General features: G+C 35.7%; 5 protein-coding genes across 5 annotated transcripts; 4 read left to right on the top strand and 1 right to left on the bottom strand.

Annotated features, from left to right (window-relative positions):
- Positions 1-2,210: 2,210 nt before the first annotated feature.
- Positions 2,211-6,062, top strand: LOC120128717 (importin subunit alpha-9-like). Its single transcript, XM_039146345.1, has 11 exons — positions 2,211-2,405; positions 2,485-2,707; positions 2,824-2,977; positions 3,197-3,299; positions 3,461-3,645; positions 3,773-3,852; positions 3,948-4,098; positions 4,453-4,534; positions 4,626-4,684; positions 4,763-5,068; positions 5,663-6,062. The coding sequence occupies exons 1-11, from the start codon at positions 2,354-2,356 to the stop codon at positions 5,825-5,827; spliced, it is 1,560 nt and encodes a 519-aa protein (XP_039002276.1). The 5' UTR covers positions 2,211-2,353; the 3' UTR covers positions 5,828-6,062.
- Positions 6,063-8,689: 2,627 nt separating this feature from the next.
- On the top strand, positions 8,690-11,584 carry LOC120129051 (protein IQ-DOMAIN 1-like). The gene is made up of 6 exons (XM_039146660.1): positions 8,690-8,728; positions 9,077-9,190; positions 9,292-9,606; positions 9,870-10,091; positions 10,246-10,365; positions 10,806-11,584. Exons 2-6 carry the CDS (start codon positions 9,116-9,118, stop codon positions 11,496-11,498), a joined length of 1,425 nt encoding a protein of 474 aa, XP_039002591.1. The 5' UTR covers positions 8,690-8,728; positions 9,077-9,115; the 3' UTR covers positions 11,499-11,584.
- A 20,596-nt stretch (positions 11,585-32,180) lies between these two features.
- On the bottom strand, positions 32,181-34,050 carry LOC120128703. The gene is made up of 5 exons (XM_039146334.1): positions 33,787-34,050; positions 33,525-33,660; positions 33,286-33,370; positions 33,160-33,207; positions 32,181-32,651 (listed from the first exon to the last, which is right to left on the bottom strand). The coding sequence occupies exons 1-5, from the start codon at positions 33,962-33,964 to the stop codon at positions 32,412-32,414; spliced, it is 687 nt and encodes a 228-aa protein (XP_039002265.1). The 5' UTR covers positions 33,965-34,050; the 3' UTR covers positions 32,181-32,411.
- A 7,525-nt stretch (positions 34,051-41,575) lies between these two features.
- Positions 41,576-43,666, top strand: LOC120128622 (phosphatidate phosphatase PAH1-like). The gene is made up of 5 exons (XM_039146278.1): positions 41,576-41,661; positions 41,870-41,954; positions 42,032-42,118; positions 42,291-42,363; positions 43,488-43,666. Exons 2-5 carry the CDS (start codon positions 41,892-41,894, stop codon positions 43,664-43,666), a joined length of 402 nt encoding a protein of 133 aa, XP_039002209.1. The 5' UTR covers positions 41,576-41,661; positions 41,870-41,891.
- A 6,381-nt stretch (positions 43,667-50,047) lies between these two features.
- On the top strand, positions 50,048-51,760 carry LOC120128621. Its single transcript, XM_039146277.1, has 4 exons — positions 50,048-50,296; positions 50,404-50,496; positions 51,407-51,459; positions 51,640-51,760. Exons 1-4 carry the CDS (start codon positions 50,048-50,050, stop codon positions 51,758-51,760), a joined length of 516 nt encoding a protein of 171 aa, XP_039002208.1.
- Positions 51,761-54,083: the final 2,323 nt, after the last annotated feature.

Below are 54,083 nucleotides of genomic sequence, written 5' to 3'. Positions count from 1 at the left end.
CCTATTTGCAATAATAATAAAAAATATTAGATATATAATTGTACCAAAAATAAAACTAGCAGCTTGCAAATAAATTCCAAAGTTGGGTACCAAAAACTATGTTTACCTTAAATTTATTTAAATATTTATAAACTAATGATATTAACATTATAAATTATACAAATTGAGTCAAAAAGGTCTCCATTATAAAATATTTTTATAATACTCGAATTTAAATTAATTGAATTAATGAATCAGATATTAATAATTATTAGAAATATATCATCACAATTAAGAGGTGTTTTATAGATTTATATTGAGTTCGTATTAGTTTAAATATTATATTAATCTTATTTTTCATGTGTGTATAATTTTATATTTTTTTATAACTGTACATAATAATAAAGTTGGTATATATGTTATATTGTGAAAAATTCAATACGTCTGTAATGTTTATATTATATTTCATGTTGCGTTGCATTTTACATACCATGCAATAGTGGCTTAATTTAGAAGAAAAAAATGTGTATTTATATTATTTTAACCCATATAATAAATTAATTTTCATCAAGTTAGACGATAATCAAATGAATCATGAGTGAAATATTATCATAATCAAATAAATTTCTAAAATTGAAAAGATATACCAATCGAGTAATTGTTTAAATTTTACGAGTTATTAATTATACATTTTTAAATAAGGGTTTAATTGAGATTGTTATATAATTTAATAAGAACCAAAGGATTATATAAATCTTTTATTTTTATGTCTTAATTTATTTTGTATTTTCAATAAATATATACATTAAAAATAATTTTTGATTTAGTTCAAATAGTATATCTAAACCGAATAGATTTGATTATTACCGAACTAGGTTGAATAAAAACCCAAATCGAACAGTACAATGGTTTTGTTCTCGGTCTTAATTACAACAACAGATATTTTAATTGATTGTTTCTTAATCAGTTATTTAATCGATTTTTTTTAGTTTTAAAAACAATGAAGCTAAATATTATAAGAATAAATTATATCGGATATAATTAAATTTTAGGTGATGTATCATTTATATTATTGATTTTTTATTAAGTTAAGTTGATTATAAAGTAATATATGTTTTAAATACTCTCAGCCATTTGACAATGAACGCTCAAACACCATGCTACAGTTGTTGGTACTCGAACCTGTAACCTCTAGGAATAATATCGATTCTTTTAACTACTGAAATAAATTATTCGTGCTTATACTATTGAATATTTAAATTGTATAATTCTAATACTAAATTTTAATTTTAATTTTATTTGTGTCATTAAACGTTAAAATATGAATGGTATGATGACATGGTCAAAACAATGCCGTGTTGGTGATGATTTTTTATACATAAAAGGCCGTTGTTTTAAACACTAAGCCTTAGTTGTGTCGATTTTGTCACTAAATTTTTAAATAAATTCATTTTGGATATTACATTTTTTTTAGTCGCGTCAACAGTCTGTCAATGTCCATCATTGATCATCTTTCACAATAAGGCCAACATAAGAACGCTCATATTTTATTCATATTTTCTAGGATTATTTTTTCACGAAGCTAACTCAAAATCGACGAAAGTAAACAAAACAAATCTATCATTTTTAGGGGTTTGAGGACTTTCTTAGATTTAAGAAGTTTATTTAAATTTCAAACGATGAAAAGTATTATTACGAGACGACGTACACTATATCTTAAAATTATATTCATCATACGGTCATCAAAAGACATCGGAGTATTAACATTTTATGCTTTTTAATATATTTTCATTGATTTTGAGTGAGTTTCGTAAAAAAACAATCCCAGACGAAAAAAGACGAGTTTAATATGCACATTTTTATATCGATATCTCCATAAAATATGGTCAATGATGAATACTGACTGACTATCGATGATAACCAAAAAAATGTAGTGCCAAAAATGAAACTATTTAAAAGATTAGGGCAAAGTCGACAGTGTTTTAGACAATAATAGTCATAGGCAAAATAATACAATTTTATCCACATAATATAGTGATAAAAAATATATCCATATTATTATACCGTTAAAATTTAATGTACAATGATATAATTGAAGTTAAAATTAAATTTTAATATTATAAATGGAGAAAATTAAAATTTAATAAAATAAATAATATACTACTTAAAATTTAGTGGTAATGATGTAGTTTAGGCGAGTTATAATTCGAGCAAAACAACAATCAATCAAACGCGGCGAATTTGCGCGCTTTCCCGAAACCCCCAAAAAAGAGGATTAAGGAATAAAGAAAACTGGATACCCCTTTGTAATTTGAGTGTGTTGTTTTTCTTTTGATTTTCAAATCCAGACTTTCATAGTATTCCTCAAACAAAAATGGCCGATGATTCCTCCACTTCCCATCGAAGAGACCCCATTAAATCATCAGGTTAGTAATCTATCTTCCCGTCTAGGTTTTCCCCAACAGGATACGTTCCCATTTTAATCGGGGCCTTCTTTTTTCACAGTTGGGAACGTAGCGGCTCAACGACGGCGGCAAAATGCGGTGACGGTGGGGAAAGAGAGGAGAGAATCGTTGGTTCGAGCGAAACGGTTGTGTAGAGTGGGAGCCACCGGTGACGGCGATGTTCCCGTCGAGGAAAATGATATGATAACTGATGAAGCAGGGTTTCTTTTAGATACCCAAACTTCTTCAGCCGTGGAGGAGTTAAAATCCGCTGTTGCTTACCAGTATGTTTATTAGTAGTTCAATTATTTTATAATATTACCTTTAGTGGTTGATTGTGTTATCTTTGTACTATGTTTGGGTTATAGTAATTTGCAAAATTATGAATCAAAATATTTAGGGGGAAAGGTGCAATGCAGAAGAGGGTAAATACACTACGTCAGTTAAGGCGATTATTGTCAAAATCTGAGTTCCCTCCGGTTGAAGCTGCTCTTAAAGCTGGAGCTATTCCATTGCTTGTGCAATGCCTTTCGTTTGGTTCTCCGGATGAACAGGTTGAAAGGATTTGATTTTTTAGCACTATAAAGCTGCAACTAGTTGTCTTTTGTTGTGCAATGCTTGTTCATATATTTGACTGTTCTGTTATATGGCATCTAATTTAGATGAATTTGTGCTTTGCTGATGTTTTGAGTATTTTAACAGAGTTATTATAATCATTTAAGTAAATCACATTAGTTTCCCATTTGTTTTATATTTTCTTGATTAAATTGCAGTTGCTCGAGGCAGCCTGGTGTCTTACAAATATTGCAGCAGGAAAACCGGAAGAAACAAAAGCTTTGATGCCTGCATTACCATTGCTCATTGCACACCTTGGAGGTTTGTGGTTATGAGTCATGACAGCTAGTCCTTTTTTCTCTCCCTGGTAGTTCAACCCTGAAATATAATTGTTTTTTCTGCCTTAGAACCTGTAGTTTTATGTTTCTATAAATCATGTAGTTAATAGCAGCAAGTTTGTCTGATTTTTCCTCATTTTGCAGAAAAGAGTTCCTTGCCTGTTGCTGAGCAGTGTGCCTGGGCATTGGGCAATGTTGCTGGTGAAGGGGAGGAGTTACGAAATGTTCTGCTATCTCAAGGTGCTTTGCCACCTCTTGCAAGAATGATGTTGCCAAACAAGGGTTCAACTGTGAGAACAGCAGCTTGGGCATTGTCAAACCTTATCAAGGTTTTGAACCATTTCCAGTAAATCACTTTTGTGTGTATTACTTATGTAGTAAGGGTTGCAGTGCGTTGTGTTTATTCATATGCACATTTAAACTTCCTTTTACAATGTAATTCTTGCTTGGACTTAGGGACCTGATCCTAAAGCTGCAACCGAGCTCATCAAAGTTGATGGAGTACTTGATGCAATTCTCCGGCACTTACGAAAAGTGTAAGTGCAGATTTCAAGTTAAATAAAGTTAAATATTTAGTTCTGTTGAAACGTGACATGACTTTTGACACTGAAAAGTTGCTTCTCAAATCCAGGGATGAGGAGCTGGCCACTGAAGTAGCATGGGTGGTGGTGTATCTCTCAGCCCTTTCTAATTTCGCGACTGGTGTTCTGGTGAAGAGTGATGTCCTTCAACTTCTTGTGGAAAGATTAGCAACGTCAAATAGTTTGCAACTGCTCATTCCGGTAACATATGAAATGAATTATGAGTTATATTTGCTTTATCATAAGTTTATGCTTATATGCGTCTCTCCTGCATGATACTGTTGATTCTGAATGGCTGATGGTTCAGAATGAAAACAAGCTCATGCAACGAAAGTAAAATAAAAAAAATGCAATTTTTCATCCAAATCTCCTAAAACCATGCCTGGTATGGGTTCTGAGTTTGAGTTCGTTTGGTGCAGGTGTACTCTCATTGTAGTATTCCTTTGTTTGTCACAAGGCAATTTTCATCGATTTTAAATAGACTTGAGATTCTTCAAGATCTTTTGTTCTTACCGTCTGATGTTTATAACAAATAATGAATAATGTTTCATCTAGGTGCTGAGAAGCTTAGGCAATCTTGTAGCTGCTGATTCACATACAATTTCCACTGTTCTCGTCCCTGGGCATGAAATCACAGGTTAGTTAATATCTCTGCTTCATGGAGATGGTTTTTTGCAATTCTTATCTCATTAGATATTAAAGGTTGATGATCTTGATTGCCTTTCCAGATGGTGTAATTAAAGTCCTTGTAAAATGTCTGAAGAGTGATCACAGGGTGTTAAAGAAGGTGACCAAGCTTTCTTAATTCATGCTGCTATTAATCCTCATCATTAATTCTAACTTGAAAATTGTATTGTTCGTGTAGGAAGCATCATGGGTTTTATCTAATATAGCAGCTGGTTCAATTGAACACAAGCAGTTGATATATTCTAGTGAGGCTGTACCCTTACTACTACGTCTTCTTTCAACTGCACCCTTTGATATAAGAAAGGAAGTAGCATATGTGTTGGGCAACCTATGCGTTGCACCTACTGCAGGTGAGGGAAAGCCGAATCTGATCGAGGAACACCTGGCTTCCCTTGTTCAGAGAGGCTGCCTTTCAGGTTTTATTGATTTGGTTAGATCTGCTGATATAGAGGCTGCCAGACTAGGACTTCAGTTCACAGAGCTGGTGAGCAAATCTAGCAATTTATTTGTCGGAAGTTATCTATGTTATTTACAGCAGAATAGAAGATCGATTTATTTGACTACTTGTTTTGAATAATTTTGTATTCAAGCTGTCAATTAGGCTGGCTTGGTTAGTTTTTGGTTGTCTATTGGGGTCGGTTCAATTTGAGTTTTTTTTTTCTTTCATTTTTTGGATTTGGCTCATTTTTTTGACTCAGTTTCAAGTTTGAGTCATTGTTGGTTTGGATCATTCGGTTTTTTCAAGTCATATCATTTCGGGGTTTCTTTTTGTTTGGGTTCAGGTTTGGGTCATTTTGCGCTTTGGTTGGTTCAAGTCTGGATCATTTTTGGGTTTGGATCAATTCTGGTTCGAGTCATTTTTGGGTTCGGGTTGATTGGGTTGGATTTTCAAGTTTGGATCAGAATTGACATTTCTAATTCGGATTCATGTTTTCTACTTCCTTATTTGTTGGCATGGCAAACTTGTTCTACTTGCTGCAATGTCTAAATCGAGCCACGTTAAATAAACGCACAATGATCTTTCCTTAGTGTTCTGAGGAATAACAAAAACCATACTCATTTTTTCTATGCATCATAGGTTTTGAGAGGAGTGCCAAATGGAGATGGACCAAAACTAGTTGAACAAGAGGACGGGATTGATGCAATGGAAATATACCAGTTCCATGAAAATGAAGACTTGAGAAACATGGCCAATGGTTTAGTTGATAAATACTTTGGGGAGGACTACGGAATTGACGAGTAAAGTAAGGTTTTACGACCTATTTCGTTGTAATGTTTTTCTTTTTTGTAGTTTCCTTTCGCCATCTTTTGTGGTATGTAAATTGATCAGTTGGTTCATCAAAGGACTCGTCGGCATTGCCCTTTGTCGACGAAACTTGGGCTGTTAAGGCTAATCATGTTGTAGGATGCGTGATAGGCTGATAGCATTTGTCTTCAAGACTTGTTGAATCGTTTGTTGTTGCATTTTATTTGGTCATATGTTATTCTATTTGGTCAAATTATGGTTTTTGACACTCTAATATACTGAGTTGGTCCTTGTAATTTAATTTTGCATAATTTGATCTTTAAACCTAAGTTCAAGGTATTAATGCCATGAAAAAAGGCAGTCGATGAACTTTTTTTATTAGTTGATGTGGATTTACAAAAGAGAAAATAATTTCAGTGACCGAAAATGCCTTATAATATACGATTTTAATCAATTTTTTTTGGATTTATCAAAATGACCAACAAAATCGCAACCGCGATCTTAAATTCGTAACGTGAACTCTAATTTTTCAACTCAGTTTTTAAATTCGCAATGCGATTTTGTGATAGTCCAAGTTCGCGTTGCGATTTTTTAAATTCGTTGCGATTTTTCAAATTTATGTTAGTCCAAATTCGTTGCGATAGTCCAAGTTCACGTTACGATAGTCGAAGTTTGCGTTGCGATAGTCTAAGTTCACGTTGCGATAGTCAAAGTTTGCATTACGATTTTTCAAATTCGTTGCGCGTTGTGATTTTCCAAAATCACAACGACTGGTGGTATTGTATTTTTTTCTTAAGAATTTTCTCTAAAAAGATAGTATCCGCGCGGATGTGTCGAAGACACGTATGACCACGACCACGAGACGGCGGCGGTGCGCGAGAGTCCCCTTGTTCTCTTCCACTCAACAAGGAAGTGGGAAATCCAAGCCTTAAATACCCATTCTCAATAGTGTTTCCAATACTATGTGGGATTGAACATTGTCAACACTTGGGAATCTTTTACACTATCGCAACACATTCTTTATTGTTTCAAACTTCACGTGAATTTGGAATAGTTAAAATGTAAACTTATTTTGGATTTTTCACTATTGCAACACCTTTTCACTATCGCAACAACACGTTTTTCAAACTCTCGCAACACATTTTAACTATCGCAACATATTTTTCAAAATCGCGTTGCGAATCTTACAATCGCGTTGCGAATCTGGATATTCGCGTTGCGAATTTGGAAACTGAGTTAAAAAATTAAAGTTCGCGTTGCGATTTTGTTGGTCATTTTGACAAATCCAAAAAAAGTTGGTTAAAATCATATATTATAAGACATTTTCGGTCACTGAGATTATTTTCTCTTTACAAAAAAAGAAAAAAAGAAGAAGCAAAATTATTTGATTTTTTATCATTTAAATCAAGAAATTATAATTATGTATTTGTATTAATTTTCTTTTTCTTTTTAAAAGAAGTCCAAGTTAGCCTCATAATTTGTATTGTTATTTTTAACTCACATTGGTTGGCAGATTAATTTTTTCAATGTTGTTAGTCGTTTAAATAAATGTATAAATTATTAATAATAAGATAAAATATATCGAATTAAATATTAAGATTAAATCTTCAAATCAAATATATATAAGAATATAAACTAGATTTATTTTTCAATTTGAGACAATTTCCTTTTAGAAAGTAAGAAACGTGGTATTATCATTGATATCGCCCTATACTACGAAATACGATTGCAGTGGCATTGATTCCCCCGGATGGGCGGACACCATGGCTTTATCAAAAGCATGATTACTGGTACATCGCAGGCTGACTTGACCGTGCCGTTCTCGTTATCGACTCAACTGCCGGTGGTTTTGAAGCCGGTATCTCTAGCATGCTTTGAATATCCACATTGCCATCAAGTTCGCCGATCTGCTTGCAAGGACGATCGACATAACGAATGGGAGCCTATGTTGCTGAAGAATGGAGATGCGGGGCTCTTGAAGACGATTCCCACTAAGCCAATGGTTGTTGAAACCTTCTCCGATAACCCAACTGACCAACAAGATTTTTATTTTAGAGATAAAAAAAACATTCAATCACACAGTTAGGAATCTTGTCTTTATTTATTTTTAATCAGGATTGTTATGGTAGTTAAGAAGGGTGGATAATGAAAGTGCATCTTAGAATCAATCACAGGTAGAACATTTATCTAGTTGTCGTCAAGGTCTGCGAATCCTCTTGTTTTTTTTCTTTTACAAAAAGTTAAAACTTGTGTCGGTGTCTGCCGACAACTTTCCCAAAGTTCCTACGTTTATACTGCTCTGAGTTCATGAATTGTGGAAATCATAAAAATTTTTGACCTTGTAAGATTCCCAAGATATTTGAAATGTACAAGGAAAATTAGAACTTAATTCACTCGGTAACTCAAACTCCTTAAATTAAAATACCAACCCAATTACAGCGACAAAAAAGAAACATTTTTTTACGGTCAGAGTCGGACACCAGAAGTTTTAAGGTTGGGTTTTCAGTTTTCACTGATACACACTGAAACTGAAATGCCTTTATTACAAACTCGAAAACGACAGAAAAAAGAAGATGTTTTTAAAAAAAATTAACTGTTTTAGTTACCAAAAGTTTGGGAGCAAAACACACAAGGTAGATGGATAGATTTTCCCCCCAACCAATCAAAAACGAAGGATCAAACAAGTGGGGTCACAGTAGCAAGAGAAACCAGCTGTTTCTGCTTTATTGTCAAGATCTGTTCCTCTTTATCTTCCCTTTCAAAGGTCCATTTCACCGATAGGCAGCTGCTCGACAAATTATTGACCCTTTTAAGCTTCTCATCTGTTTGTCTTGTGAAGATAAAACAAAGGAAAAATGACCCTTCAAGTTGTTTGAGATCTGCGCATTATTATAATCTCGGCTCGGGTACTTTTCTGCTTCCTGTTTTTGTTTCTTGGATTCCCATTGGAAGTTGCACTCTTTTTAGCTCTTTTTGTTTGAATATTTCTGCCTTCGATATTGCTGTTTGCCTTCCAAAATCTGGGTTGTTTCCAAATTTGTAAGAAATTGTTGAATTTTCTCCTTTTTTAGACTTTTTTTCTTTATTTTCCTTCCTAATTTGCAGTATGGAGTATTTGGTTTTCCCTCTATGATTTATGGTAGATCTGTTATTAATATTACCATTTATGAGCTATTTGCCGTTCTGCCTCTTTTAATATATTGATTGGAGAATGATAATGTTCATTTCTAAAACCCTACTGTTTTGCAGTGAGAAATTGGATTATTGCACTGAGGAAAAGACAAGATGGGGAAGAAAGGAAAATGGTTGTCTTCTCTAAAGAAGGCCTTTAGCCCAGAAACAAAGGAGAAGAAAACACAGGTCTGAAAGGAAAAACACTCCAAAGAATCATTTTTTATTAGTCCCCATTGTGTTTTTCAATGTTCTTGATTGCTATGTTCCTTTTTTTTTTTTAATTCCAGAAATCCAAAGAACAGCTTTTGGAGAAGCAGGTGGATTTCGGTCCTAGTGATTCCGATGCAGCTACTTTAGAAACTGTCAATTTGTCCCCTCCTCAGCCCGAAGAGGTGAAAGCGATCGAAGCCGAGACAGAACCGAGCGAGCAAACTTACCCTGTGGCAGTCGCCCCTGTTGCTGATGATGTTGCACCTGCTGCTCCGGCTCAGGTAGTTGCGAAAATTGTTCGTCGTCAACTTGATACGGGCTCTAGGTTTGCTGGAAAATCGAATGAGGAAGTTGCAGCTATCAGAATTCAGACCGCTTTCCAAGGTTACCTTGTATGTGTTACAATATATGCCTTTATGAAACTTCTTGATAATGGCTTGAGGCCTTGAGCTTATCGTGTGAATTTATTCTAGAAGAAGAATGTGTAAATTTCTTATCAATGTTGAAGTGACTTTCATTAAAATAGAACTCCAAGGTCAAATGAAGTGAACTTTTCATGTTTGAAGCACGCTACTGAACCACCTCAATTGTGTTTTTCAGCCATTAATGGTACTTGAATATCTGATTCGTCTGGTGCTGATTTCTTCTTTTTCAGGCAAAAAGGGCGTTGCGTGCTCTAAGAGGACTGGTCCGGCTGAAATCAATGTTGGAAGGGCCTGTTGTTAAACGGCAAGCAGCCGCTACCCTTCGGTGTATGCAAACTCTTTCTCGCGTGCAGTGTCAGATTCGAATGAGAAGAATCCGGATGACAGAAGAAAATCAGGCTCTACAAAGGCAACTCTTACAGAAACATGCAAAAGATATTGTAAACTTGCAGGTAAAACAGATTCACTTGATTTATTGTCTAAGTTAGCATATTTGAGGTAGAAATTGGAAGGCAAATCGGGTTCGAGTATTCTCCGAACATGGTTCACCTATATATATATACAAGAATCCTTCCCACTGACCATTGGTTATGAATGTTTCAACAGATGGGGGAGGACTGGGATGACAGCCTGCAGTCAAAGGAACAAATCGAGGCAAGCTTATTGAGTAGGCACGAGGCTGCAATGAGACGAGAAAAGGCCATGGCGTATTCGTTTACGCATCAGGTGACCTTGTCCTCTAGTTTTATATAATGCACTCGGTACATATGATAATTAGATGCTTAATCTTCTTGCCTGTGTGTTTATAGTTCCGGTTTCTCAGTTAGACGATCAACAGCATTGCTACTGATATGAATGAATTAGACATAACTACGTTACTTCAGAAAATGTTCCCCATAGATTGGTGATGAGAGTAAACACTAATTGGTTGAATGATTGTTAGATCGAAATACAATAATCCAACATCATTAGTTCCATGATCTCTTCAAAGGGTAGGGAGATAAAGTCTGAATACCATCTTCTCGAAGTCCGAAGGTTCCTTCCCCGTGTTAGTAGCTTATTCTACTACTTAAACATGAGTCTCCTTTAAGGTGGGAGTATCACCGGATATAGTCCTTTTTGGCATTCAAGTATTTGAGAAGTAAACAAAGTTATGTGTCTGACAGCAAACCTGGAAGAACGCTTCGAAATCCATGAATCCTCTGTTCATGGATCCGAACAATCCATCCTGGGGTTGGAGCTGGTTGGAACGTTGGATGGCAGCTCGGCCATGGGATGGCCGTGGCATGGCTGAAAAAGAACAGAACAACGACCAGTCATCCGTGAAGAGTGGACGCAGCAGCTTCGGAGGAGAGATCAGCAAAGCATATGCTCGTTACCAACTCAATTTGGATAAGCAATCCCCAAAGGCCAGCCAAAAATCGAGTCTGCAATCCCCTTCTACTCCCAAGCCACCTTCACCGCCTTCCCGAAAACTTAATTCAGCAAGCCCTAGGATCAGTGCGGTTGGTCCAGACGATGACACAAGAAGCATGGTGAGTGTGCAGTCCGAAAAGAACAGGAGGCACAGCATTGAAGGCTCATTTGTACGAGACGACGAGAGCCTAGCAAGCTCCCCATCACTTCCGAGTTACATGGTACCAACTCAGTCCGCAAGAGCTAAGACCAGGTTGCAAAGTCCGACGGGGCTCGAAGCTAATGGAACACCACCTGAGAAAGGACCAATCGTGTCTACCAAGAAACGGCTTTCTTATCCACCATCACCTGCCAGGCCTAGGCGGCTATCCGCTCCTCCGAAAGTTGACAGCGGCAGTGCTACTAACATAGAAGTTACCGTGGTTAATGGAGATGGCAATTAGTTAATATCTACATCAAAAGGATGTGAAGGAAAGTAAAGACCATAGGGCTATGGGAATCTCAAGGATCAAAAAACATGCAGCAAAAAGGAATTTTAAACATTCGATTCTGAATCTTCAAGTTCATTGTCTTGTGATTGTTTATTTTGGCATTTTTTATTTGCACATTTTAATTTCTTTTCTTCTTTCATATTTATGAGATTTTTTCTTTCTTTCTTGTGATGGATGTATGCTACATTTAGTGTTCAATAATAAAATCATTCCATAAATTATCATGTATAGCTGATAGTTTGCTCTTCCCTTTAAAGTAAATCTTATTTGGTAATTTATTGAACAATTCAACAGACTGCAAATTAATATTTTGTTATTTTATTTTTAAATGTTTGAAGATATAAAATGAAAATTATTTTATATATATTTTTCAATTAAAAGTGCACACATTATTAATAAATAAAATATCTAATTATCATTTGTTGATTATATTTAATATGTTTTAATTTTATATTTTTAAGATTTCATTATCTTTAAAATTTATATTTATCTATATTCCATACTTAATTTCAGGTAACCTATCAAATATATTCCATAATTTTAATTATTAATTTTTTAATTTGTATTTTTCGTTTATCAAACAGCTTAATTAAGATTTTTTTTTAATTTCTTATTTTTTCTGAACTATATACTTTGATTTTTTTGAAATATATATGTCCAACGTATGGTTCTTTTTAAGTATATATCACTTTGATTTTTTTATTTGTTCCAAATATATTGTTTTTCTTTTTTTATACCAAAAATTGACGATATTCATACCAAACATATAACTACATTAAACACTCTCACCCAAATAAAAGTAACATACGTACTAAATATAATAATGTTAAGATTTTCTTTGTTCCAAATATACAGTGACCTCGCGTTCTGTATGGGCGAGATTTGGAAAAAAATTCTATAAAGATAAACGATAACCATGTTGGATAGATAACTTCATAAAAAAAATAATTAATTGTAAGATTTTCTTCAACCGTGTTTCATTTTGGAATTTATTTCTACACTTCATTCAATGCCAAGATTAAGAAATATGAGTTATATAATTGATTTCAAAGGAGTTTAAAAAATCTACGACAGATGACATTTTTTTACGAGCGAAAGTTTCAATTCATGAGTCTGACCCTGAAGCATATTACATGTTTACTTTATTAAATGAAAGCGACCTTCGGAATATGTTTAGGGCTTACACACATGTCGGTGGTATGAACATCGAGTTGTACGTAACATTTAAGGAAGAAGTATCTTCATCAACTAATATAGAAGCAACTCGGTTGTCACAAAACGAATAGGAAGAAGGGGTTGTTATGCTACGTTACGCTTGTAAACGACGAGAGAAAGAACAAATAATTGAGGAACTTAACATCAGACATTTCTAAGGACGAAGAAACATAATCAAACTCCTCTTATATTCATTTCTACTAACTAGAACGTTGTATAGTTCTTTTTTATTATGTTTATAAATTAGTATTTAAATAAATTTCATAAAAATATGATGGTTCTCAAAGTATTTATGCATCGAACCAAATAACTAACTATCACATCGTTGAAAGATAATTTAAACATCGAGTATTAATAATTTAAACTTAATTAATATAATACCAGGAATTAGATTCCTGACATGGCAGGGAACTCACGTTGTGTAGAACACAAGGACCGCAAAGATTCCTAACGTGACAGCACCCTCAACATACACATTTGATTTGACAATGGATTTCACATTCTGCAAGGCGCGATGTTATTTAAGTTTATCTATATAAACGATATGATAATTATGTTTGATAGATATCGACGGGCGATTTTGGGGAGATACATAAATTTATTGTGCTCGCTCCTCTTCGGTCTGTATATGCGACTTCTAATATTGTTCGTGTTGAGTTAATCGATCGACGGAATTAGCCAAGAGAGGGGTGAATTGACAATTAAAAATTCGGTGGAAGCTTTTGCAGAAAATTGAAAAGATTTGCACAGCGATTTAGAGTGGTTCGACTTTCTCAATCAAAGTCTACGTCCACTACCTTAGCTATCCACACTAAGGATTTTCCAACAAATTCACTAATTTGTTCTTTATTTTGAGGCCAAAGAGATAACCTTACAACACCCTCAAGAATATACCCCAATTCTTGAGAACACTCTTTTCCCAAAGAGAAGATTACAAATTTGCAAACTTACAAGGAAAACCTCACAAGGTAAGATGTTTGCACAATTCTAGAACAAGAAAAGAACACTCAAAGATAATTACAAATGAGCACAGATGGTGTTCTTGAAAGCAAAATGAATATTGAAAGGAAAATTGGTTTGATTTGCACAAACTTGGTGTTTGATGCTTTCTCTCTTGTTTCTCTATGATTTCTTGTTGATCAAGGGCTTCAGAACTTGTTTACATACACTTTGAATCACTTTTGAACGTTGGGGATGATTAGTGAAGATCATATAGCCGTTTTAGTGTGAAAACAATTAATAAAACAGTTTGGAGCGTGGGGGGAATCGGTACCCCCTATGGGGAATCGGTTCCCTAAGTGTAAAATTCAAATATTTCGACCGTTGAACAGGGGGAATCGGTACCCCCTATGGGGGAATCGGTTCCCTCCGAGCATTCTGGAAATCTCGAAGCCAAACCATTCAGGGGGAATCGGTACCCCCTTGGGGGGGAATCGGTTCCCTCTGAGGAATTTGGAATTTTTGACTTTGAAATGGTTCGAAATACTTTGAAAGATTATTTTGAAATTGTTTTAAGATTAAAACTTAATTTTACACTTAAGTAAGGATTAAAAATGATTTTTTAAATATTTGGAGTAATGTTTTGATATTCGAATAATTATATCGAATATACTTAGAAAATCATTTTGGAAAATCTTAAAATTCATTTAACTTAATTTGTTATATCGAAATATCAAAAAGTTTTCAACAATCTCCCCCTTTTTGATATAACAAAACATTTTAGTAATTTTAAGATTTTGAAATCAAGTTTTGAAATTACTCCCCCTTACTTTAACACTTCTCCCATTTATCATTTTAAAAACACACTTAAAACACACTTCTCCCCCTTTTTGTTAAATCAAAAAGATTCAAATAAACGTGAAAAATATTAAGCCAATTGATTAGGTATATGTATGCATAAGCTGCTAAGATCACAATCAAGAGAACCGTTAGCCATTAGTTCCATAATCAATATTCATAAACAATGTGATATGGTAAAATTGGTCATATTTGCTAATAATGATGTAAATGATGCAATAATGAATAAATCACACCAAACATATAAGTTCACACCATCCATAAATTCAAACATTCCAAAATATTCAAAATGTTAAAACAATAAGTTTGGAAAACAAAGTAAAACATTTAATCATATATCCGGATCAGGAGGAGGAAAACGAGCTCGCATAGCGGTCATTTCGTTAGTGAGGTCATTAATACGTGCGTCGGTTGCTTCATTATTTGCACGCATTTCCCGAAGAATTTCTAATTGTTGAGCTCCCATTGTGGATAAATGGGACTCTATAGAATTAAAGCGCGAATCCATGGTCGCATATTGGTAATCAAATGTCTCCATAAAAGATTGAAAATATGGAGGCATTTGAGTCGATTGTTGTGCTTGCTCTTCGGGCTGCTCCTCGGCCTGCTCAGGTTCATCTTCAGCTTCATCGATGTCTCGCATTAGTTGCTCAATCTCGAGATCTTTGTCAGCTTCGAGTGGAGCTTGTGAAGAACTAGCTCCCGGAGTAGTTGCAGAAGATCGAACCCATTCCCCGGTTTCCTTATCCTTAATCCATCCCGCTCTCGTTAAGGAAAGAAGGTTAATTTGTTTCTTAAGAGGAAAAATGGCATCTAGACCGACTCTAAGCCCAGCTTTGGAAAACAGATTACTCAAAATCCAACCGTAAACAAGAGATGAACAAAGTTTTTTATTAGGAACAAGATTTACGGTTTCAATAATTTCAGCAAAAATAATCTGAGGTAGGTTGATTTTAATATTGTTTTCGAAACAATGTAACCACCAAAGATCTAAGGCTCTAAGAGTAGAATAACGACCTCCAGATGGTCGAAACCACCAAGAAATCATTAGATGAAGAAAATGTTCATGAAGGTCTAGGACACTTGCACTATCCCTTCTTTTATAACGAGATCCTAAAACCTGTTTTTCATTTGAAATCCCTTCATTATCTAATCCGAATGTATTGGCTATGTAAGCCGAGTCAATATATAAGAATTGTCCTAGAAGGTAGGAACGAATTCCTATGGTTTCGGTTTCAGTTTGGTCTTTAACACAAACGACATTAGAATAGAAAATACGAACAAGTTGATGGTAAACGATGGGTTCAAGGTCAAAGAGTTTATCAAATTTCCACTCTTGTAAAAGAGGAAGATATTTAAAATTGATAGCTAACATAGCTTGACGAGAAGGAATACGTTCTTCCCGGATTTTGTAAGAGTCGAAATATTGATAATACCAAAAACGATGATTTCTAGGACCAGGATGATTGAAACACGAATTTTGGATAGTCAAATTAGGATCAATAGGATTAGGATTAGAAATTGGAATAGGTGGAGGATTTGGAGGTGGATTTGGTTGTCGGTGTGAACGACTAGATGAAGACCTAGCACGTTTAGGATTAGACATGGTGAAGGAAATCGGAATAAATTGGATAACCTGCAATTTTAAAATCAAATGTATGCAATTTAATTAATCCCAAAACTCAATTGAGTCCTTAATATTTCAAGGTTCTCTAAATCAATCCTAATGGGCAAAGTTTTTGAAAAAACTTATGAAAAATATGGTTTTGAGAAACAATATATGTATAGTTTCATAATAACAACATAATTTAATCAAAACACAATGATTTGAAAAACAACAAATTTTTTTTTTTAATTTCGAAAATTTAAAAATTTTGGAAAATTCTTGTGTTTTTGATGAAATTAGTTGTAACATCTAGTTTCTAATCACTAAACAATCAATGCCCGATCATTATTTCAACCTAGAACTAATTAAAACTAATCCTATGTTCAAAAACAATGAAATAGAGAGTTTAGAAAAATTTACCTTGAAAGATGAAGATTGAGGGGATTTAGATGTTGTTTGCACGATTTTAATGACTCCAACAGGTTTAGAAGATGATATTTGAAGCGAATTCCGATTAATATCGTTGATTTGAGGCAAGAAATGAGAAAGGGAGAGAGTTTGGTCGGCATGGAAGAAAATGGAGGGTTTTTGCGTGTTTTGAAGGGTTCTGCCCGATTTTAACAGAACCCTAGGGGGGTATCGATTCCCCTGTGGGGGGAATCGGTTCCCCTTCAAAGAGGGAATCGGTTCCCTCATGGGGGGATCGATTCCCTCTGCACCAAAATGCTAAAATCCGATTTTAAACACCCAAAATGCTAAATTAATTTTCTCTAGTGGTATTGGCAACTCATATATTGAAAAATAATTATGTTCAAACAATTAAATTAATCTTTAATTGATATTTGAACATAAAATTAATTTTTCATCAAGAATCATAAACTCCCCCTAACTAATAGCAATGAATGCAATAAAAAAATTACTATTATGAGCATTTTTCAGTATTTATTAAAAGTGTTAAAAAAATATTTCTAAACACTAAGTGAAGATAGGTTGGTCAAACCTAATTCTCTCCTAAGTATCCAAAATCTTTCCTTGTCTAAGGGTTTTGTAAAGATATCTGCTAATTGATGCAAAGTATCAACATATTCTAGAACTACATCTTCCTTAGTGACATGGTCTCTAATGAAGTGATGTCTTATTTCAATGTGCTTAGTTCTAGAGTGTTGGATGGGATTTTTAGTGAGACAAATAGCACTAGTATTGTCACACTTGATAGGAATGGTACCTACTTCAATTCCATAATCAAAAAGTTGGTGTTTCATCCATAAAACTTGTTCACAACAACTACCGGCTGAAATGTATTCTGCTTCAGTGGTAGATAATGCAACACAATTTTGCTTCTTTGAAAACCAAGAAATCAGCATATTTCCAAGGAATTGACAAGTACCGGAGGTTCTTTTCCTATCTAATTTGCATCCTCCATAATCCGCATCAGAAAAGGCATGCAAGCTAAAGCTAGAGTCTCTAGGATACCAAAGTCCTAAACTAGGAGTGTCCTTAAGGTATCTAAAGATTCTCTTAACAGCTAGTAAATGTGATTCCTTAGGACATGATTGAAATCTAGCACATAAGCAAACACTAAACAAAATGTCCGGTCTACTTGCAGTTAGATAAAGCAAAGAGCCAATCATTGACCTATATAATTTAACATCTACACATTTACCTCCTTCATCTAAGTCAAGCTTTGTTGAAGAGCTCATTGGAGTGTCATGAGGTTTCCCATTTTCCAGTCCAAACTTCTTGAGCATATCTTTGACGTACTTAGCTTGATTAATGAAGATGCCATCTTTTCTTTGCTTGATTTGGAGTCCCAAGAAAAATGAGAGCTCCCCCATCATGCTCATCTCAAACTCACTTTGCATTAGCTTAGAAAATTCTTGGCAAAGAACATCATTAGTAGAACCAAATATTATATCATCAACATAAATTTGAACTACTAATAAATCTTTACCTTTATGCTTTAAAAACAATGTAGTGTCAACCTTTCCTTTTGAAAAACCTTTTTCAATTAAAAAATTTGACAATCTTTCATACCAAGCTCTAGGAGCTTGTTTTAAACCATAAAGTGCTTTTGTCAATTTAAGAACATGATCTGGAAATTTTGAATCTTCAAAACCTGGAGGTTGTTCCACATACACTTCTTCTTTTATAAAACCATTTAAAAATGCACTTTTAACATCCATTTGATATAATTTAAATTCATGAAAACATGCAAATGCTAATAATATTCTAATTGCTTCTATCCTAGCTACGGGAGCATATGTTTTATCATAGTCTATGCCATCTTCTTGAGTATACCCTTGAGCAACAAGCCTAGCCTTGTTTCTCACTATATTACCACTCTCATCAAGCTTATTCCTAAATACCCATCTAGTACCTACAGTAGATTTATTACTAGGCCTTTCAACTAATGTCCATACTTTACTTCTCTCAAATTGATTTAACTCTTCTTGCATAGCCATAATCCAATGTTCATCATTTAATGCTTCTTTAATATTCTTAGGCTCTATGCATGAGATAAATGCAACATAATTACAAATATTTCTAAGAGAAGATCGAGTTGTTACCCCTTTTGATGGATCACCTATAATTTCACCATCCTTGACATAGTTGTACTCTCTTGGATAAGATACTTCCCTTTCTTCAATGGTTGGATTCTCAAGAGGATCATGAGTTTCCTCATTTTTCGTTTCTTCCTTTGATGATGGTTCTCCAACTTCATGTCTAACATCATTTGTATTTATAACACCTACATCATCATTCACACAAGAATCCTTCCTTAGAAGGGGATTATCATCGAAAACAACATGTATAGACTCTTTTACAACTAAAGTTCTTTATATTAAATACTCGATAACCTTTAGAATTTAAGGAGTAACCCAGAAAAATTCCTTCATCACTTTTAGCATCAAATTTGCCAAGGTTTTCTTTACCGTTGTTTAAAACAAAACATTTACATCCAAAAGGATGGAAATAGCTAATGTTAGGCTTTTTATTTTTGAAAATTTCATATGGAGTTTTCTTTAAAATTGGCCTAATCATTACTCGATTAACAACATAACAAGCAGTATTTGTGGCTTCCGCCCAAAAATATTTTGGCAAATTATTTTCACAAAGCATGGTTCTAGCCATTTCTTCTAAAGTTTGATTTTTCCTCTCAACTACTCCATTTTGTTGAGGGGTTCTAGGTGCTGAAAAATTATGACTAATACCATTAGAATTACAAAATTCAATAAATCCAAGATTTTCAAATTCAGTGCCATGATCACTCCTAACACTAGTTATAGAGTAACCCTTTTCATTTTGGATTATTTTTGAAAATGTGATGAACTGTTCTAATGCTTCATCTTTAGTACTTAAAAATAGAACCCAAGTTTATCTAGAATAGTCATCTACCAAGACAAATGCATATTGTTTTCCACCCAAGCTAGTAGTCCTAGTTGGCCCAAAAAGATCTACATGGATCAATTGTAATACTCTACTAGTTGATACGTCATTAATGGATTTAAAAGAAACACGCTTTTGTTTTCCTTTAGCACAAGCATCACAGATTTTATCATTATCAAATTTAAGCTTAGGCAACCCTCGAACTAAATCACCTTGAATTAGCCGTTGCAAAACACTCATACTAGCACGTCCTAGTCTCCTATGCCATAACCAACTATCATGTTCATCTTTAGCAACTAGGCATAAATTAGTCATATCAAAAGAATCTAAATGCACCATGTAAATGTTCCCTATTCTATGACCAACAAGCATAATCCGATTAGATACAATGTCAATGACTTTACAACTATTAATTTCAAATAAGACATTGAATCCTTTATCGCATAATTGACTAATACTCAATAGATTATGCTTTAATCCATTCACATATAAAACATTCTTAATTTGTATGGAAGAGGTATTACCTATTGTACCAATACCTTCAATGTGACCTTTTGAATTGTCTCCAAAAGTCACTTCTCCTCTATTTTTGGCATTAAGCTCAATGAACCGGCTTTTGTCTCCGGTCATATGTCTTGAGCATCCACTATCAAGGTACCATGAATTTGAATTTGTTTCCCGTGCCTTGTAGCAATGCTCTTTTCCCTACAAACATAGATTAATTTTTGATTTTTGGTACCCAAATTCTTTTGGGTCCTTATTCTTTACTTTCCAAAATCCTAGTCTCCTTAGGTATCCATTTATGTAGGATATTTTTATCTTTAGTAGTAATGAGTTCTTTAGGAACCCACATACTTCTAACCATTTTTCCATTAGAGGTTCTTTGGGGACCTCTATGATTGTAGTTTCTAAAACTTTTTCTAACAAAGTTGGATTTTGAATTTTCACCTTTTTCAAAAAGTTGTGTTCCAACTTTATCAAAAGAAGTTTTAAGATCATCAATTTTCTTTTGATGATCATCATTGATCTTTGAAAGTAAATTTTGCAAATCTAAATTTTTCTTTTCAAACTCTTCTAGTTTGATTTGCAAATCTTTGATTTTACTTTCAAGATCGTTGTTGGTTTTGGATATGAGTTTGTTTTCATTTTTCAATTTTGAAACATCGTTTTTATATTTTAAAAATAATTTCTCATAATCCGAAGCCAACCCATTATATTCCTCTAATAACTCATCATAGGATAAATCATCAAAATCGGATGAGTTAGAGGTTACCTTAGAATCTTCCCCAAATGCCATCAAGCACAAGTTAGCTACTTCTTGTTCCTCTTCATCGGAACTTTCTTCATCGCTCCATGTAGCCACATGAGCCTTGTGCTTATTCTTTGATTGACCCTTTTTCTTCAATTGTGGGCAATCATATTTAACATGCCCTGGCTTTTTGTATTCGTAGCAAATGATTGGGTCATTCTCTTTCGGTTCATTTTTGAGGCCTTCATTTCGTTTGAATTTTCTTCCTCGATAAGGTCTCATCATTTTTCTGAACCGTTTGGCAAACAATGCCATTTCCTCGTCATCGTCATCGTTATTCGAATTACTCTCATCTTTTGTGGATTTGAGAGCAACTCCAATGTTTTTCTTCTTCTCCTTCTCCTTTGGTGTCTCTTCAATTTTGTCGAGGTCCACCTCATCTTCGAGCATCATTTCATGAGTGAGGAGTGACCCAATTAGCTCTTCAAGAGTTAAGGACGTTAAGTCCTTAGACTCGATGATTGCCGTCTTCTTTGATTGCCACGATTTTGGGAGGGAGTAGACTAACTTCCTCACAAGCTTTTCATTTGAAATGATCTCTCCATATGATTTGAGACCATTGACAATCGTTGAAAATATATCCGTCATAGCTTTGATATCTTCATTTGGTTTCATCCTGAAATTTTTATAGCTATGCGTTAGAATACTAATTTTAGATTTCTTTACCTCATCGGTACCTTCATGAGTGACTTGAAGTTTGTCCCATATTTCTTTGGCGGTTGTACACGATGAAACTCCTCCATATTCATCTAGTCCAAGAGCACAAAAAATGATATGGATGGCTTTGGAGTTGAGCTGGAACATTCTTGTCTCTCATTCACTCCACAACCTTGGATGAGTGAGAGGTTTGATGTATCCTTCTTCTACAGCATTCCATGCTCCCATGTCACTTGCTTGAATGAAGTACATCATTCTATTCTTCCAATAGGCATAGTTAGCTCCATTGAAGAAAGGAGGCTTGTTGACGGGCATCGAATCGAGACCGGAGTCGAAGTTTGAAGCAGAGGCCATTGATGACTTTGATAATCGATATAACTCTTCCCGAATCAACTCAAGAGGCGATTAAACCTTCAAATGAGTTAGGCTCTGATGCCAATTGTTGAGTTAATCGATCGACGGAATTAGCCAAGAGGGGGGTGAATTGGAAATTAAAAATTCGGTGGAAGCTTTTGCAGAAAATTGAAAAGATTTGCACAGCGATTTAGAGTGGTTCGACTTTCTCAATCAAAGTCTACGTCCACTACCTTAGCTATCCACACTAAGGATTTTCCAACAAATTCACTAATTTTTTCTTTCTTTTGAGGCCAAAGAGATAACCTTACAACACCCTCAAGAATATACCCCAATTCTTGAGAACACTCTTTTCCCAAAGAGAAGATTACAAATTTGCAAACTTACAAGGAAAACCTCACAAGGTAAGATGTTTGCACAATTCTAGAACAAGAAAAGAACACTCAAAGATAATTACAAATGAGCACAAATGGTGTTCTTGAAAGCAAAATGAATATTGAAAGGAAAATTGGCTTGATTTGCACAAACTTGGTGTTTGATGCTTTCTCTCTTGTTTCTCTATGATTTCTTGTTGATCAATGGCTTCAGAACTTGTTTAAATACACCTTGAATCACTTCTGAACGTTGGGGATGATTAGTGAAGATCAGTGTGAAAACAATTAATAAAACAGTTTGGAGCGTGGGGGGAATCGGTACCCCCTATGGGGAATCGGTTCCCTAAGTGTAAAATTCAAATATTTCGACCGTTGAACAGGGGGGAATCGGTACCCCCTATGGGGGAATCGGTTCCCTCCGAGCATTCTGGAAATCTCGGAGCCAAATCATTCAGGGGGGAATCGGTACCCCCTTGGGGGGGAATCGGTTCCCTCTGAGCAATCTGGAATTTTTGACTTTGAAATGGTTCGAAATACTTTGAAAGATTATTTTGAAATTGTTTTAAGATTAAAACTTAATTTTACACTTAAGTAAGGATTAAAAATGATTTTTGAAATATTTGGAGTAATGTTTTTATATTCGAATAATTATATCGAATATACTTAGAAAATCATTTTGGAAAATCTTAAAATTCATTTAACTTAATTTGTTATATCGAAATATCAAAAAGTTTTCAACAGTTCGTACCACATGTAATCATTTGAAACATTATAGTCGAAGATGGGTTGACAACTGGCCGAGTATTTAATCTCGTCAGCCAGTGTGTCACCCATTCCGCATGATGCATCTCCCAATTAACATCTGTTTCCCCCTATTACGTTACGTAATGCAACACGTCAAAGTCTGCTGGTGGTAGTGAAATCGTTTTGGCAAAGTTAAATTGTCGTACCACGCGATCGGTAGGATGCCACTGAACTGTCTCATAGACTATTAACGGGACCATCAACATCCAAACGTCCGAATTGAGACCTATTTCAGTCAGAGTACACGATCTAATTGCATCATTATTGTACGATGTCCACACGAATTACAATTTTTTAAAAACTGAGTTAGATAAACTCAAATTAAAGAAATAATTTTTAAATTACAAAAAAATGAAATCGATTACAATTATTACCTCGTTTGTCATCTTATTGATCAACAATCTAAAATCAAACAGAGTTCTTAATAGGTGGGTGTGAGTTAGTGTACCAATCCACCTATCATTGATATAACAAAATATAATTATTTGTAAAACTCTAAAAACATATAATAATCTAAATATATAAACATAATTTATTTTTAATTACCTTCGAAGTAGTGGAAATTCAATGGGTTCGGGTGTGTAGGAATCAACTATAAAAACTACAATCTCAACCAAGCCACGATTATAACAACATCAAACACCCTCCAATAACTTGTATGTCTGGTTCAACATCTTTACATAGCTCACAGAACAAAAAGGCCAATATTGTTGATCCCAACTATTATATTTAGAGTCCCACAAAACGTGTAGATAATGCAACCACATCAGATGCACTTTGTTCCGAGATTTATATGGCATCAAGATTCCCCAATAACTTGTAAAATATGAGCACGAGCAAGTCGTTGCAAAACAAAAATGGTGAGAATAAATTAAAAAATTATCGTAAAAAATTACAATAATATACACTAAAATAAAAGTTTAATGTTATAAATAAAAAATAAAAATAAATAAACCTATATTTTAAATTTACATCCTTAATTACTAGAGTAACATTGTCGAGTAGCAGTGTAAAATTGTCGTCCAAAAATTTGATCTTGATCTTCCCTCTATCTATATCGCTATCTGTCAGTTTAAGTCCGAGCAGTTCCTCACACAAGCTGACCCAATACCCATGAACAATATCAATAATAGTTGTTCCGTCAACAGGCAACCCAAGATGGAATGCAAAATTTTCAAGGGTAATAGTCGTTTCCCCATGAGGAAAATGAAATGTGTGAGTCTCCGGTCTCCACCATTCTAGCAATGTGTTTATCAATAGGGGATGCAACTTCGTACCACCAATTATAGTGCCAACGTAACCAAAACCAACTTCGTGTAAATACGGAAGAATATCTTTATGAGGGTTCGTGAAACAGTTGATATAATATGTTAACGACATACCCCTTCAAACAAATAAATAAATTATTCAAAATAAATAAATAAATCATTCAAAATAAATGAATAAATAAATAAATTATTCAAAATAAATAAATAAATAAAAGTTACATATGGATTTATCCGTCAATAATTTAATATATGTTTTCGATCATGCCTTAGTAATCCCGTCATAATAATCGTAATGGAATAGATAAGAGAGAAAAATGTGAGAGAGATATTTTGGGAGAAAGGTGTGATGAATTCGGTTTAATTGATTGTGTTGAATTTTCATGTTAGACAGAGATGGACTAAGGGTCCGACGGGGACAATCACCTCTTGAAAATTTAAAATTATTACATATTTTATTTTTTTTCTATGTATTTTCTATTAAAAATATGTTTTCGTTCTTCTGAAATTTTATAAGTTCAAATACACTCTCTTTAAAATTTAAAATTTAAAATTTTCAAGTTCTCTTTAACATAAAATCTGGCGTTCATGTTGATTAGCAAAGAATATGATCTAGTTTGACGGTAAATGAAGGATAAACGGTGGCCTTAAACCTCAACAAACATGGTAAACAAGATTTGATTCAGTTGCTTCACTGAGAAGTTGTAGCGGTAAGCCATCGTGAAAAGCTGAGAACACTTTATGGTGGAAGCCGATTGCCCACTAAATATCACAGTCCTCTCTCTCGTGAGGGATGCAGCCACCCCATTGCTGCATCGAGACTCGCAGTACATCGATTCAAGAAATGGACAACTCAATCAGGTCGTTAGTGGTGCCTTGGAGATAGAGAAGAAGATGAAATCGAGTACGATCCTACTTTTTCAACAAAGGCAAAGATGAGTCCCGTGAATCTATGTTACAGCTTTTTGCACCATACATAGCCACCTCCATTGTAGCTAAATACATCTCTTTTGTAGTCTGAATTATTATTTTTTGGCTTGAATGCTAGAGAGGGATTTGGTACACAATGGAGAAAGGGAAAACATAGGTGTTGGAGTTGGGGAAAAGGGTGGTGTTAGGGTGAAGGTGAGGTCGGGGAAGAGAGGAGGAGTAATTTTCGTATATTGTTTATTTTATTTTATTAATTGATATTTATTTATTTAGATAAAGAAAATAAAAATTAAGAGGTGATATGACGTATTTTAATTGGTCATCAAATTTTATTTTTAACGGAGTTAACAGTTTGAAGCAAACGAGATAATAATTTAGACTTCACAAGACAAATTATCCCGGAAAAAATACTTTAATAAGCAATTCGATACAAATGATATACTTTACGGTACAACGTTACATTTAATCCTTATTCTTTAGTTGAAAAAAATATGTACAACTCAAAACAAAGCGTTTGTGGATTGAACCGTTATTGGATTATGAATCTTCAAATTAAGGGAGTGATTTTTGGTTACAAATCTTGCAGGTATTAGATCAATTTGGGTCTAAATTAATTATATTTAAGAATCAAATCGGATTAAATTTCCAATCCATCAGGTCGAGTCGGGTTCAGTCATAATTAGACCACATTGGTTGTTTATCCTGTTTCGTAAGACGACTATCGGATAGAGCAAAATCGCAACTGATAATTTGAGAAAATAAAAAAATGAAGATAAAAGAGACACAAAATTTACGTGGAAAACCCCTAAAATATTTAGGGTAAAAACCACGGGCAACGGTAGAAGAATTTCACTATGAGAAAATAGGAATTACAACCTCTCTCGATCTACCAAGGAGAAAACAATGATAATTCTCTCTAGATAAAAAGGAGAAAACAACTCTCAAGAAACTCTCTAAAATCTCTCTAGTATTGGAAGAAAGCTAGAATGCTTTGGGATGGTTTTGAAGCTAAATGAGCTAGGATATTTATAGTTGAAACCTAAGGACTAATTTGTAAATACCCTAAAATTTAGTGACTAAATTGAATTATCCCATTTTTTATATTTTCAACAAAAGGGGCCATGCACCTTTCGGTGCATTAATTTAGGCACCTTTCGGTGCTAGTCAACAATCTCCCACTTGAAGATTTGATTGGAACAATCATATATTCACACCATTCTTTCTACCTTGTACCATCATGTTGCTTACGTTTCTGTCAGGCCACAAGAGGATCGACACCAGCTAAATTTATCAGCGTTGATTGCCTTCGTCATGAAATCTGCTATATTGTCTTTGGTATGGATCTTCTGCATATCTACCGTCCCTTCTTCCACCTTTTCACGAATGAAATGGTATTGAACTCGTATGTGCTTTGTCCTTGAATGAAATGTTGGATTCCTTGCTAGATACAAGGCACTTTGACTGTCACAAAACAGAGAGACAAACTCTTGATTGTGCCCAAGCTCCTCCAATAGCATTTTCAACCAAATTGCTTCTTTACTGGCTTATGTAGCTGCTACATATTCTGCCTCTGTTATGGATGTAGCCACAACTGACTGTAATTTTGAAACCCAGCTTACAGCTCCACCAGCAACTTTGAACACATATCCTGTAGTAGATCTGCTTTTATCCAAATCTCCTACATAGTCAGAATCGACATACCCATTTATTAGTAAGTTTGATCCTCCGTAACATAATGCAACATTTGAGGTCCCTTTGATGTATCTTAGGATCCTCTTTACAATATTCCAATGCTCTTTGCCTGGATTTGCCATGTACCGACTAACCACTCCCACTGCTTGTGCAATGTCTGGTCTTGTGCATATCATAGAGAACATTAAACTTCCCACTGCTGATGCATACGGTACTCGAGACATCTCCATCCTCTCTTCTTCACTGCTAGGACTCATACTGGAGGATAATCTGAAGTTAATAGGAAGAGGGGTAGAAATTGGCTTACAATCTTGCATGTTGAATCGTGACAAGATCTTCCTCAAGTAATTCTTTTGTGAAAGCCAAATCTTCCTATTACTTCTGTCTCGGTGAATTTGCATCCCTAGAATCTTGTTTGCTGATCCCAAGTCCTTCATTTCAAATTCCCTAGCCAGTTGTGCCTTTAATTCTTCAATATGATCTTTGTTGGGTCCTGCAACCAACATGTCATCCACATACAACAGCAATATAACAAAATCGTTATCACCAGACCTCTTGAAATAAGCACAAGGGTCTGCATTAAGTCTGTTGTATCCAAGGCACATAATGAAGGAATCAAATCTCTTATACCAACACCTCGGCGCCTGCTTTAGACCGTACAGAGATTTGTTCAACCTGCAAACCAAGTTCTTCTTTTCTTTTTCTTCAAAACCTTCAGGCTGGAGCATATAAATCTTTTCTTCAAGATTTCCATGAAGAAAAGCTGTTTTAACATCTAGCTGCTCTAGATGTAAGTTCAATGTAGCACACATTGCCAAGAGTACTCGAACTGTTGTTAATCGAACCACAGGAGAAAAAATTTCATTGAAATCAATACCTTCTTTTTGAGCATATCCTTTGACCACCAATCTTGCACGATACCTCTCCACTTGATCGTCACCATTTCGCTTGATTTTGAAGACCTATTTGTTACCAATTGGCTTCCTTCCTTGTGGTAGTGGCACAATGTCCCATTTATTATTTTTATGAAGGGCTTCGATTTCTTCTTGCATCGCCATCATCCATAATGAAGCATCTGAGCTGTTTATTGCCTCCTGGTATGTTGATGGCTCACCGTCCTCTGTTAAAAGGCAGTATGCAATATTACCTTCTATAACATAATCTGAGTGCCAATTGGGACGTCTTCTCACACGATCTGATTGACGAGTTATTGGAGCTTCAGAACTCTCTAGTTCTTGTTCATCATGAGCTGGTTCAGCTTCAGAAGAATCTCCTTGTTCAACCTCCTTTTCCACATGTATATGAGTAGTCTTTGACTTTTCAGCGCTAGCATCGTCTTCTTTTCTTTGTAGCTTATCTTCAACAAAGATAACATCCCTGCTAATGATCACTTTACGGGCAGTGGGATCCTACAAGCGATACCCCTTTACACCATCCCCAAGAATTTGCATTTCCTGGATTTTGGATCTAGCTTTGAAATTTCTTGGGGGTTGTACATCACGTACACAATGCTTCCAAATACATGGAGGTTTGAATAATCAGCTGGTTTACCAGTCCACATCTCCATTGGTGTCTTCAGCTCTATTGCAGTTGATGGAGCTCGATTCACCAAATAACAGGCGGTATTGACTGCTTCTGCCCAGAATGATTTTTCTAGGCCTGCATCCCTCAACATTGCTCTTGTTCTTTCTAACAAGGTTCTGTTCATCCGCTCTGCCACTCCATTTTGTTGAGGAGTGTTCGCCACTATGAACTGTCTTTTGATGCCTTCTTTCCTGCAAAAGTCATCAAATTCTTCACTTGTATATTTTCCTCCATTATCTGTTCTGAAACACTTGATCTTATTTCCATAATCAAGTTCCACCCGTGCTTTGAAGTTTTTGAAAGTTGAAAACACATCTGACTTCTTCTTAATATGGTACACCCAACATCTCCTAGAGTAGTCATCAATAAATGAGACAAAATATTTTGCTCCGCCTAGGGATGTAACCGGTGCTTGCCATACATCAGAGTGAACCAATTCTAGAACATTTTTGCCTCTAGAATTTGATGTGTTGAATTTCAACCGGTGCTGCTTACTTGTTATGCAGTGCTCACACAAAGTAAGCGATACCTTTGTTAAGTCTGGAAGTAGTTTTTGCTCCACAAGGACTTTTATTCCTTGTTCTGACATGTGTCCAAGTTTCTGATGCCATAGCATTGCAGAATATTAACTACATGAGGCAACAGAGGCTTCTGCTTCTAGCAAAGTTTCTCCTTTTAGCATGTACAAGTTTGCTGCTATCTTTTCGCCTTTCAGCACCACAAGCGCTCCACAAAACACCTTCATGATTCATTTTTGTGTTTCAATCTTGTTAGCATTATTATCCAACAATCCGTAGGATAATAAATTTTTCTTCAGGCCTTTCACGTGCCGCACATCTCGAACAACTTTGATTGTTCCGTCATACATCTTCAATTTGATGGTTCCCACGCCAACGATCTCTAAGGCATGATCATTGCAACTATAAACAGATCCTCCTGAGACAGGTTCATAATGATGGAACAATTCTCTTCTTGAGGTCATGTGATATGTTGCTCCCGAATCAATGAGCCATATATCTGCAAATCGTTTTCTTCCTTCTACGGTGGTTGATGCTTCACAACATAGAGCATCTCCATCATCTGAAGTGTTTGCGGTATTGAATTGTAGATTGGAGTTTTTATTTAGACTCCAACAATCCTTCTTCAAGTGACCCTTCTTTCCACAGTTGTAACACTTTAAATTCTTCTTTCTCCTCGACTTCGATCTACCATGTTTGTGACTGCTGCTTTGGCCACGTTCTGTTGATCTTCCTCTCATCGTTGTCATCGTTGTCAACGCTTCTGCTTGTTGCAGATTTACTTGTCTGTCTTCCTTGTTCTTGCACCGATTTTATTCTTGTAGAACAACAGCTGCAACATCATCGAAGACTAAACTGGTGACATTACTGTTTGTCAAGTTGATGATGAGTTAATCGTATGAATCCGGTAGACTTTGAAGTAGAAGTTCAGCACGTTCTTGTTCTCCTATTTTACAGCTTAAGGATGTAGGCTGAGAAAATAAGGTGTTCAGTGTATTTAAGTGCTCTGTCACTGAAGTAGATTCTGGCATACGGAGAGTGTACAATTTCCTTTTAAGGAAAATTTTATTGTGCAACGAAGTGGCCTCGTACAATTTGGTGAGATGATCCCATATCTCCTTAGCTGTCTTCTTCTCCTCGATGCTTGACAATACTTCATCTGCTAATGCTAGATGAAAGTTTGTCATAGCATTCCCGTCCATCTCGTTCCATTTGATGTCATCTGCAAAATCCACCGGCCTTTCACTGATAGCCGCTAGACACCCGTCTTTCCTCAGGATGGCCTTCATCTTTAATTTCCACAATGAGAAATTTCTCCCATTGAACTTTTCAATATCAAATTTCGTTGCCATAGTTTCGGATAGCTCCCACTATTTCACTATCGTGAATAGTTCTCTGAAACCTTCAAAGAATGGGTAATAACTTCTTACTTTCTTATGTTGGAGGATCCACTTTTTGGTGGCAACCACAAAGACAATAAGTAGATATTACACACTCTAATCTGGCTCGGATACCAATTGTTTCGTAAGACGGCTATCGGATAGAGCAAAATCGCAACTGATAATTTGAGAAAATAAAAAAATGAAGATAAAAGAGACACAAAATTTACGTGGAAAACCCCTAAAATATTTAGGGTAAAAACCACGGGCAACGGTAGAAGAATTTCACTATGAGAAAATAGGAATTAAAACCTCTCTCGATCTACCAAGGAAAAAACAATGATAATTCTCTCTAGATAAAAAGGAGAAAACAACTCTCAAGAAACTCTCTAAAATCTCTCTAGTATTGGAAGAAAGCTAGAATGCTTTGGGATGGTTTTGAAGCTAAATGAGCTAGGATATTTATAGTTGAAACCTAAGGACTAATTTGTAAATACCCTAAAATTTAGTGACTAAATTGAATTATCTCATTTTTTATATTTTCAACAAAAGGGGCCATGCACCTTTCGGTGCATTAATTTAGGCACCTTTCGGTGCTAGTCAACATACCCGACAGACATCAGTTGTTGAAAACTCTGGATTGGTTTCAGCCATGAATACGTTTAAATCAGTTATCCAAAGGAATCCATGCTTCACTTGGAAACCTCTTCTATTCTTTCTATTTCAATCGAATTTTTTCTCTTCTCACAAACTAAAACTGAATCCTACAAGCAAGAAATTAAACAAAGCATTGAGAATCAGAGACATTATATCCTCGAAACCAGCCCCTTCCACTTCCCGCAAAACCATCTTCGTCTCTTCCTGCCGCCACGCCGGTCTTGTCAAACAAGGTTGTGCTTGTTTTGGCTAGATGATCGTACACGGTGTCGAGCCTACACTGGATCATTATTCATGCGTTGTTCATCTCCTCAGCCGAGCTGGATTATTACAAGAGGCTCTAGATTTTATTCTAAAGATGTCTATTCGTCCAAATGCTGTTATATGGAGTTGTTTGCTTTCTTCTAGCAGGCTTCATGGGAACATCTGGTGGATCGGGATAAAGGCTGCCGAGAGCAGGCTACTTTTAGAACCTGGTAGTGCGGCGACTCATGTTCAATCGGTGAGTTTATATGCTAGTGTGAAACGATGGAATCAGGTAGCTAGAGTACGTAAAGTGATGAAAGATAAAGGGCTGAAAACCAATCCTTGATATAGCTGGATCGAAGTTAAGAATGAACTATTTAGGTTTATAGCAGAAGATGAGTCGAATACTAAGGTGAGTGCAATTCTTGATGTTTTGAGTTGCATGGTAGACCATATGAGACTATTAGGCTATGTGCCAGAAATGTACGAGGAAGAGGTCGATGATGCTTTCTTTTGAACAATTCAACTTCTTCAATGGAATCAGATTTAATTTTGAATATCATTCAAGTATGCTTTTTCAGGCTTTTCATTACTTAAGATTAATGTCCTCTTTTTGTTGCTATAGGATTAACTCAATTTGATACAGAAGGTAATGAACTCATGGTTGTCTATACTTTTGAAGATGTATGATCCATGTTTCAATACAAACTCAAATTACTGGATTCGGAGGATCGTCTTTGCCCATGTAATACCCTATCCAGATTAATCGATCAATAGATTGGATATTGATGGTTATACAAAAAAACCCAAATTAATCCTTTACCATAAAATAGTTAAAATGGCAGAAGTTATAAAGCAAGCAACAAAACGAGATAAGTACAATCTTTCATTATTTCCTACTAATATCATTTCAGTAACAAACAAATAAAAAGTCTAGCACTTGAGAGTAATTATCCACGCAAATATATAAACAAGTTCAATGCGTCTCATAATTATCAAACGGGCAAAAATATCACATAGTTCAGTTTGAATCATGAAGCCTGCCATTCTGGTGGTCAATCTAAATGCGATATCCCAAAACGATCAGATTTTTAGTAAAGAACTCGGACTGAGACTTGATTATTGAGACATACTTTTCTGTTTTTGCTAATGCATGCACTCATTGCTTGGATATGGGAGGGGAATTGCACAGTTGTTAATCTGAAAACGTTGGTAGATCCAGGTCTAGTCAATGTAAAAGATTGGACTGAGGATGAGTCATAGTCACAACCGGAAAGGAAGCGCTCTATATCTTCAAAACCCACACTCCGGGGAAGTCCTTGCAGCACCACCTGAAAATTTTAGGCAAACTCATATAAGATTAGAGCCTTGCTAAGTAAGCCAAAAGTCTTAAAAATGCCATAAAAATGTTTCAAGTTGAAAATTGATGGATATTGTATATACCCAATGATGGAAACTTGCCGGAGAAGGCTCTTAAATGATTAAGGTTGAACCTCTCCCAAAAATCTTAAACAAACACAGGTCAAAATAAATATAAACCTGAAGGTCCAATGTAGTAAATGGAAATTTCATTACAAAAGTGATGAATCTTGCATGTCATTACTAGTTGTAAAAACCGACAAGATGATCAAGAATGCCTTCCACAGTAAAGTCCATTCATAACTTCAACTATACCAATATAATATATATATAATAGTTCATGTTGTCCTATGACTAAGTTCACTTATCGAAACTGACTATGCATATAGCTAATAACATGATAATGCAGTTTCTCAAAATGTCGAAATTCCAATCAACTGAACAATAAAAAGTACTATAAAACATGTTTGTTCAACTTACAGTTTTCCCATTGTATGGTGTAACTATGTCCCAGTCACCAGCATTAGCCTGTTAAATAAAAAATTTTCAAATCCAAGATTATCAATCAAACCCTTTTAGATTGATTTACAATAAAACTGAACTTACCCTATCCAATCGGTATAGCCGATCAAACTTCCGGATTGTCCTTGTTGCATTACTAAATGCACTAGGTGATGGGAACCGCAACATCCTAATTTCAAACAAAGAAAACTCCGACATTAATTTTCAATAATTACTTTTAAGAAATGTATAAAGAAAACCCAGTTTCCAATATGTAATCTTGAATAAATTTTAAACATTTAACACAAAATAAGCAGATAAAATAAACAAAGAAGTTTGTTTACATTGCAACAGGGAAAAAGTTGCGGTTGTAGCTGACTTTAATATCATCGGGCGTTAGATTACACCCTTCAAGCAAGCTGATTATATCGCTCTTCATTGTATACTTCGTCGCTCCAAAGAGCTTCCCATAAACAAAACCTAAAATGTGTTTTAAAAGGGTAATATATTTCAGGGAAAATATTAAAAAAAATAAAAAAGATTTTTCATAAACCGTACACCCTAAACTCTACAAATAACAAACGAAAAGGTGTTTAAGGGATTAACCTTTGCTAGCGGAATCGATAAATGCATCGACGGAAGCTTCGGGTGACGGCGGTTGTCGCTGATTCGATTCGGTGGAGAACCGTCTTGGCGATTCGCGGAGGAATGAAGGTAAGGCGTGGGTTGGCTTGACCGTTAGAACCGAAACGCGCGATTTGATTGCGTTGCGGAGGATATTCATTTTTCCTTTCCCTAAGGTTTTCAGCTTTTCAAGGACAGATTTGGGTGAAGATGCAGCTGAAGAAGACGGATGAAAATGAGCAAACAGTGGCTGAGGAGGCTAGTATAGCGGAAGTGGGCTTAAATGTTGAAGCTAATGCGGCGCCGTTTTCTATTTTATTCGTTTTTATTTTTGTAGTATTATGCAAGGGCTTTCTAGTTTGGGCTTAAAAGCATGCGACATGCCGTCTACCTTTTCTTTTCCGGCAGGCTATGATGGTGGGACGAAATCGGTCCAATACCGCACTTAAAAAAAAAATTAGGGTTCTAGGGCATATGCACATTTAATTTGGTATCGATGACATTTGTTATAGTATTTATCGAACTCGTCATATCTAGATGATAAATTTATCTAAATAATATTTTTTTTATTGAAATTTGTCACCAATAAAATATAAATTTTTTATTAATTTTTATTACATCAAGGGTAAAAGTTTGAAAAAAATATTTTTTATGTGACAAAATCTATGTACCGTAACAAATGTTGTAAATCTCAAATTAAAAGTCAAACTGTTATAATTCCCTAAAAAAATTTGGGCTGCCATAATGGACCAAAAAAGCCAAATGGTGATGGTGTAGTGGATCAACCCTTTTATATATTTTTTTAGTATAATCACCGATTTCCGATTTATTAATCAACTAATTCGGATCGAGTATTGTAGAGATGAGGAGACCCTCCCAACCCAATTTGCTTCATTTGCAAACGTCATAATTTCTTACATTTGCTTAAGGAACCTAGTATCTCATCCCAGTAGGTCAACTAGTTGTTGTTCAACTCTTCAATATTTAATTCCCAACCATTCTATTTCTTACATATTTTATCATTAAATCTAATCAATATTAGTCACAATCCCTATTTTTTTTTAAAAAAAATACATGTTACGCTTCGGTCCTCTACTATGCTTAAGTGTTAAATTGTAGTTGATTATTGAATTGAAATCTTAATCTTAATTTTGATTTTATTTTATTTTATTTTTTGAATTTCCTCCACAATTAATTTTAAGAGGATACTTTCAAGTATATCTTTCGTCAATAGTAGATTTTGAAGTCTCATGTTTTGATGTATTGGCAAATAATAATATTCGTTTAGTCTGCCAATTTATATGTAATTATTATGATCATAATTTTGATATGAGCACTAGAGGTTACTTAAAACCTCCTCTGTCAATACAAAGGAGATTTTGAGATCATATGGCTTCTCATCATCATCATTATCATTTTTAATTTTCTTCTTTTAAATCAAACGATTTGAATTATCTGTAACACTACTATAAATTATTGATTACGACTCTTTATCCATAATAAAAAAGGTAAATGGTCTTTAATCGTTACAATTCAAATATTATCATCAATAATTATTAATAATTTAATTACATTTTATAGAACCAACATGAATAATGCTAAGCCAGTACCAACGCCAATGGTAGTATCGCCAAAATTGACCTTGGATGATGGGAAATCGTTAAATAATGATCAAGAATATAGAAGCATGGTTGGAGCCTTGCTATACTTAACTCATACATGACTATGTTGAGAGTAAAGTCAATAAAAGGGGGCGGCACCACACAATGGGAATTCAACAAAGGGCCAAAGATTAAAAAAGTCAGGAAAGTCTGCTATTTTTCGGTGATTAATTGCACCGATTTCGGTGGCTGTGTTTTGTTATTTTTTGGAGATGGGTACTTTAGCTATTGCTCTTTAGGGTATTTTCAAAGATTAATCCTTAAGCTTTAGCTATAAATATCCTAGCCCATTTAGCTTCAAAATCATCCCAAAATCTTCCAGTTCTCTCTCAAGTGTGTTTTGTAAACACCTGTAATTTTTTCTCTTTAGTAAAAGATCTGCAGCAGTCCGGAGAAGTAAGCACAATTGGCTGAACTCCGTTATCAATTTTCGGGTATAATTTTTTCGCTTTTATTTCATATTCTCACTAATCTGGCTATAAGGAAATTACTCGTTATTCGGTTTATTTCCCAACAACTGGTAATCAGAGCTTTTGGTTGTAAGTTTTGTCAATTTTTTGCGAGGTTACTATTCATTACTATTCACGTGAATAGTGAAATTTTGTCGGCAATACGAATTTATCGACGGAGGTGTTCTAATACACGGTAGTTCGCAAGAATTGTCAAAAACGATCCAAACGAATCCAGATTCGAGTGGGAGTGATGGCTGCAGACGAAGGGAATGTGAAAATTGAAAAGTTCGATGGTGCGGACTTTGGCTTTTGGAAGATACAGATTGAAGATTTTCTGTACCAGAAAAATCTATATCAACCCCTCTCAGGAAAGCAACCAGAGGGCATGAAGAATGAAGACTGTGCTCTTCTCGATAGACAAGCCCTCGGAGTTATCCGACTGACGTTATCCCGCAATGTTGCTTTCAACATAGCAAAGAAAAAGACCACGGCGGGTTTTATGGCGGCTCTCTCCTGTATGTATGAGAAGCCATCAGCCTCAAACAAAGTTCACTTGATGAGGTGATTATTCAATTTGCGGATGGCGGAAGGGGCATCAATGGCTCAACACCTAAATGAACTTAACACTATCACAACCCAGTTGAGTTCCGTGGAAATTGAATTCGATGATGAAGTTCGAGCTTTAATTCTCTTATCATCTCTACCAGACAGTTGAAATGCTACTGTTACAACAGTCAGCAACTCGTCGGGAAACAACAAATTAAAATTCGACGATGTTCGAGATCTGATATTAAGTGAAGAAATTCGACGGAGAGAATCGAGTGAAGCATCAACCTCCTCAGCCTTGCACACGGAGTCCAGATGAAGAACTTCATAAAGAAATTCAAATTGTGGCAGATCGAAATCCAGACGGGGAAAATCAAGAACGGGAAAGAAAGATTTTACCTGTTATAATTATGGCAAGAAGGGTTACCTTAAATGGGATTGCCGAGCACTGAAGAAAGATACCGGCGCACAGGAATCTGCAAACATGACAGAGGAGACAGGTGATGCCATGATTTTAAGCGTCAACAGTCCGATGATGATGAGAAATCATGGAGAACTATGTCAGTGGTGATTTTGGGAAGGTTCATCTAGCTGATGATGAAACCTTGAAGATCGTCAGAAAAGGAGACATCCGACTAAAGCTGCCAAATCAGACCACTTGGAAGCTGACAGGAGTGAGACATATTCCTAGCCTCAAAAGGAATTTGATTTCTGTAGGACAGCTTGATGGAGAAGGATATAGCACAACCTTTTCATGCTGTGAATAGAAGATTACCAAAGGAGCACTCGTCATTACTCGTGGTAAGAAGACTGGTACTCTCTATGTAACCTCAAATTTAGAGAATATCATTGCTGCAACAGATGTTGATGGAAAATCAAACCTATGTCACCAAAGACTTGGCCATATGAGCGAGAAATGGATGAAGACACTTTCGTCAAAAGGGAAGCTGCCGGATCTAAAGAATGTAGATGTCGGACTATGCGAGGATTGCATTTTTGGCAAACAAAAGAAAGTCAGCTTTGCAAAGATTGGTAAGACACCCAAGGCTGAAAAGTTAGAGTTGGTTCATACTGATGTATGGGTACCATCTCCAGTTCCATCTCTTGCAGGCTCATTATATTATGTCACCTTCATCGATGATTCTACAAGGAAGGTGTGGGTTTATTTTCTGAAGAATAAATCAGAAGTCTTTGATACCTTCAGAAAATGGAAGGCCATGGTGGAAAATAAGATTGGTTTGAAAGTCAAGCGGTTGAGGTCTGACAATAGAGGAGAGTACAAAAATAGGATATTCAGAGGTTTCTGCGCAAACAATGGGATCAAGATAGAGACAACAGTTCCTATGACACCGCAGCAGAATGGCGTAGCAGAGCGCATGAACAGAACTCTGAATGAACGTGCCAGAAGCATGAGGATACATGCCAGATTACCCAAATTTCTATGGGCTGAAGCTATCAACACTGCAATTTACCTGATCAACCGTGGGCCCTCAGTTCCTTTGGATGGCAGAATACCAGAGGAAGTTTGGATCAAGAAAGAAATAAGCCTTTCACACTTAAGAGTGTTTGGTTGTATTTCTTATGTACACATAGACTTTGCTGAAAGAAGTAAACTTGATGCTAAGTCCAACAAATGTGTTTTTGTTGGTTATGGCGATGATGATTTCGGTTATCGGTTTTGGGACTATGAAAATCGGAAGATCATCAGAAGCAGAGATGTCATTTTCAATGAGAATGTGATGTACAAAGATATGTCAACTGTAGAATCAAGCAGCTCCAATACCAAAGCTGATACAAAGGAATTTGCTGAGTTCGAGGAGATTTCTGGAAATGATGTTCAGATCAGTCCTGAAGCAGTTCAAGAAGAACCAGGCACACCGGAACTAAGACACTCCTCTAGAATTCCTAAACCAACCCAACGATATTCTCCTTCTTTGCACTACTTGTTGCTGACTAACAATGGTGAACCAGAGTGCTATGATGAAGCTATGCAAACGGAGGATTCAGTCAAGTGGGAGTCTTCCATGAAAGATGAGATGAACTCGCTTATGTCAAATCAGACATGGGAATTAGCTGAATTACCACCAGGTAAGAAAGCGCTCCATAACAAGTGGATCTACAGGATCAAAGAAGAGCACGATGGGAGCAAACGCTACAAAGCAAGATTGGTTGTCAAAGGTTTTCAGAAAAGGAAGGTATTGACTACAATGAAATTTTCTCTCCAGTTGTAAAACTGTCTACAATCAGACTGGTGTTGAAAATTATAGCTGCAGAGAATTTACATCTTGAGCAATTAGATGTAAAGACAGCTTTCCTTCATGGTGATTTGGAGGAAAAAATCTATATGAGGCAGCCAGAAGGTTTCATAGAGGTAGACAAGAAAAACCTGGTATGCAGGTTGAAGAAGAGCTTGTATGGTTTAAAACAAGCTCCTAGACAGCGGTACAAGAAGTTCGATAGCTTCATGAGTAGCAGTGGTTTTACCAGATGCCAAGCAGATCATTGTTGCTACATCAAGAGGTTCGACAATAGCTTCATTATTTTATTGTTGTATTTTGATGACATGCTCGTTGCAGGCTCAGACATGCAATAGATTATAAACTTAAAGAAAAAATTGTCGAAGCAGTTTGCTATGAAGGATCTGGGCGCTGCAAAGCATATTCTTGGGATGAGGATCAAGAGAGACACAAAGTCGGGGACTTTGATGTTATCACAGGCTGAGTACATCAACAAAGTACTCTCCAGGTTCAACATGCAAAATGCTAAACCAGTAAGTACACCTTTAGGTGTTCATTTCAGACTCTCCAAAGAACAGTCACCAAAGACGGAGGAAGAACATGCACACATGGTGAAGATGACGTACGCCTCAGCAATTGGAAGTCTGATGTATGCCATGGTTTGTACCAGACCTGATATTGCTCATGCAGTGGGAGCTGTTAGCAGGTACATGAATAATCCGGGCAAAGTACACTGGGAAGCAGTCAAATGGATCCTCAGATATATGCGGGGTACCAAAAACAAAGCACTTTGTTTCAAAGGTGGAGATACGATACTGACAGGCTATGTAGATGCTGACTTATCCGGAAATGTTGACATCAGAAGGAGCACTACAGGGTATGTCTATACTCTATGAGGTACTGCAGTGAGTTGGGTTTCTCAACTACAGAAGATAGTTGTTCTCTCCACAACTGAAGCATAATATGTCGCTGTTACGGAAGCCAGCAAGGAGATGGGTTGGCTCCAAAGTTTCTTGGAAGAGTTAGGCAAGAAACAAGAGAACAATGTCTTGTACTGCGATAGTCAAAGTGCTATACATCTAGCAAAGAATCCGTCTTTTTATTCCAGAACGAAGCACATACAATTGGGATATCATTTTATCCGGTCTCTTCTGAAAGATGGGATTTTAAAACTTGAAAAGATTAGTAGAGCTCAAAATCCAGCAGACATGTTAACAAAGACGGTGACTACGGACAAACTGAAGTTGTGTTCAGCTTCAGTTGACATGCTAGAGTAACAAGGCCAGAAATGTTGCTGCTTTGATCGAGGTGTGAAGAAAGATTAAAATCAGTCTTCAAGTGAGAGATTGTTGAGAGTAAAGTCAATAAAAGGGGGTGGCACCACACAATGGGAATTCAACTAAGGGCCAAAGATTAAAAAAGTCAGGAAAGTCTGCTATTTTTCGGTGATTAATTGCACCGATTTCGGTGGTTGTGTTTTGTTGATTTTTTAGAGATGGGTAAATTACACTTTAGCCATTGCTCTTTAGGGTATTTTCAAAGATTAGTCCTTAAGCTTTAGCTATAAATACCCTAGCCCATTTAGCTTCAAAATCATCCCAAAATCTTCCAGTTCTCTCTCAAGTGTGTTTTGTAAACACCTGTAATTTTTTCTCTTTAGTAAAAGATCTGCAGCAGTCCGGAGACGTAAGCACAATTGGCTGAACTCCGTTATCAATTTTCGGGTATTATTTTTTCCGCTTTTATTTCGTATTCTCACTAATCTGGCTATAAGGAAATTACTCGTTACTCGGTTTATTTCCCAACAGACCATACGTAACTTACAGTGTTCACAAGACTACTCAATATGTGCATCGGCCATGTGAACTTCATTGGGTTGCAGTGAAACGAATATTATGCTACTTGAGAGGCACGATGGAATTTGGGTTGGTGTTCCAATCCTCCGACTATGCGTCTAACATTGTGGCTTTTGCAGATGCCGACTGGGCAAGCGACAACAATGACTGTCGTTTCTACCTCTGGCTCATGTGTTTTCTTAGGAAACAATCTAGCTTAGTGGAGTTCTCGTAAATAAAAATCTCTCTCGATCAATCACCGAGGCTGAATATCTTAGCATTGCAGATATTGTGGCTGATATTGTATGGTTGAAGGCATTACTTGCTGACATGGGTATTGTTCCTGTTGAACCACCAGTAGTTTGGAGTGATAACACCAGTGCGATTGCCATAAGCGTCAATCTGGAGTTCCATGCCCGTTCAAAGCATGTTGAGCTCGACGTGCACTTTGTTCGTGAAAAAAGTGGCCGACAACACATTACAAGTAACTTATGTTCCTGCAACAAATCAAGTAGATGATGGTTTTACCAAACCTTTAGCTCGATCTCAATTTCCTTTGTTTCGTTTTAGTGTTAAAGTTGAGGAAAAAGAACGACAAGAAGTAGAGAGCATATTGAAGTATTAGCGGTGAGCTGGCAAAGAATATGGTTGGTGAGCTGGAAAAACGACAGTGGGTCTCAGTTTGTTATGAAAGTTATTAACCCTCTCACGCTTATTATGATGTATTAAAAGGCTTAGATATATCTGCATTGTATTCAATGAAATCATCTACGAAGTATATACTCCTTTATAATTTATAGTTTCATCTTTATGTATTTGTATAACTTTCGACAAACATTGAATCTTCCCGAAAGTAATTTATTAGGACAAATGTTCCCAACAGTGAGCAGATATCTTCGTTGAATCTGAAAGATGGTCAGAATAAGATTACGTCCAGCTTCTCCACCAAGGTTTTGGGAACACAACAGGTTTCAAGTCTACCAATTAATTGTTCCTTTAAGTTTGTGCTAATTTTAACAAATTATCCTCCTAAACCTATGCATGTTTAACGGGTTGATGCTCATATTTACTTGTGGAAGTGGAATGCAAAGATTGTAATATCAGATGTTGATGGAACTATCAGCAAGTATGGATTTTTATCTTGTGATGTTATATCCACGCACTATTTAAAATGTTCTCGTTTCACCCATTACGTAGAGTGTTCCAATATGATCATTAGTATTAAAGAATCAATATGTATTTGTAGAAGTTGCGATAGTCTATTTGATTTGTGGTGAAATCTTTCCTTTGAATAAAAGATGTACCTTTCAATAACACTGACACCTCTCTTTCAGGCCTGACGTTTTAGGCCAGTTTATGCCATTAGTTGGAAGGGATTGGACACAATCTGGTGTAGCTAAACTTTTCTCTGCTATTAAGGTATGTTGACATGCATGGTATCAAATGGATTTCCTCGGGAATCTGATGTCAAATACTAAATTATCTATTCACAACAGGAGAACGGATATCAGCTGCTATTTCTCAGTGCACGAGCAATTGTTCAGGCATATCTAACCAGAAGTTTTTTAATCAACCTGAAACAGGTAGAAAAAATACTCCAGGTTTTTAGTGAGCTTAAGATAAACATTTTTTTTTCAACATTTGCCTTTGCATCTAAGTATAACTTTTACATTTTCCTTATGGAAGTGGTAGGCTAACATTTGGAAACCATCCTCCCTGTCACCAAGATTTTAACTGATTAATTCGTTTCTATAGGATGGAAAAGCTTTACCGAATGGACCTGTTGTTATTTCTCCCGACGGTTTGTTTCCCTCATTGTACCGTGAAGGTGACATCTTGCTTTTATCATATGTGATATACTGTATATTGTGTGCATATCTTATCTTCTATTAAAAAATGTATTTTTACAAAAAATACATCATTTTATTATATTATTTACTTGCTTGGGAACTTTCAAAATGTCAAGAAAATATAAAATAATTAAAACATGTTGAATGGACCCATAAATATTTTTCTTTTTATAATTTTTTTAATTTAAGTCAAACACTTCAATTTTCTAAAAGATTATACAAATTAATTTATTAACCTTAAACATAGGAAATAATTCTACGTGGTGTTCTAAAAAGTATCACAAGTGGACACTCTCATTTATTGACCTGTTATGTTTAGTAAATAATATGGTGAGAACAATATTAATATTTTAGTATTAAATGCATGAATCAAGTTTACCTAGATAGTAAAAGGAATGTTGTTATTCCTATAGATTCAAGGTTCGAGCACCAAAGAATCTCAAGGTATTTGAGCATTCGTAGTCATATGATTAAGAGTTTTTAGATCATATATTACTTATAAGCACCATATATTAATAAAAAAAATAGTATTACAACAACAACAACAACAACAACAAAACCCAATTCCCATATGCAATGGGGTAAGGGGGAGGTAGGGTAGTAGGCTGCCCCCAACGCCAGGTTGAGAGTAGATTCCGTGGAAGACCTCCGGCAGTCAGAAAATTAAAAATATAGATAAAATGCAATGCATGTATAAATAAACACATAAATACATAGTTGAACAATATTCATATGCAGACATTAATATCATTAATATCATATGCGCGTTTGTACTTGGGCAGTAATCCCTGTAAATAAATCCATACGAAAAAATCTCTGCATATAGACAGAAACGTAAGACCCGACTAAATTTAAAAGTGAAGAGAATGTTACACAGAAGTCAACGAAAGCAAGCCCAGTTCTAAGCCTTCATAAATACCAATAACATAAACGTATAAAAAGTAGAAGTTACCCACACTACTCGACTACCCTAGTTTTGAGTCTCCATACTTTCCTATCAGAGGTCATGTCCTCGGTAAGGGCTAAATCCATCAAATCATATCTCAAGCAGTCTTCCCACTTCCGCCTTGGTCGTCCTCGCCTTCTTCCTTATCAATGGCAGTGATAAGAAGAGCACCTCACGAGGTAAATTCGAAAATACTCTTTCCTCAATGTAGATGTAAACAGGTTACTGCGATAGGATCACTTTGGGTTCCTTTCTTTCTTATGTGTGCATTGCAAGATATTAAGAAACTGTTTCCCTCCGACTATATGCAGGCTTTAGAAAAGAGACATGGATGAGCTGAGCTATAGAAAAATGGGGATCGCCAAGGGCAAGATTTTTATCATCAACCCTAAGGTATACATGCTTTCTTTGTCCTACTCTCGAGGGGAAAAGAATGAACCATAGGTTACCGTATCAAATTTCTAACAATCCAACTCGAAACCGGCAGGGGGAGGTGGCTGTTAGTCATTGTATCGATGTGAAGTCGTATACGTCATTACATACTCTCTTTAACGACATATTTCCGCCAACCTTGTTGGTCGAACAAGTAAACAAATATTTTCTCACATCCGAAAATTCTCCATAACCATCCCCGGTTAAGCCATGCCTCGGAGCCTTGGAAAGTGCCATTGCCGGATATCGAGTGAGACAACCGTAGCTTAAAGAACACCATTGACTCGAGTTGGCATAGAGAAGAGATTAATTTGCTTTAGACCTTGCCTGTTGGTTTTTGGCAAAGTCCCACATTGGTTGTGTATAAGGAGGATGAGAAATTCTTTTATTATAAATAAAACCATCATCCTCCTTAGTTAATCATCCCTCAAATATAAGCCTTCTTCTATATTAAAGGCTATTTGTATTCTTTCTTTCTCTTTGTAATATTTCCTCTATTAGTGAAATATTATTTTAGTAGTGTTCGAGGAGGTAGGCATAATTTTGGCCTAACCTCGTTAAATTTTGGTGTTCTCTTTATGTCTATTTAATAGCTATTGTCGGGTATAGTTGTTGTTAATTATTGTCCTATTAAAATTACTTGTCTTGATAGTTCTGTCTAAGGAAAGTGGGTTTTAAGAGGGACCATTGTGACCCCTCATCTTTCCTGGGAATCTACCTTGGGGTGATTTTTAGTATAATGTTTTCACACTAGTCACCTAGATAATAGTTTAAAGGTGAATATGTTATTGGTGGAAATTAACCCGAATTCCACAACAATTGGTATCAGCGCTCTTGGTTTATTTTAGTATGCTCTGTGGTTGCGGCTTAGGCTGATCTTCCACATCAGAAAAAATTTCCTTGGGATAATTGACATTCCTCATTGGCAACTATTAAATAGAATTTATAGCAGAAATGGCAGACACTTCTTCATCTTCAATTTTGGCAAGAAATGCTGTGATAAATGTTAGATTTTCAGTGGAGATTTTTGATGGCACCGGTCATTTCGGCATGTGGCAAAGTGAGGTTCTAGATGCCCTATTTCAACAGGGTCTAGACATTGCTATTGAAGGAGAGAAACCAGATGATGTTGAGGAGAAAGAATGGAAGAGGATCAATAGAATGGCATGTGGTATTATTCGATCGTGTATTTCTAGAGAGCAGAAGTATGCATTTTCTAAGGAAACTTCTGCAAGTAAATTATGGAAGACACTGGAGGAGAAATTTTTGAAGAAAAGCGGTCAGAACAAACTCTACATGAAAAAGAGATTGTTCCACTTCAACTATGTACCAGGTACCACTATGAATGATCACATTACTAGCTTTAATCAGCTGGTGACTGATCTGATGAATATGGACGTGACTTTTGAAGACGAAGATCTGGCTCTGATGTTGATGGGATCACTTCCTGATGAGTTTGAGTATCTTGAAACTACTCTACTTCATGGGAAGGTTGATGTGTCTCTCAGTGAAGTAACTGCTGCCTTGTATAGTTATGAATTGAGAAAGAAAGACAAACAAGAAAACACAAGTGTCGAAGCATAAGCTCTTGTTATTAGAGGCCGTTCGAAGAGTCGGAATAAAGGAAGCAGAGGGAGATCGAAGTCAAAGTCCAGATTGAGCAAAGATGAATGTGTCTTTTGTCGAGAAAAAGGGCACTGGAAGAAAGAATGTCCCAGGCTAAAGAATAAAGACAAACCTGAAAGGAGGAAGGCTGTCTCAGAATCAAATGTGGTCGAGTATAATGATGCAGATTCAGATTTCGCATTCGCTGCTACGCCATCAACCAGCTGTTCTAGTTCATGGCTGTTAGATTCAGCTTGTAGCCACTATATGACCCCCAATAGAGAATGGTTCTTTGATTTTAAAGAACTAAAAGGTGGAATTGTCTACACAACAAATAATTCCCCTCTTGACACACTTGAGATTGGTTCAATTCGCTTGAGGAATCAGGATGGATCAATCAGAACCTTAACAGATGTCCATTATGTACCAGATTTAATGAGAAATCTCATCTCTGTGGGAACCTTAGAGTCAAAAGGTTTAGAAGTGAGGGCAAAAGATGGGATTATGAGGATTATCTCTGGTGCACTGGTGATAATGAAGGGAATCCGAAAAAGAAACAATGTGTATTACTTTCTGGGTAGTACAATTGTTGGGACAGCAGCAGTGACGCTTCTACTGATGAACATGAGTCAGAAGCAACCAGGTTATGGCATATGCGCTTGGGGCATGTTGGTGAAAAATCCTTGAAATTACTTATAGATCAAGGATTATTGAAGGGTGCTTGGACTTGCAAATTAGCTTTTTGTGAGCATTGCATCAAAGGGAAGAAGACGAGGGTGAAATTTGGAACAGCAATCCATGATACTAAAGGTATTTTGGATTATGTTCATTCAGATGTATGGGGGCCTTCCAAGACAACTTCATTGGGAGAAACACACTATTATGTCACCTTTGTTGATGATTTTTCCCGGAGAGTTTGTGTGTATCCAATGAAGACAAAGGATGAGGTGCTAGGATTTTTCCTTAAATGGAAAAAGATGATGGAGACTCAAACAGGTAGAAAAATCAAAATTTCTGAAAGTCTGTGAAGAGGAAGGTATTGTCAGGCACTTCACTGTCAGAGGTACACCACAACAGAATGGGGTGGCAGAGCGTATGAACCGAACATTAGTGGAGAAGGTTCGGTGTATGTTGTCTAATGCTGGGTTAGGCAAAGAATTTTGGGCTGAGGCTTTGGTCTATGCTTGTCACCTTGTCAACCGCTTACCATTGACTGCTATTGGTGGTAAAACACCATTAGAGAAATGGTTTGGAGTACCTGCTACAGATTATGATTCCTTACATGTGTTTGGTTCCACTGTATACTACCATGTTAAGGAGTCAAAGCTGGATCCAAGAGCAAAGAAGGCGATCTTTATGGGGATCACCTCTGGTGTGAAAGACTATCATCTTTGGTGTCCAGAAACAAAGAAAATAATCTTCAGCAGGGATGTTACCTTTGATGAATCTACCATGTTGAGAAAGGTGACTTCAGAAAAATTAGACCAGACAGATGGAACTCTCAAACATGTGGAGTATGAAGGAAGCAAGATTGTCCCAACCAGTAAAGAAACTGATGTTGACTCTCCTATGGTAGAAGAAGAGTAAGATGAAGAAGAGGTTCAGACCCAAGAACCTCCACAACAACATGAATCAATTGCACTCAGAAAGGGAAAGATGACCATTAGACAACTTGTTCGTTATGCTGATATGGTCTCTTTTGCATCACCAATTGCAATTGATGACGTTCCTGCCACTTTTAATGAAGCAGTTCAAAGTTCAGAACATAAAAAGTGGAGGATTGTCATGAATGAAGAAATACAATCCCTTCAAAAGAATCAGACGTGGAAACTAGCTAGTCTTCCGAAGGGAAAGAAGGCAATTGGGTGCAAGTAGGTATATGCAAAGAAAGATGGATTTCCTGACAAGAATAACATCCGCTACAAAGCAAGATTGGTGGCTAAAGGCTACGCTCAAACGGAGGGAGTTGGTTATAATGAAGTATTTTCTCCAGTTGTAAAACATTCCTCCATCAGAATTTTGTTGGCTTTGGTAGCGCAGTTAGATTTGGAACTAGTTCAGATGGATGTAAAAACTGCATTTTTACATGTAGACTTGGATGAGGAAATCTACATGACTCAGCCAGATGGATTCAAAGTTACTGAAAAAGAAAAGATGGTGTGCAAATTAGAAAAATCATTGTACGGATTGAAGCAATCTCCAAGGCAGTGGTACAAGCGATTTGACAAGTTTATGATAGGGCAGAAGTACACAATAAGCAAATATGATCATTGTGTGTATTTACGCGAGCTAGAAGACGGATCCTATATATATCTTCTTCTTTATGTTGATGATATGTTGATAGCTTCCAGGAGTCAGACAGAAATTGCGAAACTAAAGACCCAATTGAACAGGGAGTTTGAGATGAAGGATCTTGGTGAAGCGAAGAAGATTCTAGGCATGGAGATATCAAGGGATAAGAAATTGAGGAGGCTTTGTTTGTCTCAGAAAGAATATCTGAGGAAGGTACTAAAACGTTTTGGCATAAATGAGATGTCAAAACCAGTTAGTACACCTCTTGCTCCTCATTTCAAGCTCGGTGCATCAATGTCACCTAAGGATGATGCAGAACGGGAATACTTGTCAAAGGTTCCGTATGCAAGTGTTGTTGGTAGCTTAATGTATGCAATGGTGTGTACGAGACCCGATATTTCACAGGCAGTTGGGGTTGTGAGCAGGTATATGCATGATCCTGGAAAGGAGCATTGGCAAGCTGTGAAATGGATTCTGTGGTATATTCTGAACACTGTAGATGTTGGTTTGGTCTTTCAGCAGGACAAACAAGACGGTCAGTGTGTAGTTAGGTATTGTGATTCAGACTATGCAGGTGATTTGGACAAACGTCGATCAACTACTGGTTATGTGTTTACATTTGCAAAGGCACCAGTCAGTTGAAAGTCCACCTTACAGTCAACAGTGACTTTGTCTACTACAGAGACAGAGTATATGGCAGTTACAGAGGCTGTGAAGGAGGCAATTTGGCTTCAAGGGTTTCTTGGTGAATTGGGAATGGAACAAAAGCACATCAAAGTGCACTGTGACAGTCAGAGTGCTATTCATTTAGCAAAGAACCAGGTTTACCATGCAAGGAAAAAGCACATCGATGTTCGATATCACTTTGTACGAGAGATTCTGCTGATATGTTGACAAAAGTGGTAAATGCGGTCAAGTTTAAACATTGTTTAGACTTGGTCAATATTGTTACAAATTAAAAGATTGATTTTTTAGAGATGTGTGTGGAATTTGCCAAGGTAGAGATTTGTTGGTTTTTGGCAAAGTCCCACATTGGTTGTGTATAAGGAGGATGAGAAATTCTTTTGTTATAAATAAAGTCATCCTCCTCCTTAGTTAATCATCCCTCAAATATAAGCCTTCTTCTATATTAAATGTTATTTGTATTCTTTCTTTCTCTTTGTAATATTTCCTCTATTAGTGAAAATCTAAAATAATGGCGAAAGGGTATTTGAGGGATTTGTCATGTTATATTCACTAAAATTCTCTTAATTGTATAATATATTTTATTATTTTTTAATTACATATTTTATGGTAATTTGTACATAAATTTAAATTCTATAATTTTTTTTAATTTTTATAAGAATTTATAATTTTATTTAATTTAATTTTATAAAATTATAATGAAATCGAATTAGAAAGATATTAAAAGTTTAAAATAATGAGAGGTAAATATATAAAATAAAATTTATTTAGGATGGACGAGTTCAAATTATATAAATAAAATTTAGGTTAAATTCGGGATAAAAAATAATGATATACTTTTTTTAATTTACGTTCCCTGAAATTTAGAGAAAAGAAAGATGGCGGTTAAAAAAGAAAGCAGGAAAGCGAAAGACGAGGCAAGGGACTCGAACAATGCGGGACATTAATAAAATATTTACGTTCCCACGTCAACGCCCAAATTGTGTTTCTCCATTCACTATTTTTTTTACTGTGATTCCCCTTTGTTTCGTCGCTTCCTCAAACATGCAAAAGTGAAGAATTTTCTTCGACTGAAATCAATCGCCATTTTTGAATGCTTCGTCGTCTTTTCTTCATTTATTCTCGTTAGGAATTTTATAGGGGGTCTTTGAGATTGGAAGAAAATGTCATGGATAAGAACGGTTGTTAGTAGAGCTGTGGACATAGGCGGGAAGATTACCCTGAGACGCACTGTATTGAATGTCGCCGATTCCATCTTCTTCGGTGGTGCCAGGAAGATCCAGAACCGCATTGTAAATTCCATATTTCTCTCATTTTTCAATTTGGATTAATCACACCTTTGTCATTTAACTACAATTTAAATTTTAAATTGATATCCTATTAATTTTAAATACCCTACTAGTTTGAATATTAGTCTTTCGAAGCGTTAAATGTTAGATGGATATTTTAAACGTGCAATGTGGCGACTTGATCGTGCATATGAGAACCAGCATTTAGTGCCTAAGCTCATAGTTGTGGTGCCCGGATGCATTTGTCTGATGAGTCAATTAAAACACTTGCAAGTTCTAATAATGTGTGAGTTTGGTGCAATTTATCCTTTCAATTTTAACAGAAAAATTGATTGGTTTACTTTATGTTAATTATCAGGCAGCTAGGAATACGCAGAGTCTTCGAATAAATGTAAGAGACTTGAAGAAGTTTCGATGTCATGTAAAGGAGTTGAGAGGGTTCAGCTTTTAAGAAGCTGGCTTGTTGCCCTTAAAGAAATTGACAGATTATGCAATGATCAAAATGATAAGAAGAATATTATTGATGAGGATAATAATAATAACGTTACTAAGGATGATAACAACAGCGACAGCTGTGACACTACTGCTAATGATAATGACAGAAACAACGTTGATCAGTTCTCCTATGAAGAGATCAAAGATTCAACCCAAAAGCCAACTTTGGTCTGTAATTCTTCTTGTTTTTTTCTTTTAAAAATTAATTTACCATTAGGTTAGAAACTATTATATATAGTTTGTTGATGTTTGATTATTGTGGCTGTTGATTACAGGTGTATTACTATGACTCTGAAATCGGGGAACCAATGAATTTTTGGGAGGTTTTTCTGTATGGTCAAGCTCTTGAAAGGATGACACTGTCAATGGTAAGTTCTTCATCATTAATGCCAATGCTTCCTTTTGGTTGTTTGCATTGGAAACGACTTGTGATTTAAGTTGATTGAAAAGAAGCAATGGACACAGGTAGGGTTTATTTATCATTTCCATGAATTTGTATTTGGACTATCATAAAGAAATTGAATTAGTTTGTGCTTGAACTAGGACTATGAAGCTTCTTAAAGCCAAGGATTTCGGTAAAGTTTGTGTATATACATTTCTAAAATTTGCTTACTTTGATGTCTTAGTTTAGTTTATTTCTGTTTCTTCATTGGCTTGTCCTGCACATGAAGGACCTATACTTGATTCTCTCATAAGTCTTCTATATTCTTGCTAAAAGAAGGATCATCATCTGATATCTGTACCATTACATTAGGCCATCTCTAGCTGGACTGTACAATATATATATTAATTATCGTGCCACATTGACCTGTTACTAGACTGATATACTGATTCAAATAGCAGTTAGGGTATATCATAATCATTGAAGAACCAGAAAAATGACTTCCATATATATTTGTCTGGTGTTTTGGCGCTCTTCTTATTAGAAAGCTGTAGCAACATGATATTAAGTTTTTTTTTTCTGTCTGATAAAGCAACATTTAGTCTTTGAACTTGGTAACTTTTCCCAACTTGGCCCCTAAAATTTTTCTAGTCCACATTACTCCCTAAATTTAGCAACTTTTCTCAAGTTCTGGTATTAATGTGGACCGAAAAAAATCGAAGGACCAAGTTGGGCAAAGCTGTCAAGTGCCAAGTTCAGAGACTAAATGTTGCTTTATCCTTTGTTTTTTTTTTTTCGCTGCATTTTCGTGTAACTATGTCTGTTTTGCATATTCGGGCTTTGTATTTGCTGATCAATTGAGTTTAACCGCAGGGTAACTCTTTTGTATGACTCAGATTCTTGAAGCACCAAATGAGGAAGAGGTTTCACTATTTGCAGAAATACTTAGGTGATTTTCCAACTCTTTTTGTTACTTTTGAGTGTTTGGTTCTCCACACTGGCCTAAACTTATCTCTTTAAGTTGTTTCCAGAGCAATTGGAGAGAAGAGAATTTGTTTATAAGAAATATATGCCTTTTTCTTGCTATTATTTGATTCCAAGTAAAGTGCACTGGTTTCGTCATATACAGGATCTGTATTGAAGGAGGGAAGGAAGTTCATAAGACAGTAATGAGCAGCATAATGACCTTAGCAGTGGCATTCTCAAACTATCAAGAGGAAGTATTGGTAAGTACATTGCATACATGTTAACAAAATATTAGAGTTAATAATAATATAACATATATGCATATATCGGTTCTTATTCATTTTACCTTAATCTAACATTAATATGATCTCTTCTTTATTCTTGTCTGTTATTTCTTGCAGATAAAACGAGAAGAATTGCTCCAATATGCTCAAAATGCAATTAAAGGGCTCAAAATAAATGTTGGTCTTGCAAGGTGACTAATGAGTCTATAACACACACACACACACACTCATACATATTGGTATGTTTATAATGTCTATTACAACCGTGTTCCTCTTACAACATCCTTGAGCTTTTACTACATGGCTTTGTCATTTTGAGCCATGGCATTTGTAATTAATGTAAGGATATATCCAAGTATCTTGAATCTTAAAGGGGTTTAATTCTTGGGTTCTTGTTATAAAGCTCATGAAAACCCAGATGTGAATGTTGATCTTTCTGTTACTATTTTTTTTGTAATATAAATTTACTATCATATCTTCTATTAATATAATTTTTTTATTTTGTAATATATATTTACTATCATATCTTCACATGTTTAAGCAACCATTAACATTTGCAAACATATTTAGTTGTAATAAAATATGAACAAAATGTAATCTTTTTCCCTCCACTTGTTTCTGTGTCTGCTATCAGAATAGATGCTGAGGCTATCAGAATAGATGCTGAGGCTTGCAGTCTAAAGGAAAAACTTGGAGAATTGAAGAAACCCCAGAGCTCTTCAAGTGAAGGTCATGTAGAATTTTCTGAAAAACAAACTTCTGAAATGATAGAGGTGAAAGCTTATAAATTATTCATTCCAGTGATATCCTAATATTCATTTTGGCTCTCATGACTGTCATTTTTGTATATTTCACTGGTCCACAGTATATCTGATAGCTAATAAATCTAATAAAACTGAATGTTCTGATATTTCCTTGTAGGCTCTTAAGGAAGCTCTTTCCTTAATCAGGCTATATTCCAGATTGGAGGTGTAACACCCCCAACCCGTATCCGACCCGGATACGAGTCCGAAGGGTCACATTGACTTTTCAAACAATTTTTTTTTTCTTTTTTCTTTTTTCGTATAAAATAGTGAGTAATTTAAAACTTTTGTATATGTAACTTATTCAAAATATTTCCAGAACTATTCAGGGCTTACATGTTTTTGACAAAACCGATCAGAGCATATACAATTCAAAAATGTTAATTACATGCCAACTATTTGCAATGTACAGAATACATCTAATTCAAGAGATCTTTCTGATCTGATCTCGGTAAGAAGTAACTGACCTGTTGCTCCGCATCACTTTTACTCTTCTCGAAACCTACGTGTGAAACAATCACACGCTAAGTCTATGACTTAGTGAGGCAATAAACATATGTGCAAACTTTAACTAATAATCATACAGGAACGATTACTGTTATCATTCATGCAATTCATACACTCTTACAGGTAACAAATACATACATATATGTCATAATTATTCATACCTCTTAACCCAAGTTCCTATGATCTTATATTATAATTATCTTGTAAACTTATTACTATACCATGTAAATCCATTACAATTATTCACATATACTGTAACATGTACTCATATATATATCCTATCATAAAACAAATACACAAAAGCAACTCATCATCTTCATGCTTATCACTATCATTGATTTTTATCATATGATTCAATAAACCATTTGTACAATCATATATCACATATAACATTTCACAAGGAACAAACATATCATCATATCAAGTTATTAATATTATCTCGTATTTAGCCCATGTACACTAGTGAGAACTTAAGGTATGTGAGTACATTGAGGTTGTGCACACATATGCTGTCACCACAGCTCGATCAATGTCCCGAAGGACCAGTCCATAGATTCCGAAGAACCTAGGTAATCAGTCCATATGTCCCGAAGGACATAGGTAAACAGTCCATATGTTCCGAAGAACATAGGTAAACAGTCCATATGTCCCGAAGAACATAGGTAAACAGTCCATATGTCCCGAAGAACATAGGTAAACAGTCCATATCCCGAAGAACATAGGTAAACCCTCGACCCTTGGCATGCCAACTATACCCTAGCTCTCATATCACATAACATGGGCATTATCATTTAACAGTTCACATTACTTATTCATATTCTTTCTCTTATAACCATATCTTTTCTTTTCAGTCACGTATCACATGTACGTGTAATATATCTAATATCATACGTTGCATGTAATCACATAAATCTTATCTTATACTTTGTTTCTCATGTTCACATATATCATGTCATATGATTCATATCTTTCATGCAGTCACATAGTTCAGTTTCACATATGTTCATATATAT

Source organism: Hibiscus syriacus, unplaced genomic scaffold, assembly GCF_006381635.1.
Source record: "Hibiscus syriacus cultivar Baekdansim isolate YM2019G1 unplaced genomic scaffold, ASM638163v2 tig00110482_pilon, whole genome shotgun sequence".
Lineage (NCBI taxonomy): Eukaryota > Viridiplantae > Streptophyta > Magnoliopsida > Malvales > Malvaceae > Hibiscus > Hibiscus syriacus.
This window is presented reverse-complemented; position numbering and strand designations above follow the sequence as displayed.

Excerpts from the sequence above, each read along its gene's own strand:
- LOC120128717 (XM_039146345.1), top strand. The coding sequence starts at position 2,354 with ATGGCCGATGATTCCTCCACTTCCCATCGAAGAGACCCCATTAAATCA. Across the intron at positions 3,646-3,772 it reads CATTGTCAAACCTTATCAAG|GGACCTGATCCTAAAGCTGC; the intron begins GTTTTGAACCAT and ends GCTTGGACTTAG. Across the intron at positions 4,535-4,625 it reads CCCTGGGCATGAAATCACAG|ATGGTGTAATTAAAGTCCTT; the intron begins GTTAGTTAATAT and ends TTGCCTTTCCAG.
- LOC120129051 (XM_039146660.1), top strand. The coding sequence starts at position 9,116 with ATGGGGAAGAAAGGAAAATGGTTGTCTTCTCTAAAGAAGGCCTTTAGC. Across the intron at positions 9,191-9,291 it reads CAAAGGAGAAGAAAACACAG|AAATCCAAAGAACAGCTTTT; the intron begins GTCTGAAAGGAA and ends TTTTAATTCCAG. Across the intron at positions 9,607-9,869 it reads CCGCTTTCCAAGGTTACCTT|GCAAAAAGGGCGTTGCGTGC; the intron begins GTATGTGTTACA and ends CTTCTTTTTCAG.
- LOC120128703 (XM_039146334.1), bottom strand. The coding sequence starts at position 33,964 with ATGAATATCCTCCGCAACGCAATCAAATCGCGCGTTTCGGTTCTAACG. Across the intron at positions 33,661-33,786 it reads TATCGATTCCGCTAGCAAAG|GTTTTGTTTATGGGAAGCTC; the intron begins GTTAATCCCTTA and ends AACACATTTTAG. Across the intron at positions 32,652-33,159 it reads CACCATACAATGGGAAAACT|GTGGTGCTGCAAGGACTTCC; the intron begins GTAAGTTGAACA and ends TAAAATTTTCAG.
- LOC120128622 (XM_039146278.1), top strand. The coding sequence starts at position 41,892 with ATGCCATTAGTTGGAAGGGATTGGACACAATCTGGTGTAGCTAAACTT. Across the intron at positions 42,119-42,290 it reads TTTTAATCAACCTGAAACAG|GATGGAAAAGCTTTACCGAA; the intron begins GTAGAAAAAATA and ends TCGTTTCTATAG. Across the intron at positions 42,364-43,487 it reads TCCCTCATTGTACCGTGAAG|TGATAAGAAGAGCACCTCAC; the intron begins GTGACATCTTGC and ends TATCAATGGCAG.
- LOC120128621 (XM_039146277.1), top strand. The coding sequence starts at position 50,048 with ATGTCATGTAAAGGAGTTGAGAGGGTTCAGCTTTTAAGAAGCTGGCTT. Across the intron at positions 50,297-50,403 it reads CAACCCAAAAGCCAACTTTG|GTGTATTACTATGACTCTGA; the intron begins GTCTGTAATTCT and ends TGTTGATTACAG. Across the intron at positions 50,497-51,406 it reads AAAGGATGACACTGTCAATG|ATTCTTGAAGCACCAAATGA; the intron begins GTAAGTTCTTCA and ends TGTATGACTCAG.